A 72089-nucleotide genomic window follows, 5' to 3' on the forward strand; every position below is an offset into this window, starting at 1 on the left:
ATCGCTTGCCATAGCTCTGACGTGAATCGTGCATCGCGATCCGAAATAATAGAGGTGGGCACTCCGTGCCTCGAAACAACTTCTTTAAGATAGACGTCTGCGAGAGTGGAGAACTTGTTCGTTTCCTTAATCGGCAGGAAGTGTGCAGACTTGGTGAGTCGATCAACTATGACCCATATTGTATCATTCCCACGCTGAGATCTAGGTAAACCTGTAACAAGATCCATGGAAATTTCTTCCCATTTCCATTGAGGTATCTTAGGTTGTTGCAGTAGACCTGCGGGTTTCTGATATTCAACCTTGACTCTCGCACAGGTCAAGCACTTGCCAACATAGGTGGCGATGTGGGCCTTCATACCAGGCCACCAATATGTAGTTTTGAGATCGTGGTACATTTTACCCGACCCTGGATGTACCGAGTAGCGAGACTTGTGTGCTTCATCCATCACAAGTTCTCGTAAATCGCCATGGAGTGGGACCCAAATACGCCCCGTTACATAGTAGGCGCCGTCTTCCTTTTGTTCCATACGTTGCTTTGAGCCGCGTAAAGCTTCAGCCTTGACGTTTTCGGGTTTCAATGCTTCTATCTGAGCAACTCGTATCTGTGCAGGAAGACTGGACTGAATAGTAAGCTGTAGCGCTCGCACGCGCTTAGGTAGGGTGTCCTTTCGACTGAGGGCGTCGGCCACAACATTGACCTTGCCTGGATGATACTTGATAGCGCATTCGTAGTCGTTCAGTAGTTCAACCCATCTCCGTTGACGCATATTCAAATCATTTTGCTTAAGAATATGCTCGAGACTCCTGTGATCGGTGTAAATTGTGCACCTGGTACCGTACAGGTAGTGTCGCCATATCTTAAACGCGAAAACAACAGCTCCCAGCTCTAAATCGTGCGTCGTGTAGTTCCGTTCATGAACCTTGAGTTGACGAGAGGCGTAGGCAATAACTTTATCCCGCTGCATCAATACACAACCAAGCCCCTGTATCGATGCGTCACAATAAACCACGAAGTCATCCGTGCCCTCGGGCAGTGAGAGGATAGGTGCGCTGCATAGTCTGTCCTTCAGGTACTGAAAAGCCGTTTCTTGTGTATTACCCCAACGATAGGTAACACCTTTCTGTGTCAACATAGTAAGCGACTGTGCAATCTTGGAGAAGTCTTTGATGAACCGCCTGTAATACCCCGCCAAACCCATGAATTGACGTATTTCTGTTGGTGTACGCGGTGCTGGCCAGTTCTTGATCGAATCCACCTTGGATGGATCAACATGAATCCCATCCCTGTTCACCACATGGCCTAAGAAGTGGACTTCACGAAGCCAGAAGTCGCATTTAGAAAACTTTGCGTACAGTTGTTCTTTTCGAAGAAGTTCCAAGATAAGACGTAAGTGCTGCTCGTGCTCCTCCTGACTCTTGGAGTAGATCAGAATGTCGTCGATGAAAACAATGACGAACTTGTCAAGATAGGGTTTGCACACCCTGTTCATAAGATCCATAAATACAGCAGGCGCGTTCGTTAACCCGAACGGCATGACAAGAAACTCGTAGTGACCGTAACGAGTTCTGAAGGCTGTCTTGGAGACGTCCTCATCCCGGACTCTCAGCTGATGGTACCCTGACCTTAAATCAATCTTGGAATAGTAACACGACCCTTGCAACTGGTCGAATAAGTCATCAATGTGAGGAAGAGGATAGCGGTTCTTCACCGTGACCTTGTTCAGTTCGCGATAATCAATGCACATTCTGAAAGCGCCATCCTTCTTTTTCACGAATAGTACTGGAACTCCCCAAGGCGAAAGATAGGTCGGATAAATCCCTTATCCAAGAGTTCTTGTAGCTGCGTCGATAGTTCTTCCAATTCGGATGGAGCTAAGCGATACGGTGCGCGAGGTGTAGGTGCTGTCCAGAACTATAGGAATGAAGTCGATAGGGAACGTCTACCCAGCGAGGATAATATTACAACCCTGAACTATGTGTGGCCTCTAGGCTTGTACCATAAGCTAACACTACGACAGGTTTGGTGTTCAAGGGAGTTGGTGTACGTTTTAACATTCGACTAACTTTCAAAGACATATAATTGGTATTCACACCCGAATCAGACAATATAGTAACATAGAAGTCGACAAGAAGAAACTTACCCATTATTATGATAAGATTGTTCCTTGCGTCACCCTGACCAATCACGTACGCGCGGTTCCGGCGTCATTGTTTCCTCTGTTTTCCGCAACGCTATCACCATTGTCGTCCCTGTTTCCATGGTCGTGGTTCTGAGTCTGGTCCTGGTTCATATGCGGACAATGCCTCTTGTAGTGATCTTTAGCATCACACTGAAAACATCCTTTAAAACTTTGTTGTTGCTGTTGATTCTGTGAAGATTGAGGCGGTCGTTGTTGTTCTTGTGTTACAGGACGTGAGTTTCGACAATCCTTAGCTTCATGACCAATCTTGAGACACCGCTGGCAACGACCCCTGTTGCACTGGCCACCGTGGTGTCTGTTACATTTGTTGCACCATGGGTGAATTCCTCGATATCTTTTCTGCCCATGACTACTAGAAAACTGCTGTTTGGGGCTCTGGTAGTCATCTATCTCTTGCTGCTGCGTCAGAGGCTGGACCAAAATTAATCCCGTGCTCAGGTTTTCATCCCACTTACGTTTGTTATCTCTAGAAGCACATGCAGTATCAGTCTTAGCTCGTTTCGGTAGTTTGTTCTGTTCTACAGCCTGGTCTGTGAGACGATGAGCCAATCGAGTGGCTTGCTGGATAGTGCCAAGGTTAGCTGTGGTCATATGATTCTGAATTTCGGGCACCAGACCCTTGAGATACAGTTCGATGCGTTTGGTGGGAGGGTCTACCATAGTAGGACAAAATGTGGCTAACTCGTTTGATCTCCTCGTATAAACTTCAATTTCAGACCCCACCATCTGTAGGTTGAGGAACTCTACCTCAAGTTTGTGGATGTCCTCTCGACTGCAAAACTCTTCCTTAATTAAGTCCTTGAACTCGTTCCAGGGGGTGGCATTAGCAGCTGCCAGCCCTAACATCTGAACCTGTGCTTTCCACCAGGTTAATGCAGCACCTTCGAGTGTTCTAGTAGCAAACTTTACCCTACGTGACTCAGGGCAATCATGCACCTCGAAGTCAGTTTCGAGTCTCTCGAACCAATGAAGGAGACCTTCAACCCCCTCAGTTCCACTGAAGGTACTAGGTTGACAATCCTTGAGATTTTTGAAGGTGCAAGCAGGTGACTGAACGTGTTGACCTCCTGCTTGTATGGCTGCCAGTGCCGCAGCAATTCGTTCGTTAATGAGAGCCGTCAACTGGGCTTGTGTCATGTTAATTCGTGCGGCCATTGATCTTCACATCAAAGGCAACATAAGTGAGAAAAGTTCGCGAATAGTGCGATGACAGAAGAGTGTAAGCCCGTAAGTGTTCTCAAGCAATAACAAGTAGTGAGCAAAGTAATGTAAGCATACTACGAGCAAAGTTCTATGCAGTTCTAGCAAGCAGGTAACAAACATAAACCTTATTACCTAGGATGTCGAGTCTTGCACGTGGAGCGAAGCGTCGTTGTGGATCGTTGAGAGCACTGTTCTGGTTATAGTCTGGTTTTAATAAAAACGTTTTTCCATATTAAAACCAAGTTCTCTATAACCAATGCCTCTGATACCAATCTGTCACACCCCCAAAATCCACCTGCGGAGTATCACCGCTTGGGAGCGTGACTGACCAGGATCAAGCCACCAATCATATTGAACATGTAATTAATATTAAGTAAAATAAATGTAAACCATCCATCCAATACGATAGGTGTTCAAAACATAACCATAGTTTCAAAGTGTAGCGGAAGCATAGTAAATAATCCAACAATAGTTAATAGTTTTAAATGTCATAATAGTTCAACGTAGAAACCACGATCCTTGTCCACAACGACCCGCTTCTCCAGTGCAAGCTCCAAGTACCTAACGATCTGCAAGGCATGTAACAGAATGATCAACAAACTAGTTGAGCGAGTTCACAGTAAGTAAGTGCGTAACAGTAAGTAACGGGTGGCTCTACTGGGCCAATAGTAAGTTATACAGGTGGGGGCTTCCCATGTTATGTGACCACTAGACTATTCGTATCATCTACTCGTATCATCCCTGTTCTTCATCCGAGAACAGTAGCGCGTATGGGGTGTACGTAGGTTTTACGTACGTATCCTTCATAACCGAGGATAGGAGACGCGGGGGTGTACGTGGATTTCACGTACGTATCCTTTGTACCGAGGATAGAAGTAATGCGTACACGTAGGTTTTACGTGCGTGCCTGACATCCGAGGCAGTAATTGGCATATGACCACGTAGGTGTTATCCTAACCTACGGAACCGTCCTGACATCCGAGGACCATGGTAGGTGATAGTCTAGGAAAAGCATATATACGTTCTTAGTCAATGGTAACCTTTATCCCATTCCCACGACCCGGGAATCCCATGCCTTAGTAGGAGTGTGAACTCACCTTGGTTTGCTCGGTATGCTAGGTTATGCACTCACAGGTAATTAATCAAGTCCTATTGTATGCACGCATAACAAATCAGTTCATGTTCGCAATGATACGCAATATCATGTATCAATCATGTATCACGTAACAGTTAACCCATTCATACACTTCACGTAATTCATATGAACATATACAGGATCATGCATCTCACAAAAACTCAGACAAGTATGGGGGGGTTCTCCCCTGTTCAAAACTCAGATAGTACATGTAATCATACAATAAACTCAGACTATCATGTTACACACACAAGCTCGGACCCTTGATACATTCATTAAACTCGGGCCCAACATATAATAATAAACTCGGTCCAATAGACCTTCATAAACTCGGACCAATTGAGCTTGATAAGCTCGGTCCAATAGGCCTCCATATACTCGGACCATAACCATTAAACTCGGACCATCAAACTCATTAAAGTCGGACCATAACCATTTCAATTAAACTCGGACCAATTACTTAACATAATAAACTCGGACAAGAGATCCAATTATACTCGGACAAGGGATCCAATCCTTAAACTCGGACATGATCCAATCCTTAAACTCGGACCATTTACAAAATTACAAACTCGGCCCAAAGATAAAACACTAAACTCGGACCATTTACAACTTATTAAGCTCGGACCAAGAACAACTTATTAAACTCGGTCCATTTACAATACATTATACTCGGATCATTATATTCTTCAAATAAGTTCGGTCCATGTGTTCACCAATTAAACTCAGACATGTTGTATAACATTAAACTCAGACAGTTACATGCGTGAACTTCAATTTGCACAGAATCAATGTGATCAGAACAGTTACGTTTTGCTAACATACGAACATGAAACCCTAAATTCATACGTTTGCAGTATACAGATCAAAGCAATGACCTCTATGTCTACATCTCACACATCACAATCATCAATCAATTGATTATCTGACTTATAATCTTCATAACACAACAACCAATCATCAATCAAAAACACAGAGCATCATGTGAAGACTAGGGTTTACACGCATTACAAGAATCAAGCATTGCTAAAAATCAAACGATTAATAACAAAAGATAACACAATTACCTTGGATGATTCTAGAGAAATAGGAATCAAGTGTGATGATTATCTTGCCAATGATGAGGGTGATGATGATTGCTAAGGGATTAGAGAGTTGCAAGTACGTGATTTAGTTTTGTGTGCAAATGATTAGAGAAATGAGATTAGGGTTAAGTATTTAGGATTTCACTAATTACCATCTACATCCCTAAGTATTATAATTTACAAATGCACACCATCTCATAACTGTTTCATAGTTCCACCACCAAGTTTACACATTTGACAAGCTTCACAAATAACCAACAACTATACACAATCAAACAATCAAAACATATATAATTTCATGGCAATCAATACATGATCGTGCAATAAATACGAAATAGAAATCTTGGAAATTTGAGTTGTCACAACTCGACCTAGTCCGGGTCGACGTCTTAGAAATGACCTAGTCTATAGTTAGGTACCAATAGACCGACTTGTGCATGCCCTTGGGGGTATTGTACGAGCTTACTTGCTATACCTCGCTATTCTCGCGCACGCTACACCATCACTGCACATTTATTCGAAACTAAACAAGTAATTTGATCGAGATTAGGTGTGAAAACCGCAAACCCTCGATTAAATTGCTCATTTGATCTGCTTTTATCTATAAAACACAAGAATTCGCGTTGAACCAGGAGTGAAATCAGTACTTTAACGCAAATTTTCGTCTCAATTTTCTTATCAAAACAGGAACAAAGCTGTCAAGCTAGGGGTGAAACCCAAACCTTGATGACTTATTCCGCTCAATTTTGTTTTACAAAACTCTCACCAAAGTCTCGACGGACTCTAACGACTTGAATTCGCACTTCGGCTGGAAGGATGCATGCCATTCGCCCATGTTAAAGGCAAGAGCACAATCCCGAAGGCCAAAGCGTGCGCTAAGGGCCTTGTGAATAGTCGAATCGCTTTGGGTTGTCAATGTCTATCAGCCTAAGACAATCTATACTCGATCTTGATCTCGCATTATTCGCCGATTTTTATGTGTTTCGATTCTGAGCCGCAAACTGCCGACTCTGATATTTGCTGATTTTTATGTGTTTTATGTGTGGATTTGCTGTTTATATGCTTCGATTTCAGTGATTTATTCGCCTTTCGCTTCTCGCTTCAATCGACACACAGACTACACTACACATCTATCTCGAACCGATGATCGCTTATGGCATACTATACGCTATGTAATCGCAATTGCTATTTTCGAACGCTCACGTGACTTTGAATAATTGGTTTCGGTATTATGACTGCCTCTGTGTGCTTCTAGGAGAACTATGTGTTTATATGTGCTTCTGTGATTCAGTGCCTTACGTGCTTATGTGCTTCTGTGCTTATGTGAATCTGTGATTATGTGCTTATGTGTTACGTGATTATACGTGTTCCTGAGCTTTAGTAGTACTAGACGTGTGAGGTGAGAATCGACTCTTCTATGTCTGAGATCCAAGACAATGTCTGTTGCAGACAATGTCGACTGGACCATCATCTGGACCTCGTCACCCACGAATCACTCGCCAAGAACAGAGAGACAAACGCCTTGCTGCTCTCGTCGCTAAGCAAGTAGCAAAGGTTGTTCCTCAGATCGTGAGTGAATATTATGAGAATGTAAGGAAATCATCTAACGAGTCCAGAATCGAAGCTCCTAAAGCTGCTCCTAAGAGTGCTTTCAGCTTCAAGCAGTTCAAAGCTTGTGGTCCCAAGGAATTTACTGGCGAAGATGGCCCAACAGCTATGTTTCAATGGGTTGATTCTGTCGAAGTCACTCTGCGCCAGAGTGGATGTCCTGAAAATCTCCGTACCCTAAACACTACCGGCGTCTTCCAGTCCCACGCACTAGACTGGTGGACGGCCGAAAGAAACAAACACGGAAACGATGCAGCCAATGAGCTGACATGGGAAGAGCTCAAGGCCATTATGATGGACGAATTCTGCCCTCCCCATGAACGCCAAAAGCTGGAGGACGAGTTCTGGCATATCAAGCAGAAGGATGGAGATAACGCAGCTCTGACTGCTCGCTTTAAGCAGCTTAGTATCATTTGTCCCGATCAAGTCAAGACGACCAACATCACGATCAAGAAGTATATCTGAGCTCTGCCAGACTGTGTTGCAGATTTTGTGCAAGCCGCAAAGCCAGTGACGATCGAAGAAACATACTTGCTTGCCACCGAAATCAACGACAAGCGAGTAAAAGCTGGTTTTTGGGATAAGCCTTCAAAGAACCTGTATCAAGCTACCACCGCCGCACCAACCGCTAACACCACCGCTGCTCCTAAGTCTTCTAAGTCCTCTTGTCGTAAGAGGAAGAACAACAACAGCAGCTCCAGCAACAAGAACTGTGCCATCACTACCGCCGCTCCTCTTCAAGCAGTTCTAGCTCCGCAACCCCAACAGCAACACCGCCAAGCTGCTCCAGTGGCCTATGCACCTCCTGCTAAACGTGCATACATCGGTCCCCACCCAGCCTGCCCGACATGCGCCTACCATCACCCGGTGGGTATTGCCTGCAGATATTGCATTCACTGCAATATGTACGGCCACTTCACCGCCAACTGTCGAACTAGCCCCCGCAACACCGTAGCTCCCGCTCCTGCTCAACAAGCTCTCCTCACCGCTCCTCAAGGCCAACAAGCGGCTCAGGCGCCCGCGATCAACGCCAGAGTCTGCTTTGCGTGTGGTGATCCCAACCACTTCGCAAACATGTGCCCGAACAGGGTTGTGAAACAAGAGCCTTAGCAGCAGCAGCAGCCTCAACAGCAACAGCAACAAGCCGTCCGCGCCAGAACTTTCAACATCAACGTGCTCCAGACCCAGGCTGACAACAACGTGGTCAATGGTACGTTCCTTGTGAATGGTATCTATGCATCGTGTTTATTTGATACTGGAGCCGATAATTGTTTTGTGTCGATCGAATTCGAAAAGCTCCTTAATCGAAAGCACTCCCATCTCCCCTCAACGTTCGATGTCGAAGTTGCCACCGGAAGAACCGTAGTCGTAAATTCCGTTATCCGTGATTGTACTCTCGAGCTCAACAACCACGTTTTCCCTATTGACCTTATTCCAATGCAGCTCGGAAGTTTTGACGTCATAGTAGGCATGGACTTTCTTCGGCAAAACCATGCTGAAGTTGTATGCTTCGACAAGATGATTCGATTCTCGCTCGCGAATGGTGATTTATTATGTGTTTATGGTGAAACTGCTTCAAAGAATCTCAAGCTTATGACATGTGTCCAAGCTAGCAAGTATCTCCGCAAGGAATACAGAGCTTTCTTGGCTAACATCGTAGTAGCGGAGGAGGAAAAGAAAGGGAAGACAAAAATGAGTGACGTCCCCGTGGTGTGTGAATTTCCTAATGTGTTCCCTGAAGATCTCCCAAGCTTACCACCGAGTCGTGATATCGACTTTCGTATCGACCTTATTCCTGGAGCCAACCCTGTTGCTAAAGCGCCTTATCGCCTCGCTCCCTCCGAAATGCGTGAACTCTCAAGCCAACTCCAAGAACTACTTGATAAAGGCTTCATTCGCTCGAGCACCTCTCCATGGGGTGCGCCAGTCCTTTTCATCACAGTGGTGAGTGTGTATCGCGAACTGCCATGGGCAGTCAACCCGCAGTCATCGGTATCGATAGGTTCATGTCGATAACTAACATGCCTCCTTTTACACTGTGTACGTGCTGGTTATGCGTAACGATTTCGAACTCTACTATGCTATATTAAACTTGTATGCTCACCTTTACACTATGTGTATTGACTTTTACTTTAACGTATGTGACAGGTGCTTAGGATGCTTATTTGCTTTCTTTGTTGTGAAATCGAGGCTAGGAAAGACCTAGGTCAACAATAAACAATTGTCTGTAATAAGAATCTGATTTGTCAGAGCAGAACAATTTGACTATATCTTTTCTGTAATAATTGTATTATCTTATATGACATGGTATGGGACATGTTGCTTTAAATATTTGGTAAATATAGTTGTTATGGAAACTTCTGGACAATCTGTTTCGCTCAGTGCCGCGCCTCGATGATTCCGCCATTGGTTGGGGTGTGACAAAATGTCGTATTTTAGTGTTGCGGAAAATCTATTTTTGTTACCGTTTTGGCGCGGATCGGACACTTTAAGTTTAGGTGCATTTTCCAGAAAGTTTAAGTATTTTAACATTTGGTGCCCCTTAATTAAGGGTTTTTATGATCAGAACGTTTCATGCCATTCGTTGCTTGTTCGGAAAGTTTTCAGAACTAGCTGGCATGAATAGTGTGTTCCGATGAATAGTGTTTTCAGCATTTCGCCAACATATTTGGACATAGTTTATGGTTTTCTCGCGACGCGGCGAATGTATTAATATCGTTTAGCATATGAAACCATGTCCTATGATTGCTAGACTTTACGTGACCCAAACACACATTGACTAAATCCTAATGAACGCAGTTAAATGTATAATCAAGTCATTAAGTTGTACGGAATTACCATTATTTTTGCCGGTTGTCACAATCCATGCTTAAACTTGTTAGATCTAAGCTTCTAACAAGCTTTCACATGATGGACCTAAACATAAACACAAGATTCAACATTCACAACTTCATAACATACATTAAACAACTTCAAAACAACTCATTTTCACTTATTAGATTATGTTAGATCTTCATGTTACCATCTTTTAAAGTTTAAGTTCTTTGATGGTGTGACTTGTACATAAGCTTAATATGAAGTAAAATAGAGATTATGGTGCTTACTACTAGCTCTAGTGGCTAGGGAAGTGGCAAGAACAAGAAGGAGATGAAGAATGATGAAGATGAGTGGTTAAAAGCTCCACAAGGTGGTCCTTTTTACTTCCTTTGCTCCAAACCTTCTTAGATCATCCTTGTGCACCTTTGTATAACCTTAGATTGCTTGATTGATGAGTGAAAATATTGGATGTATGGTGAGGTGGTGGTGGCCATAAGGTGTAGAGAGGGAGGAGAGAAAGATGTAGTTTGAAAATGAAGAAGATGATAATGTTTTCTCAACTAATGGTCCCTTATTATAACCTTCCAACAAGTGTTTAACCAAAGGTTTACATGTCCAATATCTTGCCCACATTATGAATATTATAACGGGAAAGGGAGTGGGGGCCACATGGGGCCGGTTATGGCATGGGGGGTGGTAGAATGTAAAAATTTGGAAGTTAAAGGTTATAAATGTAAGTTAGGGGGTTTAAGATGAAGTTATGTGTGTTTATGCGTTTCTATGATTTTTAAGGTGTTTTATCACCATAACTAGCTTTAAATCATAAAAATGCTTCTAGTCTATTTTTGGTGTTTTGGGTAGTGTCTAGTTAATCGTTTGGTTATCGGTTCGTTAACGTGCTAAATAGTGCATTTGTACAAGGTATGAAGTACATTTTGTGATAGTTTTCATTCCCAACACTTTACAAGTTATTCTGGACACTAAAACATTAATTCGCATGTTATTTTGCTGTTTTATTGCTGAATTTTGCTGATTTCTGCAGAAATTTGCATTTGAAGTGCGTTTCGGGCAGTTTTTAGTGCTTATTTCCGGAAAGTGTTTATGTTAATCATTGTTCCCACACTTGGGTTTTAATGTATTTTTTATGCTAGACCTACATCTAGGCCCTAAATCTATCGTTTAACTGTTTGCTGAAGCTATGCTCTCACAGCTTGTCTTACCGGTGAGTTTACTAGTCGTTCTGATGCAACGCTTAATGTAATGCACAATGCGATATTTGAAGTATAAAACATGCATGAATTCATATGCAAAGCAAGTAAGCATGTAATGTTGGCGTTTAATCACACAATGGCAGGAAATAAATAATTATTAAAATAGTACGAAAATTACCGGTTTTGTGCCAGTTGTCACAAAAATCATTCCAAAAGCGGTTACTTTTACAAAAAAAAGTGGCGGTTAGTGTGCTCGGACACAATAGTATAATAATAACAATTGTCACTAAACTTAATATCATCACAAGGAACAACAATCGTCACTAAAGCTTAATATTCAGTTAGTCGCTAATCAAAAGGTGCGCATAATAAAAACGTACGCAACAAAAACATAGTGTGAAAATTGATTTGGACTTGGTGATACTGATATATAATATGTGGGTTCATATTTTAGAGATTATTAATTCAATCATTGTTGTAATTTAGGGGTTAATGAACTATGAGCACATAATTTACCAACGGATTACCTTCATTCCCCTGATATTTTAGGGGGAAAGTTTCTAAAAGTTCTGGTTTAAATTACGCAATATATATCGCTAACAATGTAATCCGTTATAAAATTTACACAATGTAATGCCTTATAAAATTTTGCATAAACGGTTTCCACTTGCATAACACTATCTATGTTTTGATAAGATTTCCGTTCAATATCAAATTGCTTAAATAATTGTTTTTTTGTTCTATACCTTGATTAACCAACCGTCTAAACTTAGGTAATGGTGTTATCGGAATAGATACAAGTATTCATTTTAACGTTTTCGAGCGACTTTACGTTGAAAACGGAGTTGTATTCAGATTTGGTTTCTTATATTGTATGCTACAACGATTGTAGGTAAAGTACTAGTACCGTGATGAGTCAAACCGATTCTGACCAAACAACATCGGTACCAATGTTAATATTATTGAAACCGTCAGCGATATTTTTATGGTTTTTGATAGATGTAAAACATGTGTATATATCTCTTCGGTTGCTACATCGAACGATACCGAATCGATATCATAAGGAAACGAACCGATCCCTATCGAATTCAGGCCGCGTCGCAAGAGAATTTTTACTAGTTTCTAATAAAAACAAGAACGATTATATGAAATAAACTTTTACATTGCTTGGAATATATAACAATTAAACATTATCACACCATTTTCCTTATTTCGCATAACTCTAAAGTTCTCTAAACTTTCTTGCTCACTATCTAAAACAAACCTACCCAAACTGAAAGATTAAAGAACACTTCGGCAATATTGTCATCTTATTTGGCAAGAAACTTTCACAATTTTATAGTGACATATAACTTTCTTAAAAAAAATATGAAAATATATAAACATTGCCAAAGGCCAAAAAGTACCATATATATGATATAGCAAAATTTAAACAGACAATTAGCATATGATAACAATAAAAAAAAAAAGAAATTCATAAAATAAGTAAAGTTAGATGAAAATTGCTAAAAATGAAATTCGTAAAATAGGTAGAGTTAACTTGCGGAATTTTCTCGTGTGTTGCAGCGGAATTCAGTATGTTCAATTTGTTACGATATCTCTACGGTACCGATATCTTTTGCGAATACAACCATGTTTTCAACGAAATTTTCAGCAAACTTTAGAAACAAAATTATCTAGTGGAAGTTTTATGATATCAACGAGGAAGAAGAAACTCTGGATCATCTTATGATATCATGTTACGTGGCGTCCATCGTGTGGCAAAGAATATCAACCTGGTGTCGCATACCGCCAGTTTTCGCGTTCTCTCTATCTGATATCATTAACATGCACCGTTATGTCGAAGGTTCGGAGGTCAAAAGCCAAGCAGTCCATGCTGTGTTAATGCTAGCTTGCTGGCTCATCTGGAAATCCAGGAATGAAGTGATCTTTCGATCTAAAAGTGTTGTTGTTAAGAACATTTTAGACGAGCTACGCTCGGTTGGTTTCTTATGGGTTAAAAATCGTTCAAATGTTGTGAATCTAGAGTGGGACAAGTGGTTAGATTTCAGTTTCTGTATGTAAATGTTGTAATTGGTTGTTTGGCTTCGGTCTGTTTTGGTTGTTAATAAAGGTTGCCCTTCAGAAAAAAAAAATCTAGTGGAAGTTTTAAACTATTTAATCACTTTAATATATCCTATTAACTAGTGGAATTTTCCGGTACGTTATGAGAATTCAATCACTATCAGTTTGGTTGCTTATGGTATCAATACAGTACCGACTACGATATAAGAAAATAATCTTCTGTCAGTTGCGGCTGTTAGAAACTCATTGCTTGAAAGAGTTTCAACAAGCTGTGTACGACGAAGAATGCTTTTTAAAACAGAAATCGAAGGTAGATTGGTTGTGTGCGGGTGACTCGAATACGAAGTTTTTTCATAATACTGTGAAAGCAAAGAACGCTAGAACAAAAATTCATAGTGTTGTAGATATTTCGGGTACGAGATATGATGGTGACACGGTTGCAGATGCTATGGTGCTGCACTATACTAACTTTTTGGGTAACGAAACTCAGGTGGAAGAAGCGAATTTAGATAATTTGTTCCCTAAAGTCCTTAGTAATGAGATGGCTGAGCTTATGATTCGTCCTGTTTCTCGAGAGGAGGTCAAAACAGCCATGTTCAGTATTGGAGATGACAAAGCGCCAGGGCCTGATGGATATAATTCGGTTTTTTTCAAAAAAGCGTGGGATATTGTCGGTAAAGAAGTGACGGATGCGGTTCTGCAATTCTTTGAAAATGGTAAAATTCTGAATCAGATTAACCATACTGTCCTTGCTTTATTGCCTAAAAAAGATGTTCCTGATTCGGTTTTGGATTATAGACCGATTTCTTGCTGCAATGTTTTGTACAAATGTATTAGCAAAGTTATTTCGGAAAGATTGAAAGGCAGCTTGGGTTATCTTGTCAGCATCAACCAATCGGCTTTTGTGCCCGGCCGAAGGATTTCGGATAATATTCTTCTCACCCAGGAGCTCATGCACAATTATCATCTTAATAGGGGGCAGCCTAGATGTGCTTTTAAAATTGATATTCAGAAAGCCTATGATACTGTCAATTGGAGGTTTTTAGAAGGTATTCTGGTTGGGTTCGGATTCCACGCCAAGATGGTCAAGTGGATCATGACATGTGTAACCACAGTGTCGTACTCTCTGAGTATCAATGGGAATTTGCATGGTTTTTTCAAAGGTAAACGTGGGCTAAGGCAAGGAGATCCGTTATCCCCCTATTTGTTTACTTTGGTCATGGAGGTTTTATCGTTGTTGCTTCGTCGAGCAGCTGTCGGTCCGTTTAAGTTTCATGCTCATTGTGCCAAAGATAAAATAATTAATGTCTCTTTTGCGGATGATTTATTTATTTTTGTTCATGGCGATGTGGTCTCGGTCAAGAAAATCAAAGACGCGATGGAGAGGTTCACTAAGATGTCTGGTCTCGTCCCTAGTCCTGCTAAGAGTACAGTTTTCTTTTGCAATGTCTCTCATTCGGTAAAGCAAGCAATTCTCAATATTATGCCTTTTCAAGAAGGTACGCTTCCGGTGCGGTATTTGGGGGTTCCTCTTATATCTTCGAGACTTGTGTATAATGATTGCAAGGTTCTTATTGAGCGTATGGAGAAAAAGATCGTTAATTGGGTTTCTAAGTGGTTGTCATTTGCCGGGCGGCTTCAGCTCATTAATTCAGTCCTTTCTTCCATGCACATCTACTGGGCTTCGGTTTTTATTATGCCTGCTCGAGTTATTAGTGATCTAGAAAAGAAGATTCGTAGATTTCTTTGGAACGCAGGATCGGAAGGCAGAATTCGTGCTAAAGTAGCGTGGAAACATGTGTGTTTGCCTAAACAGGAAGGAGGTTTGGGTATTAAGAGCATTGCTGATGTAAACAAAGCCTTAATGGCTAAACACATTTGGAGTATTCTTACCAAAAGGGATTCTATTTGGGTGAAATGGATTCACGACTACAAGATTAGAGGAAGGAATTTCTGGGAGGTGCCATGTAGAGGGAGTATGAGTTGGGGGTGGCGTAAATTGTTATCCATCCGAAACATCATTCGGCCTCATGTTTGGTCGGTCATCAAGAGCGGTTCTCAAACGAATATTTGGAGTGACATGTGGTGTGCGAGTAGTCCGCTTATTTCATTTATCTCGCCTAGAAACATAGCAAATGCTGGGTTTTCGCTAAATTCAACAGTTGCGGATATGATTGATCAGGATGGTAACTGGAGATGGCCTCAAGCTTGGCTTGATCTGTTTCCGGTATTAATCACTATACCGGTTCCGACAACTGAGCCTAATGGTGACGATTCTCTAGTATGGAAAGATGTGGAAGGTAAGATTCAAGACTTTCAATCGGCTAGTGTTTGGGATTCGATCCGGCATCGGGAAGGGCAGGTGATATGGGCTGATATGGTTTGGTATACGCAATGTATTCCTAGGCATTCTTTTCACTTATGGTTGGCTTTTAGGAACAAGCTCAAAACACAGGATAGACTGTCTATTTGGGAAGCGGGTAGTCATACCAACTGGAATTTAATGTGTTGTCCGCTGTGTAACCATGATAGAGATACTCGGGATCATCTGTTTTTCCAATGTTCTTTTGCGGCGAAGACGTGGAACGATGTTAAGAAGCTGGTTAATTTGAGCAATGTTAATGATTCATGGTCGTCGGTCGTCTCTTGGGTGGAGCTACATGCTAAGTCTAGGAGTGCCGATCATATTGTGTGCAAACTTTTGATTGCTGCTTCGGCTTATTATATATGGCAAGAGCGGAATAACAGGCTTTTCAAGAACAACAAAAGAACGGCTGAACAAGTGGCGGAGGTTATTAAGTCTTCGGTTCGGCTGAAGCTCATGGGGTTCAGGTTTCGGCTTGCTTCGGTTAAGCGAAGGATTTTCAAAACATGGAAGATTGAAGATAATGGAGCGGACCCGGGCTAGAGTCTTAATTTTTTTTGTTTTTTTTCGGTTGGGTCTGGTAGTTTGTGTTATGTGCGTTTAGAATGGTTTTGTTTTGGTTGTGGTTTGTGTTTTCCTAGGCTTGGCATGTCAAGTCTAGTTGGTGTGTTACACTGACACGCCTTTGTACTGATTGGTTTATTTATAAAATTTACCGGGGTAACCCTTTACCCAAAAAAAGAAAATAATCTTCTGTGTATACAATGTGACACCCCAGGAAAATCAGTGAACAATACAGTTTACCTAGCTTCCTCAGTGAGTGCATACCAAATTTCGGGACGAAATTTCCAATTAGTTGGGGATAATGTGACAACTCGAACTTTAGACCTATTTTTGTGTAACGCTTATGAACATGACACGACTACATGAACTTGATTGATTTAGCGAATAATTATTGAATGTTATGTGACATGTATGTTTTAATGAACGTTTCGTTATTGAGTGCATGATGTAACGTATGTATGTATGTATTAAACCGATCGCACAACATCACACATCCACTCGACCGCACAAGGCCATTGGGCCATATCACTTGTAAACGGACTCAAGGGCAGCCCGAGCTAAGGGGCCGGCCCATCCCTTGTTTACGTTCAAACACCTTAGGGACTTGGTTACTTCCTCATTTGTTACAAAACATATTCACACCAAAAACCCTAGCTTCTCTCTCTCTCCTTCTCGCTCAAACTCGTGGCAGCCGGACTTGATTCCTCGAAGACTCTCTCGTTCGTTATTCGGATTACCTACTTCAAACTGGTTAGTGTGTGATGATGTTTACGTTAATAGATGATGCCTTGATTATACATGATTACATGATTAATCAATTGTCTTGCAATATGTTGTTTGGATGTTGTTATGAATCGGATTATTTAGATGATGATGTTAGATTGTATGTTTGCTAATCGACTGATGTGTGTGTTCATATATGGATGATATGCTCAATTGTTAAGTTAACGTGTATGCTAGTAATCGGACCGAATCATGCGAGTTGTTAAGATATTGGGATGTTGTTTATGTTTTGATTAACTTAGGGTTCATGTAAGGTTGATACTTGATTTCCCTGTTTGATCTTTATGTTACTAAGTGGTTGGTTGAAATCGTGTTAATTGATAATTGCCAAAAATATGGAAACTTTGAATGAATGTAACTGATATGCTTAAATCATGGGAATTGGTTAATGCATCGCACAAGACTTCTTGGTTGAACAAGAAGTCCAGTCGCACAACGAGCCCACACGTACAAGCTGGCCCGATCGCACATGCCACTCGGTCGCACAAGGGGTGTTAAACGCACAAGATACCCTGAATCGCACAAGTTAGCGGATCCGTTTAACTGTTGGGCCGGTGGACATGTTGGTTTGGGCTGGTCGGTCGCACAAGCCTATCCAATCGCACAAGGACACATTTATTTGCTAACTGTTTTACTATTGGGCCTTAAGCCCAATCCGAGTCGCACAACTCGTCCGGGTCGCACAAGAACGGTTGTTTAATTATTTTGAGCCGCACAAGTTGACTGTTTCGTTACTTGGGCCGTGCATGTATCATTTGGTTGTTTGGGCCGTGTCACACCCCCAAAATCCACCTGCGGAGTATCACCGCTTGGAGGCGTGACATGACCAGGATCCTAACCACCAATCATATTGAACATGTAATATAGTTAAGTATAGCGGAAGCATTTTAAGTAACCCAAACAATAGCATGCATGATTTATCATAAGTGTTGAAATATCATTCACGACCCTTTGCCCACAACGACCTGCTCCTCCCTGTGCAAGCTCCATAATGTACCTAAGGTCCTGCAAGGCATGCAGCAAATAATCAACAAACTAGTTGAGCGAGTTCACAGAAAGTAAGTTCAGTAATGGAGTAGTATAGCAAGCATTGCGTTCGTTTATCTAATCATGCATCGTACTAGTTCGTTCATTGTTCATGTATAGTATTGGTTCGTATCGCGGGCCATTTCGGCATGTATGCGAAGATTGGGGAAAGTTCTCAAGTATTCTAGACTATGTATATTTGTATCGCGGCCACCCTGGCATGTGTGCGAAGTTTTAGTATCTATAGTTCGCGGCCTTTCCAAGGCATGTGTGCGAAGATCAGTCATAATATCGCGGCCAACCCCTGGCGTGTATGCGAAGATCAGTTCAATTGGTATACTAGTCTAGCCGTATCTTATCATTCACCACCCTCACCCTGAGGACTCATATCATTATGTTCTGTTAACTAAGTATGTACGTATAGTTTATTCAATCCCATTCCCACCCTGGGAACCCCATGCCTTGGCTGTGTGAACTCACCTTGGGTTGCTCGGCAGATACACAAAGAGTACAGGTAGCAAGTAACTGATCAACCACGTCCTATCATGGTTTATTATGCAAGTCAGGTTCGTATATAGCACGTATAGTCATGGCAAACACGTATGCACGTAAGCAGATAAGAACATAGCATTAACATTCGTGTGTGATCCAATGTCTAAGCCCAAACTATACCCGGCCCAAACTATAAGAGTCCAACATAAAGGTCTCGGCCCAGTCATTCTACGCAGTCCAATAGCAGATATGAAAACAGTCCAATTATCCGGCCCAATTAGCTGGGCTCGTGTCAGTGTGTAAGTCCAATCATGTGCACGTGCATGGTCTCGACTCGCAACAGAGATTACGAGTCGCAACCGGGATCTCGAGTCACCTCAGGAGATTACGAGTCGCAACAGTAGGTTGCGAGTCGCAATGGCTGGTCTCGGCTCATCATGGTCCGGTTACGAGTCGCAACGGGACTCGCAACCATGGTTCCGGCTAATGCTGTTGTGGTCTCGAGTCGAGACTATGGTTTCGAGTCGCAATCCCATGTAACAGTTTCCATAATTCTTAGTAACAACCCTCCGTAATATCAGCAAACAATTAGGCAATTCCAATAGCAAATCAATTCAGCCATTATCATCAGTTTCGTATTATCATCAACATGTTCATACCATTATGACTATCAAGAACCATCATCAAAAATAATTAACAGTTACAACCGTAGCACCCTAGTGATCATATAGTAATCATGCCGACATCATCATGAACTCATTCAGTAACAATAATTTATATGCTAGCAAGAACCACTATGCGATATAATATTCTGTTCACAAAATCACTAACAACAATCATGTTTAATCTTCTTATTCATACCACACAAATATCATGCAAGAAACATCATCAAACATGAATTCATATAACATCATGTATAAACAACCAACCATAAACACTAACCGATTCTAGAGTGTGCACGAGGGATGATCCGATTACAAGAAACTTCAAGACTTGAGAGGGTCGGCTGCCTTGGGTTCCGATCGAGAGAGAGAGAGCGTTTGGTGTGTGTGTGTTCTTGATTGCTAAGTTTGTAAAACTAAAACCCTAGAGGTAATGTGTGTATATATGCGTGTGAAGGGAAGTGGGCCGAAACTCCCCACTTGGGCTACCTCATGGTCTCGAGTCCAACCATATGGACCGAGTGGGTTCTTGTAAATGTTTCACTAATCGGTTCAAGTAGTAACATATGCAATCACATTAAATCACGTAACATGTAACATTCAATCACTCAATATAATCACGAAATCACACAACCGTGTAACACATAACATATCATGTATTCATTCAATTAATAGCGTTCTCGTTAACACGTATCGTTACACGAAGTAAGTCGAAGGTTCGAGTTGTCACAGGCCGTATGTTAAATTGGGCTGGGTATCATTGTTTGGGCTGAACTATTAGATCGCACAAGCCAGGCCGGATCGCACAAGGTCCTTATGTGCGATCGGTTTGGGCTGAGATTTGTTATTGGATTTGTTTAGGTTGTTGGGCCCAAATTGTTTAATCGCTCAAAGTACGATTCTATTATACAAACTGACTGATGCCATGCAATAAGTGTTGCCATGACTTATATGTGTTTTTAGCATGTTATCTTATGTGACACATACGTGCATTTCCGTAGTCAAGACCTGACTTGTATTACAACCATGATAGGACGTGATTGACCATTTACTAGCTTATCTATACTCTTTGTGTATCTGCCGAGCAAACCAAGGTGAGTTCACGCAGCCAAGGCATGGGATTCCCGGGTTGGGAATTGGGTTGGATATGTTGATATTGAAAGAGTTACTCGTACTTACGCATTCACTAGACTATAGGCCATCGTCCTCAGGATAGTCAGGACACGTTACGTAAAGCCTACGTAACCCAGTATTTGCCATTTGTCTCCCGGGTCGGGAGGACACGTTACGTAAAGCCTACGTAACCCAATACCTTCTACTGTCTTCCGGGTCGGAAGGACACGCTGCGTAAAGCCTATGTAGCCCCCACGCGTACCACTGTCCTCGGGGAAGGGCACGTCACGTAAAGCCTACGTGACCCAGTACGTATTCCTGTTCTCGGTAAAGAAGAACACATGGTTGGAAGTTAGTCTAGTAAGTACCACTGATGAGAAGCCCTCATTAGTAATGATAAACGTGGGAAGCCCCCACCGGTAATATAAACACAAGGTTTGGGAAGCCCCCACCTTTAGTACACACTAGTATGGGAAGCCCCCACTAGTTATGCTTATGCACTATGTTATGAACTTGCTTTCTGTGAACTCGCTCAACTAGTTTGTTGATTATTTGCTGCATGCCTTGCAGGACCTTAGGTATACTTGGAGCTTGCACCAGAGGAGAAGCGGGTCGTTGTGGACAAGAACACGTGAATGCTTATTAAACGCTTTTACATTCACACATTGATAATTATGTTTTGGGTTTTACATTTAATGCTTCCGCTACATATACAATGTTTGGTTTTGAACATCAACTATGTCTATGATTATTATTAAATGCTATGTTTGATATAATTGGTGGCTTGATCCTGGTCATGTCACGCCTCCAAGCGGTGGTACTCCGCGTGTGGGAATTTGGGGGTGTGACAGATTGGTATCAGAGCCATTGGTTATAGAGAACTTGGTTTTAATATGGGAAAACGTTTTTATTAAAACCGGACTATAACCAGTACAGTGCTCTCAACGATCCACAACGACGCTTCGCTCCACGTGCAAGACTCGACATCCTAGGTAATAAGGTTTATGTTTATTGCCTGTTTGCTAGAACTGTTTAGAACTTTGCTCGCATTACGATTAGATACACACGATACTGTAGCATGAGAATCCCTACGTGCTTACACTTTTCTGTCATCGCCCTATTCGCGAACCATTCTTACTTACGCTACTTGTTACAATGAAGATCATGTCTGGACGAATTAACATGACACAAGCCCAGCTAGAGGCTCTCGTTCAAGCTCAAGTTGCTGCGGCAGTTGCAGCAGCTCAAGCAGGTAGTATATCCTGCAGTACAGGCACACACTAGGATCTTTAGATCCTACATTAACACTCGTATTTAACTTCGTCCTATTCGTACACAATAGGTCAACACGCGCAGCAGCCTGTCTGCACTTTTAAGAACTTCATGGACTGTCGTCCAAATTCCTTCAGTGGCACCGAGGGGGCAGTGGGACTCCTCCATTGGTTTGAAAAGCTAGAATCAGTATTCGAAATGTGCGAGTGCCCTGAGGCTCGCAAGGTCAAGTTTGCTACTGGCACCTTGGAAGGAATCGCGCTAACCTGGTGGAACGCGCAGGTGCAAATTCTGGGGTTGGCAGCTGCTAACGCCACCCCATGGAACGATTTTAAGGAACTTATCAAGAGGGAGTATTGCACGCGTGAAGATATTCACAAGTTAGAAGACGAGCTGTATAACCTGAAAATGGTTGGGTCAGAGATCGAAGCGTATACTAAACGGTCGAATGAGCTGGCCGTATTGTGCCCAACTATGGTGGACCCTCCATACAAGCGCATTGAGATGTATCTCAAGGGATTGGCGCCAGAGATCCAGAGCCATGTTACTTCGGCTAATCTCGACAACATCCAGGAAATCCAGCGTCTCGCTCATCGCATCACCGACCAGGCAGTGGATCAGAATAAACTGCCTAAGCGTGTCAACGCTACTGCTACAGTCACCCCTTCAGCTACTCCTGCTACTACTAGCGAAAGCAAAAGAAAATGGGATGGAGATTCCAGCAGGGGTTCAGCGACTGTTCAGCCACAAGCTCAGCAGCAGAAGATCGACCATTATCATAGTCCCAGTCAGCAATCCTCTGGTGGTCACAGACAGAGGAGATATCAGGGAAGTCAGCCTAAGTGCCACAATTGCCACAGACCTCACAATGGCCCGTGTAACAAGGGTCGTTGTCAAAGGTGTCTTAAGATGGGTCACGAGGCCAAAGACTGTAGGAGTCCACGGCCTGCAAATCAGAATCAGCAGCCTCAGCAACCAGCTCCACAGAACCACCAGCAGCAGCAGCCACAGCGTGGAAACCGGGGATGTTTTCAGTGTGGGGCTGAAGGTCATTTCAAACGCGATTGCCCTCAGCTGAACCAGAACCGCAACAACAACAACAACCAGGGCAATGGGCATAACAACGGCGGGAACAACAACAGTAATGGCAACGAGGCAAGAGGTCGAGCTTTCGTTTTGGGAAGAGGAGACGCAGTGAACGATCCCAATGTGGTTATGGGTAAGTTTCTCCTCGACAATATTTACGTTACTGTTTTGTTTGATTCGGGTGCGGATACAAGCTATATGTCTGTGAAAATGTGTCAACTGCTAAAACGTGCACCAACACTTTTACCCACCAAACATGTAGTAGAGTTAGCTAACGGTAAAAGTCTAGAAGCCACGCACGTAGTTCACGGTTGTAATCTTATCCTAGCTGGTCAAGCTTTCTCTATAGATCTCATTCCCATAGTTTTGGGTAGTTTCGACGTCGTAATTGGGATGGATTGGTTATCCCAACACCAGGCAGAAATTTTATGCAGCGAGAAGATTATTCGCATTCCTCGTTCTGGTCAGGAACCTCTCGAAGTTCAAGGTGACAAGAGTGGTGCAGTGGTTGGCATCATCTCTTTCTTGAAGGCTCAGAAATGCTTACGTAAGGGTCACACAACCATTTTGGCTCTTGTTTCAGATGCATCGACGAAGGAAAAGAAATTGGAGGATATTCCAATTGTACGTGACTACCCTCAGGTGTTTCCTGAAGACTTACCTGGCTTACCGCCTCATCGCCAGGTCGAATTTCAGATCGAGCTCGCTCCAGGAGCAGCACCCATAGCTCGCGCACCATATCGTCTAGCTCCATCAGAACTGGAGGAACTGTCAAAGCAGCTACAAGAGCTCTTGGAAAAGGGTTTCATTCGTCCAAGCTCTTCGCCTTGGGGAGCTCCAGTGCTTTTCGTGAAAAAGAAAGACGGTACGTTCAGGATGTGCATCGACTACCGTGAACTCAACAAGGTGACGGTGAAGAACCGTTATCCTCTTCCGCGCATCGACGACTTATTCGACCAGTTGCAAGGGTCGTGCTACTATTCGAAGATAGACTTGAGGTCTGGTTATTATCAGCTGAGAGTCCGGGATGAGGACGTCTCCAAGACCGCATTCAGAACTCGTTATGGCCACTACGAGTTTCTTGTCATGCCGTTTGGGTTAACGAACGCGCCTGCTGTATTTATGGATCTTATGAACAGGGTATGCAAACCCTATCTTGACAAGTTCGTCATAGTATTCATCGACGACATTCTGATTTACTCCAAGAGTCAGGAGGAACACGAGCAGCATCTTCGCCTGATATTGGAACTTCTTCGGAAAGAACAGCTGTACGCCAAGCTTTCTAAATGCGACTTCTGGCTTCGTGAAGTCCACTTCTTAGGCCATGTGGTAAACAGGGATGGGATCCATGTCGATCAATCCAAGGTAGATTCGATCAGAAACTGGCCTGCACCGCGTACGCCGACAGAAATACGCCAATTCTTGGGTTTGGCAGGTTACTACAGACGGTTTATCAAGGATTTCTCGAAGATTGCGCAGCCGCTTACGTTACTGACACAGAAGGGTGTTACCTATCGCTGGGGAGAACCCCAGGAGACTGCTTTTCAGCACTTAAAGGATAGACTTTGCAGTGCACCTATCCTCTCATTGCCAAAGGGCACAGATGACTTCGTGGTATATTGTGATGCATCCATTCGGGGACTTGGATGTGTGTTAATGCAGCGCGACAAGGTTATCGCTTACGCCTCTCGTCAACTCAAGGTTCATGAACGCAACTACACGACGCACGATTTAGAGCTGGGAGCTGTTGTTTTCGCGCTTAAGATATGGCGACACTACCTGTACGGTACCAGGTGCACGATTTACACCGATCACAGGAGTCTCGAGCATATCCTTAAGCAGAAGGATTTGAACATGCGTCAACGAAGATGGGTTGAACTACTGAACGATTACGAATGCGCCATCAAGTACCATCCAGGCAAAGCCAATGTCGTGGCTGACGCCCTCAGTCGGAAAGACACTCTACCACGGCGCGTGCGAGCGCTACAGCTTACGATACAGTCTAGCCTTCCTACACAGATACGAAATGCTCAGATAGAAGCATTGAAGCCCGAAAACGTCAAGGCTGAAGCCTTACGCGGCTCACGACAACAAATGGAACAAAAGGAAGACGACGCCTACTATGTAACGGGGCGTATTTGGGTCCCACTTTATGGCGGTCTACGCGAACTTGTAATGGATGAAGCACACAAGTCTCGCTATTCGGTACATCCAGGGTCGGATAAAATGTACCACGACATCAGCACTACTTATTGGTGGCCTAGCATGAAGGCCCACATCGCTACGTACGTTGGAAAATGTTTGACCTGTGCGAGAGTCAAGGTTGAATATCAGAAACCAGCTGGCCTACTTCAGCAGCCTAAGATACCACAATGGAAATGGGAAGAAATTTCCATGGATTTCGTTACAGGCCTACCTAGATCCCAGCGTGGGAATGATACCATATGGGTGATCGTAGATCGACTCACCAAGTCTGCACACTTCCTACCTATAAAGGAAACGGATAAGTTCTCCACTCTCGCAGACGTTTATCTTAAAGAAGTTGTTTCGAGGCACGGGGTGCCCACATCTATCATTTCGGATCGCGATGCACGATTCACGTCAGAACTTTGGCAAGCGATGCATAAATCATTCGGCTCAAGATTAGACATGAGCACAGCATATCACCCTCAGACGGATGGGCAGTCTGAGCGAACGATCCAAACTCTAGAAGACATGCTTCGGGCATGCGTTATCGATTTCGGCAACGGCTGGGAAAAGCACCTCCCTTTGGTGGAGTTCTCGTATAATAATAGCTATCACACCAGCATACAAGCCGCACCATTCGAGGCATTGTACGGACGTAAATGCCGGTCACCCCTCTGCTGGGCAGAGGTGGGGGATAGTCAGATCACGGGTCCAGAGATTGTAGTGGACGCCACAGAAAAGATTTCACAGATACGACAACGCATGGCGGCAGCACGCGATCGTCAGAAAGCCTACGCGGACAAGCGTAGAAAGCCTTTGGAATTTCAGGTCGGGGACCGGGTTTTATTGAAAGTCTCACCCTGGAAGGGTGTGGTACGTTTTGGCAAACGGGGCAAACTGAATCCGCGGTATGTCGGACCATTCGAAATCATAGAAAAGATTGGCAAGGTAGCCTACAGATTGAGCCTACCAGCTGAACTCGGGGCAGTTCACAATGTCTTTCATGTGTCAAACCTAAAGAAGTGCCTATCAGATGAAAACCTCATCATTCCTTTTAAGGAACTCACTATCGACGAGCGGTTGCAGTTCGTCGAAGAACCAGTTGAAATCACGGACCGGGATGTGAAGGTCCTCAAACACAAGAGAATCCCTCTTGTTCGAGTTCGTTGGAACTCCAAACGTGGCCCAGAGTACACCTGGGAACGCGAAGACAGGATGACAGAAAAGTACCCCCAGTTTTCGAAACCAATGCAACCACTACTGAGGCTGAAGCTACTACTTCGGAATTTCGGGACGAAATTCCAGATCAACGGGGGGAGGATGTGACACCCCAGGAAAATCAGTGAACAATACAGTTTACCTAGCTTCCTCAGTGAGTGCATACCAAATTTCGGGACGAAATTTCCAATTAGTTGGGGATAATGTGACAACTCGAACTTTAGACCTATTTTTGTGTAACGCTTATGAACATGACACGACTACATGAACTTGATTGATTTAGCGAATAATTATTGAATGTTATGTGACATGTATGTTTTAATGAACGTTTCGTTATTGAGTGCATGATGTAACGTATGTATGTATGTATTAAACCGATCGCACAACATCACACATCCACTCGACCGCACAAGGCCATTGGGCCATATCACTTGTAAACGGACTCAAGGGCAGCCCGAGCTAAGGGGCCGGCCCATCCCTTGTTTACGTTCAAACACCTTAGGGACTTGGTTACTTCCTCATTTGTTACAAAACATATTCACACCAAAAACCCTAGCTTCTCTCTCTCTCCTTCTCGCTCAAACTCGTGGCAGCCGGACTTGATTCCTCGAAGACTCTCTCGTTCGTTATTCGGGTTACCTACTTCAAACCGGTTAGTGTGTGATGATGTTTACGTTAATAGATGATGCCTTGATTATACATGATTACATGATTAATCAATTGTCTTGCAATATGTTGTTTGGATGTTGTTATGAATCGGATTATTTAGATGATGATGTTAGATTATATGTTTGCTAATCGACTGATGTGTGTGTTCATATATGGATGATATGCTCAATTGTTAAGTTAACGTGTATGCTAGTAATCGGACCGAATCATGCGAGTTGTTAAGATATTGGGATGTTGTTTATGTTTTGATTAACTTAGGGTTCATGTAAGGTTGATACTTGATTTCCCTGTTTGATCTTTATGTTACTAAGTGGTTGGTTGAAATCGTGTTAATTGATAATTGCCAAAAATATGGAAACTTTGAATGAATGTAACTGATATGCTTAAATCATGGGAATTGGTTAATGCATCGCACAAGACTTCTTGGTTGAACAAGAAGTCCAGTCGCACAACGAGCCCACACGTACAAGCTGGCCCGATCGCACATGCCACTCGGTCGCACAAGGGGTGTTAAACGCACAAGATACCCTGAATCGCACAAGTTAGCGGATCCGTTTAACTGTTGGGCCGGTGGACATGTTGGTTTGGGCTGGTCGGTCGCACAAGCCTATCCAATCGCACAAGGACACATTTATTTGCTAACTGTTTTACTATTGGGCCTTAAGCCCAATCCGAGTCGCACAACTCGTCCGGGTCGCACAAGAACGGTTGTTTAATTATTTTGAGCCGCACAAGTTGACTGTTTCGTTACTTGGGCCGTGCATGTATCATTTGGTTGTTTGGGCCGTATGTTAAATTGGGCTGGGTATCATTGTTTGGGCTGAACTATTAGATCGCACAAGCCAGGCCGGATCGCACAAGGTCCTTATGTGCGATCGGTTTGGGCTGAGATTTGTTATTGGATTTGTTTAGGTTGTTGGGCCCAAATTGTTTAATCGCTCAAAGTACGATTCTATTATACAAACTGACTGATGCCATGCAATAAGTGTTGCCATGACTTATATGTGTTTTTAGCATGTTATCTTATGTGACACACACGTGCATTTCCGTAGTCAAGACCTGACTTGTATTACAACCATGATAGGACGTGATTGACCATTTACTAGCTTATCTATACTCTTTGTGTATCTGCCGAGCAAACCAAGGTGAGTTCACGCAACCAAGGCATCGGATTCCCGGGTTGGGAATTGGGTTGGATATGTTGATATTGAAAGAGTTACTCGTACTTACGCATTCACTAGACTATAGACCATCGTCCTCAGGATAGTCAGGACACGTTACGTAAAGCCTACGTAACCCAGTATTTGCCATTTGTCTCCCGGGTCGGGAGGACACGTTACGTAAAGCCTACGTAACCCAATACCTTCTACTGTCTTCCGGGTCGGAAGGACACGCTGCGTAAAGCCTATGTAGCCCCCACGCGTACCACTGTCCTCGGGGAAGGGCACGTCACGTAAAGCCTACGTGACCCAGTACGTATTCCTGTTCTCGGTAAAGAAGAACACATGGTTGGAAGTTAGTCTAGTAAGTACCACTGATGAGAAGCCCTCATTAGTAATGATAAACGTGGGAAGCCCCCACCGGTAATATAAACACAAGGTTTGGGAAGCCCCCACCTTTAGTACACACTAGTATGGGAAGCCCCCACTAGTTATGCTTATGCACTATGTTATGAACTTGCTTTCTGTGAACTCGCTCAACTAGTTTGTTGATTATTTGCTGCATGCCTTGCAGGACCTTAGGTATACTTGGAGCTTGCACCAGAGGAGAAGCGGGTCGTTGTGGACAAGAACACGTGAATGCTTATTAAACGCTTTTACATTCACACATTGATAATTATGTTTTGGGTTTTACATTTAATGCTTCCGCTACATATACAATGTTTGGTTTTGAACATCAATTATGTCTATGATTATTATTAAATGCTATGTTTGATATAATTGGTGGCTTGATCCTGGTCATGTCACGCCTCCAAGCGGTGGTACTCCGCGTGTGGGAATTTGGGGGTGTGACATACAACTCTGTTTTTAGTGAAATTTATACCGTACTACCGAAATTGTTCGGATGATAGTTTGATTCGTCATTGAAAAAATTAAAAGGAACATACATTGTTAGAGAACAATCAAATTAGTCAAAATGCAAATATGTTAAAGCGTAAATTTTATATAGTATAGGGGTGAAAAGAAAAATAATTTTTTTCTGCTATTCATGAAAAATGTTTTTGTGCATGTATATAACTAGGGTTTTTCCCGCATTGCGGTGGTACGTTACCACGGGTATTGATCGGTATCGGTTCGCTTTGTTACAGTACCGTACGATACATGTACTTGGTATATAAATCAACATGTGTTTTACATGACCGGAAACGATAAAAACGAACACTGGTACCAGTACCGATGTTGTTTGAACGATATTGATTTGTTTAGATCGTCAAGGTACTGGTACCAATATTCGTTTACCATCGTCGACAAAGTTATATCATTTACCATCGTCGACAAAGTTATATAAATGAAAAACCACCAAACCGTAAGCCATAAAAATGAATACAAGTACCGGTATCGTTGTGGTTCGAGCACAGTAAGGTAGCAATACAATGTCTGTTTATCAAAATCAAAAACAATAAAATATATGGGTGGTATGATTTTTTGTTCGGTCGTTTGTGGTTCGATTTGGTACAATAGCTGCACAGTATCCGTTCTCAATAAAAATTATATCAGAATGTTAAAAAATTATATAGAACACAAGTTTTAGAAGAAAAAAAAATCAAATTATATGCTACACAAAGTATTGTTAAAAAATAAATAAATTAGTGGAATAATAATTAACTTTCACACGAGAACTATTGCGGTATATTCCATATCTAGCTACTTGTTTTGCGTCCATGGGAAAGAATCTAAACATGTTAGGAATTACACTCAACAGTGGGATCTCTGTGTTTCGTGACAGATCTTTGGTTGTTATTGGTTCGTGGGTGACAGATCTTCGGTTGTTATTGGTTCGTGGGTCACTGCAGTAACGATATGATACCAACACTCTATATAGCAACTGATACATGTTTTACAGTGATCGAAAACTATAAAAAATGAATATTAGTGTTGATATGTTGTTAGGACGGTACCAACACTCAATTTAGCCTACAATACAAATAAAACAATCTATTACAATACGACTTTGTTTTTTCAAAATTTTCTGAACGTCGATAAAACCTATAAAAAAGAATATGAGTATTGGCATATATATACACACATATACATATTTAATATAGACATTTCAATTCTAGTACAATGGCATGGGGGTGTGATGTTTAAGACTTGGGATCTCTAGATGTCTTAAGTTTTAAACCTAACTCAAGGGGGTCTTTTCATAGGGGTGGGTTGCCTCCTTGAAGTTGTTCTTTGGTGAGTCAGGTAGAAGTGTGCATATATGGACTTTAGTTTTAAAAAAAATAGTTGTATATATAATAATATTTATTGAGATGCTATTTGTTAGAATTTAGGTAGGCTTCCTTTAAATTTTGTCCGATGATTATCATGTGTTTAGTTTAGGGGAAAGGAAGAGTAGAGAAAATGGGTTATTTTAGGTGTCCACTACTCTTAATCTTATTGTTGTTATGTTTGGCGAACATCATAACCGGTGTTCCTCTTGTGCCGGCGCTATGCATCTTCGGGGACTCTGTAACGGACGTCGGCAACAACAATTACGTCACCACTTTGCTCAGAGCAAACTTTTTTCCTTACGGAAGAGATTTTGTAACTCACAAACCTACCGGCAGGTTTTGCAATGGAAAATTAGCAGCAGATTACACAGGTAATTTTCCCTAACCACCGATAAAATACAAAATAACAAGTTTATTATTCCATTTTGTTTTTGGAATAATATTATTATTTATAGCTGCTGTATGTTGTTTGAACAGCTGAGTACCTAGGATTTGATACATACCCGCCGCCTTACTTGAGTCCGGCCAACGACACACTTCTCCTAACGGGTGCCAATTTTGCCTCTGCGGGGTCGGGTTTTTATGACACTACGTCACACTTATATGTATAGACAAATTTTCTTAGTGAATAAACAAACAAACAAACAAACACAAAGTTTGATAACTAACTAACTGGTTTGGTTGGTTTGGTGGTATCTTGTAGCAAGCGATTACGTTATCAGAGCAGGTTTCATACTACCGGGAGTGGCAAAACCAAGTGGTGAGGATTGCGGGAAACGAGAGAGCAAATACCATATTTTCTGGCGGAATTCATATACTAAGTGCAGGAAGCAGTGATTTCCTCCTGAATTACTACATCAACCCTTTGTTGAATGCATTATATACCCCTTCACAGTTTTCGGATATGCTTTTGAGATCCTACTCCATCTTCATACAGGTATTATACTATGGATTCTTCTTTTACTTCTATTTTATTAATCATCAACCCAGACCTATTTCTTCTCAAGCTTTTCTTAATCATTAAATTGCTTTGCAAACAAATATTTCATTGACATCCGTTGACTTGTTCCTGCAAATGCAAATAAAACATTCCAAAGAAATGGATATTGCTTCAATAAATAAAAATAATGTGATTTAAATGCATACCAATAATTTGGAGGGGAGGGCTTCATAAAAGGCCGTAACTACTCATTTAGTTGGTATTGGTAGAGCTTATGTTCAATCGTCAACATCTGCTTCTATATCTCCTCATCCATTGTCTATTGACCCCCTCCACATCTCCGCCATTTGCTCTTTTAAAAACAAAATTAAGTATTTCATCAAATGGTTCATTGTCATCATATTAACAAATCTAACACTAGGTTCATTAACAAATCTCAAGCTTCGCCAGCCACTATGGTTAAGAATACTTATCCTGTGGTCTACCAAATCAAAAAAGGACTGAATAAGTTTATGGAAATTCAACAGTATAACAACTACAAATCACATTTTATGTTACACGTTTTAGAAACTTATTGTAATGTCTACTAACGTGCATCACACCGCTAACTAATAAGATAAAAGTAAAATAAGAGAGAAAATATACCTCCACTTTTGTTGCTTTCCAAGTAATGTATTCCTATTGGAATCAAGAACAACAAACACACATATACTCTAACACTGTAATTGTCGAATAGGATAAGGATATTGGATTAAAATGCAATATCTTGGTGATCTTCCGAATTGTGGGAACATAACCTTATATACATTGATAATGTAACGGTTATGGCAGTTGAGAATTTGGCGGGAACAACCGCCACGACGGTTTGCCTGTGCCATCTCAACTAACTTCCAAACATTACACTGAATTACAAACATAATACATCGTTTACAACCCTAATAAACATAATATTCGAGTTAATAAACCTAAGATACAAATAATACATACATAACACAAATACTTAATTAAGTTTATTATAGTTCAATACATCTTCCTAAACTTAATTAGGTGGAATGCACCTTCGTTTTGCACGATTCTGGACGAAAGGGTGGGTTTCATTCTTCAACTGCCTTGGCTGCTCGATTGAAATCAAACGTTCGTCTCTTTAATAGTTGCTTGATTCCCGTCCAGTCAGATTCCATATAAAGCGTACAATCCTTCACTTCTTGTTCGAGATTAGGCGTCTGATCAGTGATGTTACTGCTAACTTGATATGTTCGTGGTGCTTCGGTGCTTGTACTTGGCACTAGACTTCACATAATGATATTCAAGTACATCTAAATGTTCTACATATGTAACACACATTAGGTATCCCTCTCTTCACCGTATGCCAGCCAATGCCTCAACAGAGTAGCACGTAAGTAGGCAGTGGTGTTGCAATCAACAACCGAGATGCAGCCGTATATACACCAGTTCTGTTACTATACGGTTTGTTCTTCATTATTATTCTACCGAGCATCAACCTGATACATAACCTGATTCAAAAGTTAAATATGAGTGGCTGATATTATAATTCTAGTGAGCATCAATTGATAGGGCAAAAAGTGAAATTACCAACCTTTTTAAAGTAAGGTATATAGTACAAAGTTTGTAGGAGAGAATTCATAATCATAATGCCTTGATTTTGAGGACCAACATAACGGGTTTCCTTTACTATACCATTATCTTTAAATATACATGTATCATGCATAAGATAACCTTTGTGAGGGTCAAGGAGCTCATTAAGTAGCATAAACGAGGTAATACCGCAATAACTTTGTGATGTGTATCTGCAGGGTAAAATGTGGAAATTAGAAAACTAGTATTTTCTTTTTCTTGTTAATGTGAGATAAATAGATAACTAAGGCCACCCACAAGAATTAAAAGTTATCATATAAAGTTTATGCGGAAGATCCGATGTGAAATTTGAACCACATTAATGAAAACATTCAAGCACAAACATAATAGCATGATCAGAGAGTATGGATGAATGCTGACTGTTTTCAACACATCAACTAAAGAAGCGAAATAAAAATTTACTAAGTTGTCGGGTTATGCGTTATAACTTCGGATCCCCGACCTGAACCTCATCACATTTCTTTAACCTCAAACAGAACATGTAGGTAAAGAGGGCTGACCTGAACTTCGCATGTGCTTCGTCCGTCGCCTGAACTCGCAATCCAGACTTACTGGAGGTGTGTATCTAACCATGGTTGTCTTTATTTTAATTTTTATAATTAAAGGGGCACCATTTCAACTCAAATCTGATGTTCTCATAATTTCATTTAATTTTTGTAAAGGGGCACCATTTCAACTCAAATCTGAGTTCCTTTTTATCAAAAACCAGTAATAATCAAAACTTGAACAAATAATAATCAATTATTTGTAAAATAAAATAACAAACACATCCAAATAATCAAAACTTAAACAAATAATAATCAAAATCAAACAAAAAACTACTAGTGCCCATGGCCTGAACTGTTACATCTGAGAAATATAGTCAGAAATATTATAAAATAAACCAAACTTCACAGAATTGCTATAACATCCAGCTTCTAAAAATTTCTTTAACAAGTAATAACTGGAGGTTTTAATACATGAAAAGTAGTCAGTCATTTACTATTGCCAGCCACAGGGAACTTACCACAAAAAAGACCACTTCTTTGTTAGCAAAAGCAGCAGTGTACTTCCATTTTTGCATTTGGATCATCACAAAGCCTTGCAGCTGAATAGGGAAGAAAATTATCATCGTTGCCATTTCAGAAAGTGACAGTATCAATCTTATCAAGTGTACCTGGTGATGCTTTTGTTTAATCGTTGACCAAGCTGTTTCTAGCACCTTTGGACAATGAAGTGTCCAAATTGAGAACCAAAAGTGCATTATGTGTTTGAGATTCAGTATTATTATGATAAAAGAATGTGAGTGAGTGAGTGAGTACCGTTAGAAAGGAGCACCTGCTAAGTTGCCTTTTGACCTCGTTACTTTCCTTCTGTAATATAATCAGATTTAAAGGTCCATCATTCACAAGACAAGTGAAAGCATAAAAAAGAAAACATACATACTTGTGCAATGACAAGTGCTTGTTCAAGATGTTGGATCTGAATCCACTATTGCAGTCACCATTTTCTATTCACGTTCGCAATCTACAATATTAGAAATTGCAATTAAGCCAGTTGATTCAAAATGAACGACAATTAAACACATTAGGGTTCAATATTGGTAAGCAGACCATACCAAGTTGATTCAAAATTCCTGCCAACCCAATCCGCCATACCAATGACCTTCACTAATGAAAGATACAAAAAGAAAGAAGACCGGAAGCATATAATCACTAAATTAACTAACAAATGAAACAAGAAAGAAGGAAATCTTCGTCATGTTCTATGATTTCTAACTCTGGAGCATATAATCACAAAATTAGTGTTAAATTAAGTCACAAACCGGCGAATCAGAGGTGGTGGTTGCAAAGGACGGCACGCATGGTGATGGTGGTTACGGAAGACCCCACGAAGGCACGAACGGTTCTGGTGCTTGCTGTGAGCATAACCGGCGGCGTAGGTGGTGGTTACAGAACACAGCAAGAACGGTTGTGGTAATTGCGGTGGGCTAAACCGGTAGATCGAAGGTGGGACGGAGGGACTCACCGCTGGTAGTGGTGGTGGGAACAATTGGGGGGAAATGAGGAAAATGAGGATGCGGCTTTATTTTAGATAAGAGCATTCACATCCAGCCCCCTAAAATTATACATACATTCCACTAAAAAACAACTCCTGTATCAATATATTTCCACTAAAAACAAATATTTTTTTTCTCTCCTTTTCAATTAAATAATATTTTTATACCTTTATCATTACATTTTTCTCTCTCCTTCACTCACAACCACTTTCAATATATATTAAAAAATTATAGTGGGTGAACGATGTCCCCCCAAATATACAGATGAACAGTCACATTTTCTCTCTCCTCCACTCACAACCATTTTTTATACTATTTATATTTTAAAAACCTCACACTCACGATTTAGTTCTTTGGATGTGAATGCTCTAAACTGGGCTCAACCTATTGATATGACTTATCGTCTCGATATGTTAAAATGTTTAATAATTTTTTTTTTTGGGTAAAGGGTTACCCCGGTGAATTTTATATAAAGAAAAAAGAATTACACGAGTGGGCCAGAGTGGCACACTAGGGCTAGCCTTGACATACCAAGACTAGCAAAACCAAAAGACACCAACAAGCAATCACGACCAAACAAAACAAAAACAACCACATCAAAACACGACCAGAAGCCGAAACAATGGCAACAACAAGACACACAAAGACTACATATCCACTCTAGCCTGGATCAATACTCATAGTCTTGACTTGGAACTTCCACCGTTCTAGCAATAACGGACTCTTGGATCCTCTCCCTGGCTTGAATGTCATCAACTTCATGCGGACCGTATGGAGAATAATATTTGCAATCAAGGTAGCCTCCCGTTGCTTTGTAGAAAATAATCTATTGTTCCTCTCTTGCCATATAAAATAAGTTGAAGCCGCAACAACCATTTTACCAACTAAAAATTCTGACGACTTACCCGAAGGATTTTGATAAAACCAATTCATAATAGAATCCCAATTGGCATCGACTGTTTCCATGTACGCCAAATCTTTAACCATATTCCACACTTGCAACCCATACGAGCATTGGAAAAATAAGTGATCACGAGAGTCTTTACCGTTCCAGCAAAGCGGACAACACATGAGATTTAAATTAGTTGCACTACCTGCGTCCCATATCCCCATCCGATCTTGAGTTTTGAGCTTATTTTTTATAACAAGCCACATGTGAAACGAGTGCCTCGGGATACACTGAGAGAACCACACCAGCTCAGCCCAATGAACCTCTTCCCCACGCGATCGAATGTTATCCCAGGCTTCATATGTACTGAACTCCCTATGCTTAGCATATCTATCCTTCCATAACAACCTATCCGGAACATTTTGGTTCAGAATAGGCGGCACAAGACTCATCAAAGCTGGATATAACTGAAGCCACGAGCTAGGCCATATCCACTCACTAAGGTGACTGACAAGATCCGCAACTTTAGAACTCATATTAAACCCCGCCCCATGTATGCGTCTTGGCGTAATGAACGCTCCCAAAGGACTATGATTACACCAGTTATCATGCCATGCATTCGTGCTCCGACCATTACCAATCTCATACCAAGTAAACTGACGAATAGAAGTTCGAAGCTTAAGAATTTTCCGCCACCCCCAAGTCATGCTGCCCCGAAACGGTATATCCCAAAAGTTCTTACCCTTAATCCTGTAAGAATGGACCCATTTAACCCACAACGACTCCCTTTTAAGCAAAATACTCCAAACATGATTAGCGAGAAGAGCTTTATTCATATCCTGGATCCCTCGAATACCCAATCCCCCTTCCGTCTTAGGAAGACAAACATTTTTCCATGCCACTTTAGGATGGCTAACTTTATTCAGCCCCCCACTCCATAGAAAATTCCGCATACGCTTTTCAATATCACCAATAATACGCGCCGGAAGCATAAACACAGATGCCCAGTAAATGTGCATAGCCGATATGACTGACTTAATCAGTTGGAGTCTACCCGCAAAAGAAAGAGTTTTATTCATCCAATGCTCGATCTTTTTATCTACCCGGTCCACAAGAATCTTGCAATCCTTATACATAAGCTTAGTAGATATAAGCGGCACTCCCAAATACTTCACAGGGAGCTCTCCCTCTTGAAACGGCAATAGCGACCGAATTTCCTGCTTGATCACTTGAGAGACATTGCAAAAGAATGTAGTGCTTTTAGCTAGATTCGGAGTTAATCCCGACATTCTAGTAAACAATTCCAATGTATCACGCATCACTTTAACAGAGACCGTGTCCGGGTTAATAAACAGGAATAGATCATCAGCAAAGGACACGTTGATAATCTTCTGCTGTTTGCACTTATCATGATATCTAAACGCAGGGTGTTGATCAGCAGCTTTTTGTAACAGCAACGAAAGAACTTCCATAACTAACGTGAACAAATAAGGGGATATAGGATCACCCTGCCTAAGGCCTCTTTTACCTTTGAAGTAACCACAAAGATTCCCATTAACACTCAAGGAAAACGAAACAGTGGACACACATGTCATTATCCAATCAACCATTCTACTAGGGAAACCAAACTTGATTAGAATAGATTTTAGAAACGACCAGCTAACCGTATCGTAGGCTTTCTGAATGTCAATCTTGAAGGCACACCTTGGTTTTCCCTTATGAAGATGGTAATTATGCATTAACTCCTGAGTGAGAAGGATATTATCAGAGATCCTCCTACCCGGAATGAAAGCCGATTGATTTATATTCACCAAACCACCCAAACTCCCTTTTATTCGATCCGCCAAAATTTTGCTTATACATTTAAGAATAACATTGCAGCAAGAGATGGGTCTGTAGTCGAACACCGACGAAGGAGTAGGAACTTTAGGGACAAGAGCAATTATAGTATGATTAACCTGTTGAAGCAATTTACCATTATCAAAAAACTGTATAATCGCATCCGAGACCTCTTCACCCACTATATCCCAAGTTTTCTTGAAAAAAACTGACGTAAAACCATCTGGCCCTGGAGCTTTATTATCTCCAATACTGAACATTGCAGCCTTTATTTCTTCACGAGTCACAGGCCGAATCATGTGATTAGCATCAACCGGATTTACGGTATTTGAAAACAACTCCTCTATATTCATTTCCTCCACCGCAGATTCTATACCCAAAAACTTCATGTAGTGATCAACTATAGCACATTCCACATCTGGGCCTTCAAAATAATTTTTTTTTAATCTTTATATTTCCTTAAAATAAAACCAAAAATAATTAATCTATTAGAATAAAAAATATAGTTTTTTTCCTGTAGTCTCTATAAGTTTATTATATAAAAAATATCATTTTTGCTTTCTTAAAATAAAACCAAGAAGAATTAACATACCTCTTAAGGTTATTTTTCTAAAATATTCTTGGAAGAAAACCAAAGGTGAGGTTCTAGAGACGACATGTCGTATCTATAGGTTTAAATATATATTTTTTAGTTAAAAAACAAGAATAAATTAATAAATTTAATTGGGTTTATAGGGACGAGTGACGACATGTCGTCTCTGTATGTTAGACTTTTCTTCCGGAACAAATTTGGAATGGTGGGAAATTTTGCCGCCTAAATTAAAATTATTTTTGACCAGTCAAATTTTTTAGAGACGACATGTCGTCTCTATAAGTTAAACTTTATTTTTTAATTTTTATACATATTGATCATTAATAAAATTAAATTAAAAGAAAAATATTTAAAGTTATAAAGACAACATGTCGTATCTATAAGTTAAAACGTTTTTTTAAAGTTTCCAATTCAACAAACTAGAGAATAAAAAAAAGCAAAAAAGAATTATTTTCACCTTATAGAGAGGATATGTCGTCCCTATAAGGTAACCTATCTTAAAAGGCACGAAAACCCTATAGAAACGACATGTCGTCTCTATAGGGTAATCTATAGAGAGGACCTGTGTTGTCCCTAAAGGTGTCGTCCCTATAGGTGTTTTTTCTTGTAGTGCATCCGAGGCCCATATATATAAAAGTATATGGAATTATCTATATATAAAACTTTCGATAACGTCCTATGTTATGACATATACTTGTATCCTTGGATACTTGTGAGTACAATGCATGACCGTGCATGTACAACATACACCCATTCATGATTTTTTCTGAGTGGTACCTTAGAATCTTCAGCTTTTGTAGAAAGCCTAAAACTTGTGATTTGTTGAAAACTGTAAAGTTGCCGAGGTGCATGGGCATGCATTGGCTGCATGTCTTCAGTTTTTTTTCATTTCTTGATATTTTTCGCTTCATTTTGCTTAGAAGTCCAAATTACCTGCAATAATAAAAAAAATGAATGATTTAGATAGTATCCCTAATGATAATGCCTCCAAGTGGTATAAAAGGGGGATGATTATCCATTATAATATGTATAATATTTGTCACATCATAATACTCCACACTTAAACCTTAAACTTTTGTTTGTCTTCAAGCAAACTCATGCATAAATCAGACCCATGGCCTAGATAAGATAAAGACAAGTAGTTCAATGCGAACTTCCTACTTCCAATGAGTCACTTATTTTTTGTGCGCTTGTATTTTTTAGCAAAATGAAAATCGTGACATGCTTCATTAAGCTTTGGTTATGCATAATCTCACACCTCTCAGAATGTTTACTCAACTCTTGGCTGTGTATGTGACTATGTGTGTGGATAAGATGAGTTTAAAGTGGAACACTCAGGTTTATTTGCAAATCAAGCTCCCACTAACTAAGTAAAATGCATGAATTATGAGGACTTTTAAAAGGGTTAAAAAGGAAAAATCTTTTTGGCTTTTTTTAATGTGCTAATACAAGTCACAGGGATAAGGCTTACTGAAGTCTTGAAGAAACAAAAGTGACTCCCTCTACAAAGCTTGAATTATGAGGGTATACTAATTCCAGTGTGACTCATATACGATCAGATTGTCAAGACCAAATCTATCTTGCAGCATTGTGAGCTCCTTCTAACTGAATAGTTCATGTTTTCTTTATGGATTGTTCGGGCTTCATACTAATAGCCTTCACCCTAATTAGCTCGGTATACTTGTATCACGAGTAAGTTAGGTTTTTACTGCATATTCTTTCATGGGAACAATTTTCGTGTCTTTTAGCTCTTCTCTTGGCAGCACTCTTTGACAAGCCGTAGTATGGTGGCAATTGCCAGATCTTGTGCCACTTTTTCCTCACATCATGTGTTTTGAGGAAAACAATTTCTCTCGGTTTAGGCAGTAATCCAAGCTTTGCAAAATGAAGACAAGAAATCAATTCAGATTCGGAAGGATGCATCTAACTCTTTTAGGCCTGACCGGTAACTTTTAGACGACCTTCTTTATTTATTTATGTTTTTTTTTTTGTACAAATAATGCAAGATAAACTAGCGGTCTTCAATTTTAGATAGGCAGTAATCGATGTGAGTTGCAAAAGTTGGACCGGGAAAAGGTGGGTAATACAAAATAAAGGCTAAGGTTCAAAGAGTTTAACTAGGGGATAATTTATTCAAGGTAAGTCGACACGAAAAGGTCTTATTGAGATTAAGATCGTAGATTTAGGGTTTTGAATGAAAGAGATAAAATGTTCTTGAATAGAATTGGTAATCATAAATGTTGATACAGGGATTACATATATACACGACGGATTTGATTGATAACTGCCACTATCTATAATAACATAATAATAATAATGTGAACTATATATTATATCTAGCTTATAATTCTTCTTCTAATACCCTCCCGTAAGCTAGATTGGAGCAACATGCAGAAGCTCTTTAATACGAATGAAGTCTCTTGGTTGCAGAGCTTTAGTAAGTATATCTGCTACTTGATCCTTTGTTGTGCAGAAACGAATCTCCACTTCATCATTCTTGATCAAATCATGAATAAAATGATACTTGACCCTTATGTGCTTTCTTTTCCCGTGGTAGACTGGATCCTTGGCTAACCAGATGGTTGATTTGTTGTCACATAAAATTGTTGGAGGACAGTCTATGTTTATTTGAAGATCACTCAGAATTCCCTTTATCCAAAGTGCTTGACAACCGGTTATGGATAGTGCAATGTACTCTGCCTCAGTTGAAGATAAAGCTACTACCTTTTGTTTCTTAGATTGCCATGCAACAGCACCGGAACCTAGATGAAATACATACCCAAAAGTGCTTTTGCTATCGTCAATGTTTCCAGCATAATCGCTATGACTAAACCCGACCAGTTTTCCTTTACTACCTTTCGAGTACACGATTCCGTGATTTAATGTTCCTTTTATGTATCTTAAAATTCTTTTTCCAGCTTCCCAGTGACATTTCTTTGGTCTTTCCATGAACCGACTTATTTTGCTAACTGCAAACATAATGTCAGGTCTGGTATTTGTTAGATACATGAGACATCCAACCAAACTTCTATATAAGTTTTGATCTACTTCATCTTCTGGATCTTCCTTAGACAATCGCAGTCCATATTCCATTGGCGTTGAAATTGCATTACAGTTTCCCATCTTGAATTTCTCCAGCAGATTCTTTGCATATTTTTGTTGTGATAGTGTGATGTTCCCATTATCATAATTTACTTCCATGCCAAGAAAATAATGTAGAATTCCCAGATCGGTCATTTCAAATTCTGTCTTCATTGAATTCTTCAACTGATTTATCATATCTAACGAATCACTGGCTATGATGAGATCATCTACATACAAACAGATTACCATCTTTGTATTCTTGGAGATCTTAATGAACAACGTATGTTCATATACACATCTCTTAAATCCATGTGATCTGAAATATCCGTCTATTCTGCTATACCATGCCCTCGGGGCTTGTTTTAAGCCATATAGGGCTTTCTTAAGATGACATATCTTTTGTTCTTCTCCTCTCTTAATATAACCTTCTGGTTGTTCGGTGTACACTTGTTCGTTTAAATTGCTATTTAAGAAGGCCGTCTTCACATCCATTTGATGTAGATGCCAACCATAGTGTGCGGCTAGAGCTAGAACAAGTCTGACAGTGTCGAATCTTATTACTGGAGCAAAGACATCTTGATAGTCAATCCCATACTTCTGTTTGTACCCTTTGGCTACCAATCATGCTTTATATTTACTCACATTTCCATGTTTATCATACTTTGTTTTGAATATCCACTTCACACCGATAGGCTTTTGATCTTTTGGAGGGTCTACTAATTCCCAAGTTTCATTTTTTTGTATTGATTCCATTTCTTTGTCCATGGCTTCCCTCCACTTTGTGTCTTTGAATGCCTCACTATATGTAGTGGGATCAGCATCAACATAGAGTACAAAGTTTGCTACATTGTTGGACATGGCTTAATTTCTTTCGTATAGTTCATCAACCTGTGCTTTGGTAAGGGGATGCGATTCTTGATAAACGCCCGTAATGCTTCGTGTTCTTTGTTCTTCATTTTCTGATGAAGATAATGATTCTACATCTTCATGGTTATTAGTGTGTGCTTCTATCTCATCATCACTTGACTGATTCCCATTCTAGTTATTTACTTCAGATGTTGCACCCTTGCTTTGATCATGAATAGACGTCCCTTGAGTATCATAATCCGTGTTATTCAGTTGAATACCCGGTATTCTCTCATTTGTATTGCTTGCATCCCAATCTTGACTTTCATCAAACACAACATCTCTGTTGATGATGATTTTGTTCGTTGTTGGATTATAGAGTTTGTAGGCCTTGTTGTTCTCACTATAACTGACGAAAATAGTTTTTTCTGTTTTGTCATCCAGCTTACCACGATGTTGTTTTGGAATGTGAGCATATGCAATGCAACCGAAAATTTTAAGGTGCCCTACACTTGGTTTTCTTCCGCTCCAACATTGTTTGTTTAACCTTTTTATTGATTTGGTTTAGCGTGCTTTTGCCTACTACCAGTGTAGCTTAGTTCAAAAGAAAAAAAGGTAAAAAATAAATAAGGTCATATCACATACCAACAACCACCTTTTTTCCTACTTCTCGAGTCAACTAACGGTAGTGGTCTACTGACTCCCACAACAGAAAAGATGTCGAAATCCGCAAGAATCTGTTAAAAACATCATGCAACTCAGATTAATCTTAAACCAACCCACCCTATATAGTCCGGTCTTTGGTTTCAGTTTTCTAAGATATTTTGGGTTTAGATTCAGTTTTGACTTTTGATTAACCCAAGTAGACCTTGGACCAACCTGGGACGGGAGATTATGCATATTTGGTTCGTTTCTTGGTCTTAGATTGGGGTGAATTCAGTGTGGTTAAAACCCAATACATGAAAGATTATAGCCTAAAACATTCATATTTAGTCCTGACCCGACCCAACTTGAAAAGACTAAGACCACCATAAGGGGGTTAATGACTAACGAGAGTTACAGGACAACGTCCAATTTTTAGTATTTTTTATCTTGCTGCCGATTATACACCACCCAAAAAAGGTTATCTCTCCTAAAAAGTAGATTACCTTCTCTTTCTCGATATTTAAGGTGCTCATGTGATCCAGAACCTTTTTAAGTCGATCACTCTGGATATGTAAAAGAAAAATAACAAGTAATTAGTAACCGTTTAAAAACAAGCTCATGCAGCATTAAGGTTTATAATAAAGCTAAACTGTATATTACCTTCTCCTTCTCGAATGCATGTAGATGCAAAAGAAGTTCTTTAAGTTTTCTCAATGATAAAATAGTTTCATCCAATACTGTCTTACAAGAGGTTGCATAACAGTGCTCTCCATTCTAAAAAATACCAAATTGTAGATGTTAATGATTAGAACGATCATTAAAAGATATTTAAAACTAAATACTAAGTGTTTGGATACATACTTCTCTAGCAACTTGTACATTCTTCAAAGCAGATTCCTAGGAGAGATTGGAATCATCAACAAAGTTACTTACATGTTATTAAGTTGCATCAGGTCTTGATATTCAAAGCTTGTTTTTCTTAGTGCATCTGCTTTCCCTCCTGGTCAGTCAAAGTGCTTTAATCTTGACCTCTCATCAACCTTTCCAAACATCACAAGATAGCTCAAATTATAAACAATAAAACTCCATATGGATTATACACATTATATAACCCTACAAAAAGCAACTTAAGACACCATGGTTTGAATCACACCCCTTCAAAAAGACACAACCCTTCAACCCACTTTTAAATGTATCACACCCTTACAACAAATCACAACTTTTAAATATATCACACCTCTTCAAAAAGGCACAACCCTTCAAACCACTTTGAAATGTATCACACCCCTTACAAAAAGTCACAACTTTTAAATATATCATACCCTTACAAAAAGTCACAACCCTTCAAACTACTTTTAAATGTATCACTCTTAAAAACAAGTCACAACTTTTAAATATATCACACCTCTTCAAAAAGTCACAACTTTCTAAACTACTTTTAAATGATACAAAAAACATATACCCTTTTGTTTAACACACATACCCTTTTAAGGTTTGTACCCTTTCGTTTAAAAGTCATGTCGGTTGGAAAATATTTAAACGAATTGATTTTCACAAGTTGTTATATGTTGGAATGGTTGCCGCACATGTTCAGTACATATCATATGTAGGTTCGAATTTCCTTTATGCCGTTTAAATTCTTACTTTGCTTTACTTTTATTTTAAACAAATCCCATGTTGCCATCATCATCCAAACAAATTGGATTAAGTAAGACGAACCGATTCCATGTTATTATAACAAAAATATATATTGCATCCATCTTATTATTGATTGATTCTGAACCTTCCTCACTACTAACTAATATAATGATTCGATCTTCATCCGTAAATCAAGACAAACGGTTACGATGGATATTAAAGGTATAATTTTAAATTCTATTCAACCGATTCAACCATATGTGTTTTGCATAATTTTTGTTGTTTCCTTCTTGAATCGCGATTATCATGTTTGTTATTATTTTCCTTCTTGAACCTGCACCTTTTCAATCGACTCAAGTATATGTCTTTCCATGATTTTCATTTTCTTTTTCTTCAATCGCAATTTTCATGTTTATCGTTAGTTTTGTGTTGAATTTGCATATATAGAGGGATTTCAATATCAATTGAACAAATTTTAAAAGTTATAGGTTTGGAAATGTTAATCTAATATCCCTCTACATATACAGATCTAACAAAATAATGATAAACATGGTTATTGAGATTGAAGAGAAAAAAACGACAATTATGGAATAATGTTTATCGTTAGTTGTTTTTGTGTTGAATTTGCATATATAGAGGGATTTGATGCATATCATTCCATGGTTGTTTTTTTTTTCTCTTCAATCTCAATAACCAACCATATTTATCATTATTTTGTTGGATCTGTATATGTAGAGGGATATTAGATTAACATTTTCAAACCTTTAACTTTTAAATTTTGTTCAATTGATATTGAAATAAAAAGCTAGAGTGAGAGAAATTGTTGGATTTGTATCGATATAGAAATAAAAAGTTAAAGTGAGAGAAAGGATCATATATGAAATTACGCTACATCAATTTATTTAATTAGACTGTGTTTACATCAATTTATTTAATTAGACTATGTTCAAAGTCTTGCAAAAAAATTGATCATAGATGAAGTACAAATAAAATGAAACGGAACCCAAAATTAAAAGAAAAGGGAAAATGACGTAGGAAACATGCTTATGAAATTACTCAAAAAGATGAAAACTTTACACACATAATAGCCATATATGCAGCATATTAGAAAGTAAATGGCAAAATATAATTTGGATTTACAATTTTTATAGTCGAAATGTATTTGTTTGTACCTAAATGTCTAAATTGAGTTGGGTATTAGAATTGGACCATTCCTTAAAACAGTTGGCGGAGACGGAACAGGCTCGAAGAGCTTGGCAACACGGTCGCGTGGATAGAAAAAATCACCCAAAACAGAGTTCATTTGATAGGTTTTCGAGCCACACGAAGACAGACACGTAAAATAGTGAGTTTCGGCCACTGTTCTATTTTCTAGCGATGGCGGTGACATATTCTGGCGACGGAGACAGTACTGGCAGAAGGAGCTTGGCGACGCGGTCGCATGGATATATATTGTTCACTCAAAACGGTGTTTTATATGGGTCCGTTTAGGGCCACTCGCATGTTAGAGCGCGAAACTGAACGAACTGAGGGATTCTTCTATCTCCTGGCAGCGGCGGCAGTGACGACCATGGTTGATGGTGATCATTTTCTTCTGATGTTCAACATGTCGAAACAAACATGTGGGTGTGAATAGCCCAAAACGAAGTTCGCATCTCACATAGAGATACTTAAGACAATGATAATCAACACCCCGCCACAACGCGCGGGTTGACATCAACTCGTTAACACACAAATTATAAACAATAACAAAAGCTAAAAGCGGTAGATTTTGAAATACAGACCAAAAACCAACAGATCACATATCAGCTCCAGTGGAGTGGATCCCAACATAACCTACAGAGCTCTGTACCAAAACGTAAAAATCTGTAATTCAAAGCATATTACTGATCAAATTTTTAATTTTTAATTATCATCTCTGGAAAATAATAATAACAATAACAGTAACAACAAAAATAACATAACCACATTAGTATAGCTTTTAAGAGGAACAATAAATACCCTTCCAAGCCCAAGATCCATAGCAAAGAAAACCATGTAACTGAAAATTCAGAATTTGAACATCGATAACTTATTCATTGAAGAAATTAAATGTATTCTGTCATTAGGGTTCTTGTAAAAACAAGACATACCTCTGTAATCTTCAAAATCTTAACACAGAAGGAAGGAAGGAAGGTCCAATGATAACAAAAATCGGAAGCATCTGAGGAAGGTTAAATTCCGGTGACCACCACTTCTATAAATCACCACCGGATGCATAAAGGGATTTAAGTGTAATAAATTTAGGGGCTAGAAAATAAATAGTGTTTAAAAGACCAAACTACCCTCATTTCAGGGGTCTTTCTATAAATAAAGGGGGGAAACCAGAAAAGTTCTTATTTTTTGGGTATCTTAAAATACTCCTCACTTATTCATTATAACTAGTACAGTGCCCGCGCGATGCGGCGAGGGGACACTTTGGATTACGGCACTCATTTCTGGTAGTTTTCTTATTCGTATAATATTTATGATAACATTATTGTGATGGATACATATCATTAGTGTTACACATATGTAAAGTTTTTTTATATAAAAAGTAATAATCAAAAGACAAAAAATATTGTTTTTTTATAAAAATTAATAATCAAAAGACAAAAAATAAAAGATAAGTTGTTATAATTGTAAAGTATGTTTATTTTATTGGTTAAATTTTATTCTTTAAAGTTCATAATTTTTTTTAAATATCCACATAGTACTCATCCAATAAACTTTAAGTTCAAAATTTTCGTTTTTATAAAAATAAAAAATAGTATTTGACTCGTAAGTACATTTAAGAGCTTTAACTTAAATTGTTAACTTTCGGTTTTTTACAGATATAAAAAATTTATATTTTTATAAAATTTCAAGAACTGTTTTTACTAAAAAATAGGATGTTAAGAGTTTATATTTTTATTAACTTTATATCAAACTAAGTTCAACTTTTTAGTTCCTAACTAATCTTATCCATATGAGTCTACTTTTAACTATGTATCCAGTCAAGTTGGTAAAGAATTCTTTTGAAATTGACTAATATTATCTAGAACAATATAGTTGAACTTATAATTCCTAAAAATTTGCAACACAATTTAATATTTATCTAGTAAAGATTGTAAATTTCTGGAGTACTTTATTTATATTACTTGTTATAAAAAATGTTTATAAAAGAATTATTTTTTTATAAAAACAAAATGTTTTGTTTATAAATAAAGTAAAAAATTGTTTTACACATGTAAAGTTTCGTATTTTTTATAAAAAATTGATAATCAAATGACAAAAAAATAAAAGATAAGTTGTTATAGTTGTAAGTACGTTTTACACCTTTAACTTTAATTGTTAATTTCGTTTATAATTTATATTTTTATAAAATTTAAAAAATAGTTTTTGTAAAAAATAAGATGTTAAGAGTTTATATCTTTATTAACTTTATATCATAGTAAGTTCATTTTTTTGTTTAGCTTTAAAGTTTATTACTTTATTAGTTTTTAATTAAGAAATAAAAATTATTAGATTAATATTCAAGAATAACTGCAATATTTTATAATTTCAGCTTGATTATATCTAACTGCAATATCTATTTATTGCAACTTTAGGATATTAACTTATATAAGTTTTTAGTTGACTTGTAAATTTAGGATACTAACTTTATTTTGAACTTTATTAATATGGTCAATAACTGCATTATATTAACATAAAAAATAAAGTTATAAGATAAACTTTATTCATACGTCTAGATCAAACATAACAGCTGAAAATGAAAAAAAACCATAAAAACACTTGATAGATTTCATATTAGACTGCATGAAATCTGTTCCGCTTCTGAATTGACACTCGAGGTATTTTAATTCGGGTTTTCTAGTTTGTGCTTGAATCAGAAGTATCTTCTAACTCCTCTTTTTTGTCATTGTCCTCAAAATCGTCTAAATTAATAACCTTACTCTATTTCCATTCAGAGAGTCTCTTGGATCTCTTTCTTTGAGTTTCAAACTTTCGAACCTTAAAAAGGACAAAAATTGAATACAAAAGTTAAAAAAAGATTAAATAAACCTTAAAATTACCTTTTTACTAAATTCACGTTAAAGATTAGACTTGTATGGACTAAACATTACACAATAAGAAATAATATCAACAATTTTATCACCATCATCCTGCAATAAAACACACATATAATAACATAACGAACATGTAATATGAAAGATATATGCAAAAATAATACTTAAAAACCAGCAAAATCAATACCTTAGAAGCTTGTTCGACAAATGGGTTGTTTAAATTGTAATGTTCATCATGCAACTGAATCGGAAAAATCAAATAAGTTAACATTCACATAAAAGTAAATAAAGAAAACAATTATTCACTGCTGCCATATAACAGAACTGATCTTAAAATTTTCAATCCCGCATGCTTGATTTTTCGCAACAATTGGATTCAGAATTGGATCCATTTTTTTAACTTTGTTTAGCAATAGATACAGGGTGTCCTGCTATGTATTTATAGTAGTAACTATAGAAGTGCATTAGGGTTTAATTTTAGATTTGACACCCCTTTATTTAGGAAGTTTGTTGTAGTTAGTTTTAAGTTTTTATAAGATATATCTAAGTACAGATATTAAGCAGTTTTAATAAAATAAAATGTGACACATAATATCTTCATTTTATGTTACGGTACTTTTAATTCTTTTTATTTTTATTTGCATAGATGGAGCCCATCTTTGTAGATTAGGCGCATTAGATCACAAGTATTAATTACTTTTACATTAAAGCATTATCGACTTGTACCTTTTAATCCGTGCGTTGATATTGAACAAGACAACTACCGAAACGTTGACAAAAATGTGTAGGTCGTCATAAGCAATCTGTGGATTTTTTTTTAAGTAGTATAGTTTATAAGATATGTCAAGGATACGTAAAAAAATTATAAGTTTGTTGTGGATGGGTTAATTGTAACTAATTATCTATAATTTTGTTAAAACCTAAGGAATTTAAGTGTAATAAGTTTAGGGGCTAAAAAATAAATAGTGTTTAAAAGACTAAACTACCTCATTTTAGGGGTCTTTTTTATAAATAAAGTGGGGGAAAAATTCTTATTTTTTAGGTATCTTAAAATACCAATCCCTCATGCATTATAATATAGTATAAATATAGTATAGATTATATTTTAGCCCCCTGTCGTATTACACTTAAATCCCTAAGTTTTAACATAATTACGGGTAATTAGTTACACTTTTCTCTTTCCACAACAAACTTATAATTTTTTACGAATTCTTGCTATATCTTATAAACAATAATGTTTTTAAAAAATCCAAAAGTACCGTGACGACCTACTCATTTTTGTCGACGTTTCGATAGTTGTCTTTGTCAGTATTAACGTGTGGATTAGAAGATACAAGTAGATTATGTCTTAGTGTACAAGTAATTAAAGCTCAAATTTCTTAGTCATTATCACATAATATTTAATAGCTACAAAATGTCAAGTGATTAAACTTTTGTCTTTAAAAAAATTATAGCTAATTAGTTAGTAGTTACATTTTATCCCCTTACAAAAAACTAACTCCCCCCAGGATTTTTAAACGGTCATAACTTTTTAGCACGTTAATATATTTTTTAAAATTACACCATATAAACGATTATTTTATTCTCTTTAATTTGAGTATAGTATTTCAATAGTTTTTTTAATTAAAAATATTAATATGTTAGGTGATTAACAGTGTCCAAAGGAGAGTAATAACTGAATCGTTAACTGAAACCGAACTGAAATCAACCAAAAATTAAGTTAATTGAAAACTGATTAACCGAAACCCGAATTATCCAAAAACGGTTATCGATTTTTTGTACTCTCAATTAAACAAAATTAACTAAACTGAACCATTCATATTTTCATATATTTCTAGCTTTTATACCTTCAGTTTATGTATTTCATATTTATACCCCCATTTTATGTATTTATACCTCCATTTCATGTACCTATACATCCATTTCAGGTATTTGTACTTAAATTTCATGTATTTCTAAGAAAAAGTTTTTGTTTGGGCTATTAACCGAAATTAAATGAATCAAACCAAAAACCATCAATCTAACTGAATAAACCAAAACCGACTAACTGAAAACGGATTAGTTAATAAAATAGACTAATTGATGACCTCGATTTGGGTTGAAGATAATAATCTAACCAACCAAACCATGCATAGCACAATGAAATGGATTACACGATTACTTCTGTATATCTATTACAATAATGCTACTATAAATATTATATGAATAAGAAAACTACAAAAAACGAGTATCACAATGAGATGTGTGGAGCCGTATCGCACGGGCATCCTGCTAGTAACTATATATGTAGGTGCGTATGTATGTATGGTTGAATAAAAATATAAGCTCATTGAAGTGTAGGTAGAAATGAATTTTTTTTATTGCATATTAGATATATATTTAATAGTTGATAAGAATAATGTTGTTTCATTAAAAACATGTTACTTTTTTTCTTCCTCTTACCACTGTTTTCATTCTCCTTACATGCCTAACACTATTTCCATGTTCAGGATCTCTACGGCTTAGGAGTAAGAAGGATCGGAGTTACAACACTACCACCAATTGGATGTTTGCCGGCAGCCATCACGTTATTTGGTTTTGGAAGTAGTAACTGCATTTTGAGACTAAACCGTGACGCCATGATGTTTAACAATAAACTAAACACTACGTCTCAAAAACTAATAGCAAGATATCCGGACCTCAAACATGTGGTGTTTGACATCTACCAACCTCTTCTTGATATGATCCAACAACCTAGTGATAATGGTAATGTTTCAATATTCTTGCCACCCTATTCTTTCGAACAGATTTAAATTGTATTTACTAGAATTATAAAGACCTGATACGTTTACTAGAGAGACGAACATTACACTTGTAATTAGATAGACAGGCATTGCACATGTAAATATTAGTAATATTGAGAATGTTGCTTACTTGGAGAACTAATTGTGTTATAGTTGATACGGTTGAATGTCTATCATTCACCATAGAAAAGTATTATAGACAATTTGTTGGAAAACACCTTTCAAAGGAAGAAACTGGACAAGTTATGTCAGTTTTAGAACACAAGCTAAATGTTTTGATTATGTGCAGGTTTTCTTGAGTCAAAAAGAGGTTGTTGTGGAACTGGTACAATTGAGACTTCTTTGTTATGCAATGCTATGTCGATAGGTACATGCTCAAATGCAACTGGCTATGTGTTTTGGGATGGATTTCATCCATCTGAAGCTGCAAACCAGATCATGTCACAAAATCTGCTAAGGCAAGGAATAAATTTAATTTCATAGAACGGTTACGTTTGGGAGTTATAATATATATGTTTGTCTTCCGTATTAAGAGTTAAAGAAGTAGAATATGTTGGTTTTTATTTCTTTTATTGTAAATAAATATCCAACTTATAACATTCAAGGGATGGTGCACATATAAGTGTCTAAACCTTTGTAGTAGAGCTCTTATGATCAAATTCAAGTGTCAGTTGTTTCTTGTCTTTAAAATGAGGGTTTTTTTTTTTTTTTTAAATCTCAAAAGTGTGTAGTTGAGAAAATTAATTACCCGATATGTGTAGTTGAAAAAATATCATAAGCGGGTGTTTTCTTCTTTAATTAAAAAAATAAATAAATAAAAAAAGTTACACCCACACTCACTACTTCTTAGTTCATCTTCTCCAACAACCACCCAAAATCAGCGGTCACTACATCTGGCGAGATTCTGATGGTAAATCAAATTCCACCATGGAAATGGATTTATTAAGCAAGCACAACATTCCCTTTGTTCTCTCAACCCCAGCAACACTCTCTGGCCAGCACCTGAATCCCCAAAAGACGATTCCAGCAAACCCTGATTCACAGCCACATCTGTCCCAATAGCACCCGACAATTCTCTTTTTTCTTTGTTGGTCGTTGGAAAGCAAAGGAAGAATAGAAAGTGAGTTGTTGCAAACAGAGGAACAACATTAAACTGAAATTAGATGTTGAATTCGTCAATGTTTTTTGTAAGAACCTGAAAGGTTGATGTTGTAATAGTATTTTGATTCTCAGTATGTTCTAGGGCGAAATGTATGGTATGCCACGCGCAGAGCATTATACTTTGCGCGTGACATGATACATTGCACGAGCGCAAAATCCCCCGGGGAGGTTAATGTTCACCCAGTTAGTAGAAACAGACCGAGTGTTTGGTCTGTTTGAAAGCTGTGCCATTATATGAACAATGTACTATGTTTTCTTAGTGAACACATTAGTGCTTGATTTTACAAGTGTCTGTGTAATATTCCGCCTTCTATACACTTGTACGATCATTTTAGGAGTGTTATCAATCCTTACAAGTGGTATTAGAGCCCGTGTGCTCCATTTCAAAGTGTTTCTGTTTGGGTTTCAGGTTTCAGGTTTTGGTTGATATTTGACTTATGGTATAGTTAGAAGTTGAAATTGATATAGCTTGTTTGTGCTCGGTTGGTTTGTTGTTACACATTAATTCTGCGGTGGAATGTATCTAAAAAGAAGTGAAAATGAAGAATTTGATTGCTACACGTTTGGTTTTTGGTTGAGTGTGTTGGCGCCTGTTGGTCCTAAAGTAGGAAGTGTTTGAAAAGAAACCCTTGGCTTGCAAGATACAATCGTATCTACAACAAGATGCTGCTAAGACTACCAAAACTCGATTGAAAGGATGAAAAGTACCAACACTCATCTTGCAGCTATCAGCAAGGTATAAGACCGAGGGGTATGGGGCTCGTCCCCCGGCCCGTCCTTGCTCACCGCCCTGTCTTCCCCACCCCTCTGCTCCGGCGCCGTCCCCTGCTCCGGCTCCTCCGTCCTCCACAAGCCGGTGGCGACGAGCCTCTCTCCCACACACACACCTCTACATACATACATATATATATAAAGGGGTTCATCCCCCATCCCTCTAGGTCCATCCCCTTTAGGCCTCGCTTACGTGGCGGTGATGTGGCGGCTCATCCCCTTGGGGACTATCCTCACCATACCCTTTGGTCTAACAAATCTCTTATTTCACAAAGCTTGACTATGGATATCAACAAGTTAATTATAAAGCTATCTTTAGCAAGTAAGCCATTCCCACACTATCTATATTGGAATTAGATCAATTCCAATACACTAAGTATCTCAATTGTGATGGAAGATACAAAACGTAGAAATCTAGAAGCTTAGCACTAGTGGACAAGCTAAGCACCAACATCAAATAGATAATGCATGCGATTAGATAGATCTACTTGACACAATAATCAATAAACAATAATTCCACCACCATCTCTATAAATAACAATACCATTGAAGGTAGATATCAACGGATTGATTCGTTAGTTTAAAGATTCTTTCCTCTTATCTACCACTAAAACACTCAGCAACTTCATTGTTCCATCATAATTAGCTTGCAGTCTTATTAGTTATTATACATCTGTAATCGTATACAATTGAATAACACACATAAAAATCTATACTCTCTGCATAAATACTTTAATCATTGTTTGATTGAAATCATTTATTGCACCAAACATTATTTAGTGAAGATGGGACTGTATGCTTTAGAGTGTATATAAATATTAATCAGTTTTAGCCGGTTTTTACATGAAATCAAGTCCTAAATTTGTAAATAAGATACAATAATATCACTCAAAACCACACATTAGGGCATGTGCACCCATCGTTAGCGTAATAGAGTGATGGTAAGATACTGAGATCATCCAAGGATACAAAAGATTTTGGTACCGAAATGTCATCAACATCTATCCAAATCCAAAAAAATATATATATGTTTTGTTATTTTTGTAGGTTTATGTAAAAAGACATAAAATAAATGAGTAAATAGATAGTTGGTTTTGAAAAAACAGTTTTAAGGGTCATTTGGTGTCACACCCCAAAAACGCCGTAGCATAAATACAAAGGTGACGGTGACGGAGATTGTAACATTAAATATCTTATTGGTCGATGCAACATTTATTTTGGACATTTAGCTTAATTAAAACATAAAGTTTAAAGTTTCAAGCATAAACCACAACCACAACATAGTTTTAAGGGTCATTTGGTGTCACACCCCAGTAGATTCTAGAAGGTTCCGGAAAGCGACACCTAGCGAACAAGAAGATGCTTTCAGCAGACAGAATGGACGACAGGTGGCACCAATGGCAGGCCGCCAGCACCGATCGCAAGATCTTTATGGGACAGACCGACAGCCAGTACAAAAGTTTGCTGAGCTGAAGCGAATAACCATGCGCCACGTCACCTCCATGCCTGACTACGTCAGAGGGGACATAATGGATATTCCTCCTGGTCGGACAGCTGGCAGACAACGGCTAGCTGGCGATCTCCTTCCCTCACAATTCTCCGGCTATAAATAGAAGACTCAACCTCCAGGTTTAAGGATCCGATTTCTCATTCTCTTACTTCACACAGGCACTTATCCTCAAAACGATTACTTATTCTCACGCCGGAGGGTGGTTACAAGGAGAACCCCTATCTTCTCCTCCTTGTAACGAGTCACCGGCTGTGTTTAAAAAAGCGCGCTTGAAGCGAGCTTGAAGCGATGAAGCGCTGGAAAAAACGTTTTTTTGGCTCTGAAGCGTTACATTACGTGAAGCGAAGTGAAGCGAGCTTTAAGCGGCGAAGCGATGAAGTTGTGAAGTGACGCTCCAGCCAATCAGATCACCATTTGGACCATTTTTTAAGCCCAACAGTCTTTACAAGGTACATATCGACCTTATATCGACGATATAGCGACTTCCTATGTGAAATCCGGCGACAAATTCCGGCGACGGAGTTGCTTTCAGCCGGAAACAAGGAAGAAGGGGGAAGAAGAAGAAGAGAGATGCGGCTGCGTATCTTTTAGACTTTTAGGGTTTTTATAAGTTAAGGTTTTTAAACATTTAACCCCTCTATCTTTCATTAGTTTACATTCAGTCCCTGAAACTTCTAACTTTTTACTTAAAAAGTGTAAAGATAGTTTGTCTATTTAAACATTTAACCCCCTCTATCTTCAGTAGTTTACATTTGGTCCTTAAACTTTTTAATTTATGCATAAAAGTACAAAATTAACATTATAAAATACATACATTTAATATGGATAGCTATCTTTTATACATATATATAAAATTAACATTATATATAATTATATATAATATGGAGCGCTTCGTATACGTGAAGCTCTCGCTTCGCGCTTGAAGCTTCGCTTAAAGCTTTTGGAACCAAAACGCTTCGGAGCGCTTCGCACTTTTTTAAACCAAGGTCACCGGTGTTTTTCATTTTGCAGGATGCCTTGGAAGAATCAGTCATCCGTCGAGTGGAGAAAAGAGGTTGAACCCTCCTGTACGAGACGATCTAGCGAAATCTAGTGTTTCATCAGGTCCCCATAACGTTTTCCTTTAGTTCAACCAGATTTATTTTGTTTGAACTTTGGAAATGATAATATAAATATACCTGTCAGTCGCTGGAAACGAGCCCAGTTCACCGGAAGATCGTGTTGATAGGTTTCGGCAAATGAAGTCGTAACCAAAAGTTACTCAAGGGTGAAGATATGTTGGTGTTTTGTTTTGTTGTCAGATAATCACCGGAAAATGAGAGGCGATGTCGGAGTGTGGTCCTTTTTTTTGCTTGCGGATGTTGGTGGTCGGGTCCAGAAACGGAGAGTGATGGAGAGGTGTATGGAGGTTGGCTGGTGGTTTCGTGATGGAAGGATGACTTACATGGTGCCGGAATCACCCAAGTGTTGTGAAAACGGCTTTTAGTGTTATGTCAACATTAGTATGGACAGGGAAGGTTGAGAGGTGGTGTATGTATGGTTCTTAGTTCTAATCTTTTTCTGCCATAGATGGCTTCTACTACCGGTATCGATAATGAAAGTAAGGTGGTGGTTATGAGTTGATCGATCCAAAGAATTTATGGTAACCATCACTTATGGATTTATATAGAAATTGTCTAAACTTATGACCAAGTATTCTTAGTAGAGAAGGTAAAATATAGACACATGTGTGGTTAAAATTAGTGGATAGCCTGAGTGTGATTGGCGGGACTTCAGGTTTGTGGGTTCGGTGGCCCTTCCCCCTTAGTATTCTTAATGATTTTGGCATGTATTTTTAAGGATTTTTCATGCATTAGACGGGAGGGTATGGGGGCCGGCCTTGGCCCGACGAGGCCCGGCGCCGCACCCCCACACTGCCCCCCTATGCTTGTCCCGCTTCACCGTCGCCCAGAAGACGTGCTCGCTGGCCCTCTCCTTCACACACATACCTATACATACATACATATATATACATATATAGGTAAAGAGTATGGAACAAATTACCTAATCTACATTACATACGCGACGATAATAGCCATACACGTGTCCTGATTCGTTTTTTCATATATAAGGTTAAATCAGGCAATTAATTCAATCAACTGAGGGCAAATTCGTCTCTTCATTCAATTAGCGAGCGAGAAGTTCGTTACACTAATATCCCGGTAATTATCATTCGAATCAGTTTCAAATTTTTCATAATTCTCAAATTGCAGTTTTCGTTCTTCTGTGTTAGGGTTTCATTCAATTGTTTTTTTTCGATGGATCCACAGAGCAGCACTGGACGAGCAAATGTTGATTTTGAAGAAAGTCGACCGATCGGTGATCATGCTCAATTATCTGCATATCAGAGAGTTTCCATTGAGGATGTTTTAAATTTAAATCCAATTGCAAGTTCAAGTGCTGTAAACGATTGTTCTAATGGTAATTATGTTAATTCAGATCTCTAAATTGTTCGTATACTTGTTTTTGTTTAATCGTACCACTGATTTTATATTGTTGTAACTGTTTTTGAAGTTTGAATGTCGAGTATATTTTTCACATGAAAGCAACATTTACAAATTCGCATGTTATGAGTCTTTCAATTCGCATTTGATTTTTATTTTATTTAAGTATTTCGCATGTTATGGTATAATAAATCGCATCTATAAAACAGATTAATCAAAATCAACAATTTTGCATGTTTTTTTTCATAGATTTCGCATGTGTTTGCGTTCTTTAAAATGAAATTATGATGTTATTAATATATCGCATGTAAATAGTCCGATAATTCACATGTTTTTCTGATTTGATTCATTTAGATGAAAGGGTTTACACTCCGGAGGTTCAAGCATCAGCTACACCTGTTGTTGGAATGCAATTTATCTCTATTGAACAAGCATATGCGTTTTACCAATCATATGCTAAGTTAGCTGGTTTTTCTATTCGGAAAGGTGGTGAAGTGCACAGTGGTGGTATAATCAAAACTAAGTATTTTGTTTGTCCTAAAGATGGACATAAGCCACTGTGTATTGATGATCGTTATTCGAAGTCAAAGAAGCAATTCAAAACAAGGAACAGGGGACTATTTGTAACGAACCCCGACCCCATCTGGCCGGAATCGGTGCCGTGAGCAGTCCAGTGGTACCGGTGATTATTTTTTTGAAAAACATTGCAGCGGAAATTTCATCAGGACCGTGAGTTAGGAAAAATATCAGAGTTTATAAAACACCAGATTTGATTTAAATGGGATAAACCCCTGTTTTACAATGGTAGCTTTAATGAAGATAAATTTTATTTTATAAAACAATATTTCTTTAATTTGATTAAAATAAACCACTTCTTGATGCCTTTCAGTGCCGTATCTAGCCTTTATTCCAATCTATGGTAATTACCTGAAACATGTTTGAAAAAGGTTTTGTCAGTGGAAAGTACTGAGTGAGATCATTCCATTTTTTTTTTTTGGGTAAAGGGTTACCCCGGTAAATTTTATAAATCACCAAACCAAATAAGTACAAGTAGTGAGGATGTGTTCCACACTAGTTCATATACAGGACATGCCCCATATATGTAGAACAAAAAAACCAAATACCTATATCACCCCATAACCTAGTCTACTATACATCAAGACACGACATGTAGTAGACAAAATTGGAAAAAGAACAAAACAAAATCCTCAGCCGCCATCATCAAAAATAAAGTTGCCACAAACCGGCAACCCCTTCAAACGAACCAAAAGCAGCCTATCCATTTGAGAATTTTGTGGAAGAGGTGCTTGCCCCTGCTTTCGAAGAGAACGGATGAGTACCCGATGTCATAAATGCACTAGTTTCATTGTATACTTCTTCGACCTCCTCTTCATCCGAATCCTGCCTATCTGTCGACTTTTTCTCCTTCTCTCTACGACCCACATTACTACCTCCCTGACCACCATCATCGTCCTTAAGAGCATCAAAGGGGTTTGATGTTGATACCTGATTGTTCACCGGCTTCTTCAAGGACGAGATTGGTTTAGGGTTTACAACTGGTCTGTACACTACCTTCGGCTTCTGATTTTTCATGTGAAGACCTTGGTTAGTAGATTTCTTCTTCTTTGCACCCACAACCTGAAAGTCATCAATTTTCTTACTAGGCTCCCCACTCGAAACAACCTGAGGCCTCTTAGGACACGAGTTATCCACATGACCAAACACACAACAAGCAGAGCACCTCAAAGGCTCCCAATCATATTCAATTTTCACCTCCACCATTGAGTGACCAATACCCTGTAAAGATGGGATTGCAACTTTAATACTCCTCTTTAATTCAGCCCCGGCATGAATTTCAATAAGAGCTCTAGCATAACTGCTTCTTCCCCATGACTCAGCACACATTGTAGCAGTGTATGAATCTAGCATCTTAGGCACCCCTATCTTAGAAGCAAGCAAACTAAGACCGTCCTCAGTATAAGCTGCTAACGGCACTTCATGCATCTTAACCCAAACAGGGATAGCCTTTATGTCTTCTTTTTCCAGCTTGACAGAGGCCGACCACTCCTTCAAGATTATCGGAACATTTCTAATCAACCATGGCCCATCCTCCACCAATTTATCCATCCCTTCCTTTGTTTTGAATTTAAAGAAAAAGAACCCGTTTGCATTCATCATTAGTCTAGAAAGACCATATTTGACCCAGTTATTCTTTGCAAAATAATCCACCACAGGAAAAGCCAGCCGTTTGCCCAGAAAATATCCATATAACGTGTTCTCATACCTGTCTGAGACTTGCTTGACCGAAGACAATGGAATAACCACATCAGCACCATCATTCCATTTTTATAAAATATATTGTTATACCTTACAGTATTAAGGTTTTTATATTTATTTGTATTTACCCCACTCAATCAGTATTTTGTCACATGATGGCAGTTCCAATATAACAGCAATAATATCACTCATTGGCTTACTTTCGTCCAATAGTGAATTTATCAAATAACTATACTTTACTATTATTCAATTTATCTGTCATTAGGCGATTCCTGTGACGGGGTCATATCACTGTTGATTATTCTTTCAATTAGTGACTCTAGTTATATCACTGTTGATCATTCTTTCAACTAGTGATTCTAATTATAACACTGTTGATCATTCTCTCAACTAGTGTCTTTTGGTCATATCACTGTTTATCATTCTTTCAACTAGTGACGCTGGACATGATGATGTCCTATGACATTACTTTGTCAAATATATTATTTATGGCACAAAATCATGTAATCCAGAATAATGACATTTTATGTCAACTATTATAACTTACCCAATATGTCAATTTACTAATTGTAATATCATGATATAGTAACCTGACTACAAATAAAATACATTATACTTGACCTTATTATGGTATCCACCATTTAGATTTATTCTTAAGCATACATTAAATTTATTAACAAATTAATGTTAGGATAATATTAGTTATAATTGTGGTCATGCTATTATTAGCTAACTTTCTGGCTAATCGTAAAGAAGATCAAATAATGTATAAAACTTCCCATACCAGCAGTTATTATAAAATATAATAATTTAATCACTGTAAGTATAACTGGTAACCATTTAGGATTTTTAGAAAGCATTTGTAATATAATTGTATCACAAAAATGTGATAAAAGAGTATGGACTCACAAACGGTGAGAAAAGAGAAATGAACTCACATTGCAGATTTCTACGGGCAAAGTTTAGTCTACAGATAAGCCTTGATATATTGCTGATTTAATTTGGGCAGAGTCTAGCCTACTGATTAACCTAATAACAATTCACACAAACGGGGTTGTAACTAATACAGCAGTTACGACAATTCACGAGATTAAACCCTCACAACGATTAACAAGTGCAATACTTAACAATTCAATCGGATTCGCAACGAATAACAGAGCATAGTCCGAATTCGAACAGCACTCAAATATTCAAGTCGAAATCACGATGAATAACAAAGTATAAGCTCAATTTGAGCAGCACCCGGACAATCGTTGGATAGTTATAATCGATCGGACGTTTAATCGTAATAGCGATCGAGTTATTACCCTGATTGCAGCAGCGTTTCGAGGTTTGTGTGTGTTTGGGTAGTAGAAGAAGTATAACTCGACGTCAATTGAGAATTTGAGCGTCGTTTTTGTGCACAAAATCAAGTCCCGAAGCCTGCTATTTATACACGAATTTGCTCCTGCTTACGGACCGTAAGCCTGAGCCCTTACGGTCCGTAAGGGACACCTATAATTCTTTGGCTTGCCCCCCACGGGACTAGCCCTGATGAGTCAGAAATTTGGTCCAATTAAATTTCAACAACGTTTTAAGTAGATAATCATCAACTAGGTTTTACCCCCCTTGAGTTTTAGGAGCCCTAATTCTGATTCCGATTGCTCTAAAACTTTCAGGGTTTGTGTAGAATTACTTGGGTGTCTTAATTAGGTTTTCCTATTAAATAAAATAATATAATAAATAGTGGTTTTGAAGGGGGTTGTTACATCCTCCTCACCTTAATAAAAATCTCGTCCTCGAGATTTGGGTTATGATATTTCTATTAGATTTATGTCATAATTTAGTCAATAAAACTAGATTCTTAAGGTAAATGACACAGAATCAAATTTTGTGAATACTAGTTGTATAAGTAGGGTTCAAAAAGTTCAACTAAAATAGTTCAAGAAATCGATGACAACCGAATGAGATGAAATGATATAGTTTCGAATGGGACTAGGTTCAAGCCAACAGATATATGATCAAATAGATATCTGTTTACAGTTAGTGAATGACTTTTTAGAATAAAATTCATGGTCAAAAGAAAACTTACTTTGATTGGCAACTGGGGAAGACTCAGAATCAATAAGGTCAGAATGAAATAATAGCACGAAGATGATTGTTAATTATCGAATCATATCAAGAGAAAAATCAGGGTGTTGACATTATTGAATTTGTAAGGATACACTGAAATATAACAGAGTTTAGTGTATCATTGTCTTAATACAATTGTATCAAGACTACTTTCAAATGAGGAGTCAAACGAAAGATATACGTGGGTTTTGAATGATTCATATGTTTATGATAAGTTACAAGTTTATAACGACTCCGCAAGGTGTCGTAATGATTGGAATAATTTCAATAATTACGGTGCTCGAACAATTTCACCGTAGAATCAACTGAAAGTTTAAATGAAGAAAACTTGGAGATTTCAAATAGGAGTTTCAATTTATAATAAAAAGACCAAATGAAATATTATAGAATTTTCAATAAATGATGAAAGAAACGTTTAAGAAGTACACCGGAATATGATACGAATTTGTGTACTGTTATCTTAACACATAGTTGTATTAAGACTGATTAAGAATATGAACCAAAAATTAAAATTCGTATATTAGGAGTGAAATTGAAAATAGCTCAAGCTACAAATTTATTATGACGCCACAAGGTGTCATAGTGATTGAAATAGTAGCGGTGAATGAAACGAGTTTCACCATGATGTAAATCAAATGAAGTAAATCCGAATGTTTCAAATAAATTATTTCGGATTGAAATTGAAATAACTGAAGAAAGTTTTTTCGATCAAAGATGATAAAGCAATAAAGATTACGAAACGCTCGATTGCTGATATAAAAATCATTTAAGAGATACACTGAAATATGAAATGAATTTGTGTATCATTATCTTAGCACACGATTGTGTTAAGATTGTTTTGATAGAATAAATCAAAATGGATTCAACATAAATAAATAATTAAACCGTATGTAAGAGGTGCAACGAGATTAGCACAAGCTTCAAATTTGTGAAAACGTCACCACAAAGGGATCGTAACCAAATAAATGATTCAGTGGAAGTGGAAACCAAACAAGTTTGTTATGGATCTGAAATGGATGAAATATTTGACGGAATGTATTTATTTATGAACTTTTATTTGTACTAGGGTCAAATAATAACTTAACTTTATATATCAGTGACTACGTCTGGAATCATCTCTGCTTCTTGTGTAGTAAGTACGTATGCTCGCGCGTTCTTCTTACCTACGTCTGTTGTTCTAGCCTTGTTGTCAGATGCTTTGGTTAGTTTCGGGCAATATGGTTTGATGTGTCCGGTTTCCCCGCAATTGTAACAGACGTTAGTTTTCCTTCTACACTCTTCCTCTATATGCCCAGTCATTTTGCAGAAGTCACAGTAAGGTGTTTTCCTAAAACGACATTGTCCTGAATGCGTTTTGTTACAGTTTCTGCAGATAGGTTGCTCCAATGACGGTTCAGTTTCTTTCTTCTTGAATTCTTGGAAAATTTTCTGGGCTAACTCTTTTTTCTTGTTTTCTTCTCTTGTGCGGATTAGTCCATCTGTCAGCATATTAGCTAGTTCAACTGCTTCCTCAATAGTCTGTGGTCTAACGGCTTTGACTATGTCTCGGATTTCGCTAACTAATCCCCAAATATAACGAGAAATTAGTACGGGTTCTGCCGAAGCCAGAGTTGGTACCATTCTTGCATATTCGAAGAATGTTGTCGTATATTCACGACAATTCACATCTATCATTTTATGATTTAAGAACTTGTTAGTTATTCTTTCCTTTTCATAAGGAGGACAAAATTTTCTTTCTACCATTTCCTTGAATTTTTCCCAGTTTATGGCATAAGCCATGGCCCTTCCTTTTGCCTGAAGAATTGTATTCCACCATTCTAAGGCTTCTTCTTTAAAGAGATTAGATGCATACATCACCTTATCTTCTTTGGCACACTTGCTGATTGTAAGAACAGCTTCTGTCTTTTCCAACCATCGTAGAGCAGCCGTGGCACTTTCACTGCCCGCGAACTCGGTTGGTTTACATGCTAGAAATTCTTTGTAGGTACACCCGAGAATCATGGCCTTCTTTCTCTTGGGGAATGGGGTTTTGGTAATATCATTATTGCCACTATTGTCACTATGGTTAAAACTATTGTCACGGGTATGCTTGTTACTCGTAACTTTGGTGGGTTCTACGGGATTTTTAACAGCTTTAATTATTAAAGGTAAAGCATTAGTTATTCCTTGAGCTATTAGATTTTCTATAGCATTTTTATCCAAAGGATTTTCATTATTAGTATGAGCTTCTGGATTATGTGATACTTCATTCGACATCTGGATTGCAAATATTTTCACTTATTAATATCACAGAATAATTAAACAAAATAATACTTCCAGGATATTATATGTGCATATTGACATATACATATTCATGTACAACACATCAGTTAATTTGTATTAGTTTCCTAACTTTATTGATTAGGTATTAAAGAACACTTAAATAGCTTAAACAAGTGGCTTAACTTATACTAAGGCATCTTTTCTTATTCAACCTTTACTAGATGTCGTGTCTTGATGTATAGTAGACTAGGTCAAGTGGTGAGATAGGTCTTTGGTTTTTATTTGTTCTACATATATGGGGCATGTCCTGTATATGAATTAGTGTGGAACACCTCCACACTACTTGTACTTTTTGCGGTTGCATTTTTTAATAGATTCACCGGGGTAACCCTTTACCCAAAAAATGTTATCAGATGTGCTACCAGTTAATAGCAATCTCCTAACTCTTTTATTTAAGTTTAAATATTATTATCACAACACTTATAAGCTCAAAGTAGTGGCTTAGCTCTGATACCACCTTCTGTCACGACCCCCGACCCCATCTGGCCGTAATCGGTGCCGTGAGCAGTCCAGTGGTACCGGTGATTGTTTTTTTTGAAAAACATTGCAGCGGAAATTTCATCAGGACCGTGAGTTAGGAAAAATATCAGAGTTTATAAAACACCGGATTTGATTTAAATGGGATAAACCCCTGTTTTACAATGGTAGCTTTAATGAAGATAAATTTTATTTTATAAAACAATATTTCTTTAATTTGATTAAAATAAACCACTTCTTGATGCCTTTCAGTGCCGTATCTAGCCTTTATTCCAATCTATGGTAATTACCTGAAACATGTTTGAAAAAGGTTTTGTCAGTGGAAAGTACTGAGTGAGATCATTCCATTTTTATAAAATATATTGTTATACCTTACAGTATTAAGGTTTTTATATTTATTTGTATTTACCCCACTCAATCAGTATTTTGTCACATGATGGCAGTTCCAATATAACAGCAATAATATCACTCATTGGCTTACTTTCGTCCAATAGTGAATTTATCAAATAACTATACTTTACTATTATTCAATTTATCTGTCATTAGGCGATTCCTGTGACGGGGTCATATCACTGTTGATCATTCTTTCAACTAGTGACTCTGGTTATATCACTGTTGATCATTCTTTCAACTAGTGATTCTAATTATAACACTGTTGATCACTCTCTCAACTAGTGTCTTTTGGTCATATCACTGTTTATCATTCTTTCAACTAGTGACGCTGGACATGATGATGTCCTATGACATTACTTTGTCAAATATATTATTTATGGCACAAAATCATGTAATCCAGAATAATGACATTTTATGTCAACTATTATAACTTACCCAATATGTCAATTTACTAATTGTAATATCATGATATAGTAACCTGACTACAAATAGAATACATTATACTTGACCTTATTATGGTATCCACCATTTAGATTTATTCTTAAGCATACATTAAATTTATTAACAAATTAATGTTAGGATAATATTAGTTATAATTGTGGTCATGCTATTATTAGCTAACTTTCTGGCTAATCGTAAAGAAGATCAAATAATGTATAAAACTTCCCATACCAGCAGTTATTATAAAATATAATAATTTAATCACTGTAAGTATAACTGGTAACCATTTAGGATTTTTAGAAAGCATTTGTAATATAATTGTATCACAAAAATGTGATAAAAGAGTATGGACTCACAAACGGTGAGAAAAGAGAAATGAACTCACATTGCAGATTTCTACGGGCAAAGTTTAGTCTACAGATAAGCCTTGATATATTGCTGATTTAATTTGGGCAGAGTCTAGCCTACTGATTAACCTAATAACAATTCACACAAACGGGGTTGTAACTAATACAGCAGTTACGACAATTCACGAGATTAAACCCTCACAACGATTAACAAGTGCAATACTTAACAATTCAATCGGATTCGCAACGAATAACAGAGCATAGTCCGAATTCGAACAGCACTCAAATATTCAAGTCGAAATCACGATGAATAACAAAGTATAAGCTCAATTTGAGCAGCACCCGGACAATCGTTGGATAGTTATAATCGATCGGACGTTTAATCGTAATAGCGATCGAGTTATTACCCTGATTGCAGCAGCGTTTCGAGGTTTGTGTGTGTTTGGGTAGTAGAAGAAGTATAACTCGACGTCAATTGAGAATTTGAGCGTCGTTTTTGTGCACAGAATCATGTCCCGAAGCCTGCTATTTATACACGAATTTGCTCCTGCTTACGGACCGTAAGCCTGAGCCCTTACGGTCCGTAAGGACACCTATAATTCTTTGGCTTGCCCCCCACGGGACTAGCCCTGATGAGTCAGAAATTTGGTCCAATTAAATTTCAACAACGTTTTAAGTAGATAATCATCAACTAGGTTTTACCCCCCTTGAGTTTTAGGGGCCCTGATTCTGATTCCGATTGCTCTAAAACTTTCAGGGTTTGTGTAGAATTACTTGGGTGTCTTAATTAGGTTTTCTATTGAATAAAATAATATAATAAATAGTGGTTTTGACGAGGGTTGTTACACTATTAGAACTGGATGCAAAGCTCAACTTATGATTTGCACTGCGGATGGTAGATCATATACAGTAAAGAGATTTGTTGATGGCAATAATCATAAGTTTGTATGTCAAAATGATATTCACATGCTGCCAGCTTACAGACAATTGTCAGATGTCCAGGAGGAGATGGTATGGGAACTAGGCACTTTAAACCTTGGTCCTGTCAAAGCTTTCCATATAATGAGGAAACGCTATGGTGGTTTCGAGAACGTTGGTGCCACGGTTGATGATTGCAAAAATTTAGGAAGCGAATTAACAACTATATGATGCTGATATGGTGATTAATAGGATGACTGATAAAAAACAGTATTTAGCTGATTATTCGTTTGAATATTCTGTTGATGATGACAAACGGTTAACTGGTTTGTTCTGGGCTGATGGTTTATGCAAGCTTAACTATATGGAATTTGGGGATGTGATATCGTTCGATGCAACTTTCAAGACAAACAGGTTAGTGTTTCAAGACAAACATGTTTTTTTACTATTTTCGCATGTTATATGTCTTCATGAGCTTTGTAATATCGCATTTGTAGAAGTGGTGTTTAATATATCGCATGTTATACTTTTGTTTTCGCATGCGGTTTTTTATAATTCGCATGTTTTCAACGTGTTTTCGCATGTGTTGTTCAGGTACAAAATGGTGTTATTTCCGTTAACTGGCATTGACAACCACTGTCGAAATGTAACAGCTGGGTTGTTGGCATCAAAGAGCATTGAATCATATAAATGGCTTCTGAATTCATTTTTAAAGTCATTTGGTCGGCAGCCAAACGTTGTAGTGACGGATCAAGACCCTGCTATGAAACAGGCTATTGAGGAGGTTTTCCCTATCAGCAGACACAGATTGTGCATGTGGCACATAATGAAAAAAGTGGCAGATAAGGTATAGCATGCAATATTGTCTTTTGTTAGCGTTATTTTTTTATTATAGATTTTTGTTATAGGCTGATATAAAAAGCATTTATTGTTATAGGTTGGACACGAGTTGTGCAATAACGATTAGTTTAAAAGGAGGATGTGCGACATTGTTTGGACTGATTCGATTGAGCCCGAAGAGTTCGAGAGACAGTGGAAGTTGGTGATGATTGAGTTCGATCTCACAGAAAACAAATGGATTGATGATATGTTTGTGATGAGATCCATGTGGATTCCGACTTTTTACCGGCACGAGCCAATGTCGGGACTTATGAGAACAACTTCAAGATCAGAGAGTGAGAACCATTTTTTCTGCCAGGTGTCTAATTCACAACTCACTCTCGTAGAGTTTATGAATCATTTTGATGGTGCAATGGATGTCCAACGTCTTAATCATAGAAAGAACGATCATATTTCAAGATATACTGAGGCTGCTGATTGGAGCGAAACTACTTTGGAAAAAGATGCTGCCAAGAGATTCACCAGGTCTATATTCTTTGATCAGCAAGTAGAGATTTATGGTACAATTTCTGAATGTCTGCCGATGGACACCAAAATAGAGGGTCCACATATCAGGATAATGTTGAAGGACTTTAAAGCCCATGGAGATGGTTTATTGGAGGTATTATAGCATATTTATTTTAAACATGTGAAATTGTTATGTTATACATGCGATTTTAATTTATTCATTTACATGATTTTTTTATACATGCGAAATTGTTATGTTTCACATGCGATTTTAATTTATTCATTTGCAAGATTTTTTTAGACATGCGAAATTGTTATGTTTCACATGCGATTTTAATTTTTATTATATATTTTTTTTTGTTTTTCCTATGTGTGGTTCAAGAATCTTGAAAATGATGTAACTGCACAGTGTAGCTGTTTGCGTTTTGAGCAGTATGGGCTGCTATGCAAACACATTAATTTTCTTTTCAAGATGTTTGGTGTTAAAGAAATACCAAACAAATATGTTACGAAGAGATGGACGAAGAATGTGGTGCCGAATGAGTTAAATGTGAAGTACAATTTAAATGTGGGTGGCAAGGATGTGCAACACAAGGCTAAACGGATTGCTCGTGAAATCATCCACACATGGGAATATTTGGTTAGTAATTTGATTTCCGACCTTGATCAACTTGTTTTAGTGAGGGATCAAATGACGCAACTTAAAGAGAGAGTTGATCAGAGTCGAATAACCAAGCAACTTGATCCAAAATTTGATCGATTTTCAAACTCCTACTGTCCGTGTGCCGGCTGGTATAAGAAACAAATGTCGCGGCTCGCATAAAAGGATTAAATCTAAGAAGGAACAAATGATCAGTCGCAAAGGGAAAAGGTCAAGGACATGTAGCGTATGCAATGAAAAAGGTTATGACATTCGGACTTGCGAGGAGCTGAAAGCCAAACAACAAGGTAAACAGCAAAAAAAGAAGACGAAGGGCGTCCAGATCGAAAATGTTGCCAGAGACAAAGACAATGAGGTCGAAGACGACAAAGAGGAAGATGAGTTTGAAGATTACAGTAGTGATGATGGATCTGAAGAAGAAGATCAGCGGGAGGAGGTTTCGGAAGATGATGAGTAGTTTTTCTAAATGAACATGCGAATTTATACCAAACACATGCGATTTTTATATTTATCTGTTTATATCATTATTACATGCGATTTCAGTATATAAACATGCGATTTTATAAGCTTCAGTTTATAATCATTCTTACATGCAATTTCACTTTTATTACATGCGATTTTTGAGTTACCTTGTTTTGTTCTTTGACAATGATGGCTATATCATTCATGCGATTTAATATTATAAGCAAGCATAATATGTGTTCAAAACATGTACCCAAAATATAAGAATAGTTGTTATTGTCTAACACAGCCACAACCACAAAATGATTAAAAAGAGATTTTAGTTAGTTGAAGCAAATATTTTGTCACGTTCAGAAGAGCTGAACTCCATCTTTTTCCTTTACAGTGTTCAGAGCATCTGTCAGGAAAAAGAAGGCTAAGTCATCAGCTCGAGATTGCTCCTTTATGTGATCCAAAGCTTTGTCTCTGAATCTTGATGGTGGTTCTTGAAGTAGTCTTTCCCATACATCTTGATTTTTCTTGATTTGTTCAAGAATTTTGCCCTGCACATCAAGAACCAGATGAGAAGAGGTGACATCAGTGCTTATTTTTGTCAACGTGCGAGTTGACAATAGCTCTTTGATTGCAATGTTTTTGATTTTTTCTGAATCTTCAGATGCCATTTTTGTTGGTCTGTTTTTTGTCTGTGTTTTTTTCGTCTTCTATGTCTTAATATAGTAAATTTATTATGTAGGTAGGGTGGTAAGTTCAGTAGTATTTATTGTAAAATTGATCATTACATGTCAAATTACAATCACATCGGTAATAAATTAAGTTTTTTTTTATATAATATACTTCTATTTGTAGTTTTTAAGATTCGTAATTTGTTTTTTTTTTTTTGGCATTTTTAGGACAAAGTAATTTTAAAGTATTTTGTAGTGTTTTTATTCAAAATCGCATTTGAATCGAAAACAAACTCGCAAACCTTAAGAAACCTAAATATAATGATCTTTTTTTCTGATATCGCATGTGTAAAAGCATGAATTCGCACACTATATGAATTTTCAAAGAATACTTACTGAAATCACATGTGCATTGTCATGAATTCGCACGCTATATGAAATTTTAAAGAATTCTTAACTTTTTACTGAAATCGCATGTGCTTTGTCATGAATTCGCACACTATATGAAATTTCAAAGAATACTTAACTTTTACTGAAATCACATGTGCGTTGTCATGAATTCGTACATTATATCACACCCTGCATCATCTTCTTCGATAGTCGGTTCATCGATTTGTTTCAGTTCTGAATTTCCAAATTCATCAGAAGTTCAATTCACATAAGGATTTGGTGAATAGGAATCGATCGATTTTTGATTAATTGTTATAATTTCGATTACGGTTTTGATTTAGAATCTTACGCTATGATTTTTGAGGTTTTGTTTAGTGATTATCAGGGGTTTCGATCTCGCATTTGACGATTTTAACCTTGGCGGTTTCTTTTTATTAATTTTATTTTGATAAATTTAATAGTAAAACACGCTGTTTAAATGAGATGATCTGACGGTTGTGGATGAAGCGTACATAATGTACGATTAGGTTATTTGTATAATAACCGGCCTCTATATATATATATATATATATATATATATATATATATATATATATATATATATATATATATATATATATATATATATATATATATAGGGGAAGGTTCATTTGAGAAGAAAATTTAATTGAGAAAAAAAAGAACAAAGGGTAATTTTGTAAAACATTAAATAGTTTTTTCACTTTATCTCATTTATTATCATTTTGACTAATTAATTAGTCATAAAGATTATTATCCTCCACACTAACTTTTGTTTGCCTACACATATCAAAAGTTATCCTACATATTCGAAATTCATCCTACACGTTGAAATTTATCCTACACAACTCGTAATTTATCCTACGCAACTCGTAATCATCATACACTTTAAATTATTTTATTTTTTTATTTTTTTTTGAAAAATATATATTTTGATGATAAGTTACAAATTGTTTAACGTATTTAGTTATTAAAGAGGAAGACTACAAATTAATGACCTATGTAGATTTACCAACGTACCCATAGTAACATTAAATAGTTATATTAAATGAAGTAAAATAAAGCATTCTCATTGGTTGAAATTTTTTCTTTTTTCTTCTTACAAAAAATTTCTTCTCATTTGAACTCTCCGCTATATATATTATATATATATATATATATAGCCCCATCCTCCACCCCTTTGGTCCATCCCCTTTAGGCCCATCCTCACTCCCAGTGACGTGACGGGTGACGTGGCGGCCCATCCTCCCCACACCATACCTTCCCGTCTTAAAGACGTTGTGTCTAATGTTTACTAAGCCACCAGAGGCAGCAGGATGGCATTTTACTTTCATTATAGGCTATGCAGTTAACTCGGCCGATATATCGGTGCTATATCACCGGTATATCGGTTATCGGACCTAGCCCAGAATATCGGTTTCGTATCTCGGTCAAATATCGGTCAACGATAATATCGGCCGTCAACACCGATATATCATCGATATTTTGTGAAAACCATATCGGTTGTCTCGACGATATCTCGTCTGGGCCCAATTCCGACCGTATAGCGACCTCCGGCGGCTGAAAACAGAAGAAGAAACATACCTGTTGGCACTTATCGACCACATATCGACCGTATAACGACCTCCGGCGGCCAATTCCGACGCCTCTGCCGGAATTTCTGCTGGAAATCGGTGGCGGCTGAGAACAGAAGAAGGAGAAGTAGCGGCTGCTGCTGCTGCTGATGATGCGTGTGTTATTTTAGGGTTAATATAAGTTTTAATTATTTCAATATTTAACCCCTCTATCTTTCTATAGTTTATAATTAGTCCTTTAAACTTGTATTTTTTTTACATAAAAGCATATTGTTAGTTTGTTTATATAAATATTTAACCCCTCTATCTTCACTAGTTTACATTTAGTCCTTAAACTTACAAATCTATGCATAGAAAGTATAAACTTAACATTATATATATAAATTTATATAGCTTCTATGTGTATATATATATATTTATGCACTATATTAGAAGTTACCGATATCTTACCGATATATCACCGCGATAAACGATATCTCAAATATCGGTCCTTGACCGATAACCGATATTTTTCCGCATTAACTGCTTAGATTATGGGTCAACTTGCTT

General features: G+C 38.1%; 3 protein-coding genes across 9 annotated transcripts; 2 read left to right on the forward strand and 1 right to left on the reverse strand.

The window, feature by feature from the left end:
* The first annotated feature begins 7076 nt into the window (after window positions 1-7076).
* LOC110928144 lies at window positions 7077-16232 on the forward strand. Its single transcript, XM_022171323.1, has 3 exons — window positions 7077-7383; window positions 7720-8183; window positions 13551-16232. Exons 1-3 carry the CDS (start codon window positions 7077-7079, stop codon window positions 16230-16232), a joined length of 3453 nt encoding a protein of 1150 aa, XP_022027015.1.
* Window positions 16233-30079: 13847 nt separating this feature from the next.
* LOC110872812 (GDSL esterase/lipase At5g03810) lies at window positions 30080-51873 on the forward strand. The gene is made up of 5 exons (XM_022121690.2): window positions 30080-30568; window positions 30675-30802; window positions 30901-31134; window positions 50921-51176; window positions 51504-51873. The coding sequence occupies exons 1-5, from the start codon at window positions 30328-30330 to the stop codon at window positions 51695-51697; spliced, it is 1053 nt and encodes a 350-aa protein (XP_021977382.1). The 5' UTR covers window positions 30080-30327; the 3' UTR covers window positions 51698-51873.
* Window positions 31920-34864, reverse strand: LOC110872821. 7 transcript variants are annotated; one of them, XR_004879230.1, is made up of 9 exons: window positions 34598-34861; window positions 34391-34442; window positions 34219-34299; window positions 34095-34145; window positions 33950-33994; window positions 33800-33880; window positions 33294-33484; window positions 32735-32945; window positions 31920-32651 (listed from the first exon to the last, which is right to left on the reverse strand). XR_004879230.1 is itself a non-coding variant. In XM_035983186.1 (8 exons), exons 4-8 carry the CDS (start codon window positions 34034-34036, stop codon window positions 32625-32627), a joined length of 471 nt encoding a protein of 156 aa, XP_035839079.1. In that variant the 5' UTR covers window positions 34037-34145; window positions 34219-34299; window positions 34391-34442; window positions 34598-34860; the 3' UTR covers window positions 31920-32624. The 7 variants fall into 7 exon arrangements, 2 of the variants coding, with proteins under 2 accessions (XP_035839079.1, XP_035839078.1); XR_004879229.1 differs by having other exon boundaries at window positions 32735-33484; window positions 34598-34864; XR_004879231.1 differs by lacking the exon at window positions 33294-33484 and having other exon boundaries at window positions 34391-34496; window positions 34598-34858.
* Window positions 51874-72089: the final 20216 nt, after the last annotated feature.

Source organism: Helianthus annuus, chromosome 14 (assembly GCF_002127325.2).
Source record: "Helianthus annuus cultivar XRQ/B chromosome 14, HanXRQr2.0-SUNRISE, whole genome shotgun sequence".
Taxonomy (NCBI): Eukaryota; Viridiplantae; Streptophyta; class Magnoliopsida; order Asterales; family Asteraceae; genus Helianthus; species Helianthus annuus.

What these genes read in the sequence shown, in the direction of transcription:
- LOC110872821 (XM_035983185.1), bottom strand. Translation starts at nt 34,036, where the DNA reads ATGCACTTTTGGTTCTCAATTTGGACACTTCATTGTCCAAAGGTGCTA. An exon ending in AAGAAGTGGTCTTTTTTGTG is followed by an intron (nt 33,359 to 33,799) that starts GTAAGTTCCCTG and finishes AACCATGGTTAG; the next exon opens with ATACACACCTCCAGTAAGTC. An exon ending in GAAGCACATGCGAAGTTCAG is followed by an intron (nt 32,946 to 33,293) that starts GTCAGCCCTCTT and finishes TTTACCCTGCAG; the next exon opens with ATACACATCACAAAGTTATT.
- LOC110928144 (XM_022171323.1), top strand. Translation starts at nt 7,077, where the DNA reads ATGTCGACTGGACCATCATCTGGACCTCGTCACCCACGAATCACTCGC. An exon ending in CGAAGTCACTCTGCGCCAGA is followed by an intron (nt 7,384 to 7,719) that starts GTGGATGTCCTG and finishes ACTGTGTTGCAG; the next exon opens with ATTTTGTGCAAGCCGCAAAG. An exon ending in GAACTAGCCCCCGCAACACC is followed by an intron (nt 8,184 to 13,550) that starts GTAGCTCCCGCT and finishes ATCTTCTGTCAG; the next exon opens with TTGCGGCTGTTAGAAACTCA.
- LOC110872812 (XM_022121690.2), top strand. Translation starts at nt 30,328, where the DNA reads ATGGGTTATTTTAGGTGTCCACTACTCTTAATCTTATTGTTGTTATGT. An exon ending in ATTAGCAGCAGATTACACAG is followed by an intron (nt 30,569 to 30,674) that starts GTAATTTTCCCT and finishes TTGTTTGAACAG; the next exon opens with CTGAGTACCTAGGATTTGAT. An exon ending in CCTACTCCATCTTCATACAG is followed by an intron (nt 31,135 to 50,920) that starts GTATTATACTAT and finishes TTCCATGTTCAG; the next exon opens with GATCTCTACGGCTTAGGAGT.